The sequence below is a fragment of the Nelumbo nucifera genome, chromosome 4 (assembly GCF_055504915.1).
Source record: "Nelumbo nucifera cultivar China Antique chromosome 4, China Antique-T2T, whole genome shotgun sequence".
NCBI lineage: Eukaryota > Viridiplantae > Streptophyta > Magnoliopsida > Proteales > Nelumbonaceae > Nelumbo > Nelumbo nucifera.
In genome coordinates, this window is record NC_142652.1 from 77,717,853 (window position 1) to 77,778,800 (window position 60,948).

The 60,948-nt window shown below is 41.5% G+C and overlaps 1 protein-coding gene and 2 long non-coding RNA genes across 12 annotated transcripts; 1 reads left to right on the forward strand and 2 right to left on the reverse strand.

Annotated features, from left to right (window-relative positions):
* Nucleotides 1-20,587: 20,587 nt before the first annotated feature.
* Nucleotides 20,588-21,914, reverse strand: LOC104605086 (uncharacterized). The gene is made up of 2 exons (XR_736527.3): nucleotides 20,929-21,914; nucleotides 20,588-20,792 (listed from the first exon to the last, which is right to left on the reverse strand). It is a non-coding gene; the product is annotated as an uncharacterized LOC104605086 (long non-coding RNA).
* A 9,281-nt stretch (nucleotides 21,915-31,195) lies between these two features.
* On the forward strand, nucleotides 31,196-35,575 carry LOC104605087 (ribosomal RNA small subunit methyltransferase-like). The gene is made up of 2 exons (XM_010269704.3): nucleotides 31,196-31,718; nucleotides 34,642-35,575. Exons 1-2 carry the CDS (start codon nucleotides 31,410-31,412, stop codon nucleotides 35,380-35,382), a joined length of 1,050 nt encoding a protein of 349 aa, XP_010268006.1. The 5' UTR covers nucleotides 31,196-31,409; the 3' UTR covers nucleotides 35,383-35,575.
* A 1,030-nt stretch (nucleotides 35,576-36,605) lies between these two features.
* Nucleotides 36,606-60,697, reverse strand: LOC104605088 (uncharacterized). 10 transcript variants are annotated; one of them, XR_016085264.1, is made up of 6 exons: nucleotides 59,403-60,697; nucleotides 58,971-59,194; nucleotides 41,741-41,856; nucleotides 41,143-41,339; nucleotides 37,088-37,417; nucleotides 36,606-37,011 (listed from the first exon to the last, which is right to left on the reverse strand). It is a non-coding gene; the product is annotated as an uncharacterized LOC104605088 (long non-coding RNA). The 10 variants fall into 10 exon arrangements; XR_016085262.1 differs by having other exon boundaries at nucleotides 37,088-37,413; nucleotides 41,721-41,856; XR_016085261.1 differs by having other exon boundaries at nucleotides 41,721-41,856.
* Between the last annotated feature and the right edge of the window lie 251 nt (nucleotides 60,698-60,948).

Sequence of the window (60,948 nt, forward strand, 5' to 3'; positions counted from 1 at the left end):
TTTCTTTTATTTTTTTTACGCTAGTGAAGACACTGTCTAGTTCAAGTTGGGGGTGGTAGCATTGCGTGCACATAATATGCACACTTTTTATATATACAATCTTCTTATGTGAAAGGGAGACAACCAACACTTTACTTATTGTTTTTATTCTGGTAGTTTTTGTGTGAATAAGTTTGCATTGCATGCTTGAGAAATTTAGATTGGATTTTCTGCTCTTCTATCTAGGTATGATTTCAAAATTGTTTGATTTAAATCACTTTTCTATCTTGATTATCAAAGAATAACTTCTGAAAACTTTTTGTGCACAATACTAAGTTTTGTGGTTAGATGGATGTTCAATATGTATAGAAAATAGAATTGTCATGTTTAAGCGCACATTTTTCTAGGCTCACACATCTTTTGTGAGTGAGTGGAGAGTTGAGGAAACAACTTATGAACTTTCATTGATCTATTCAATTGGTTAGTTGTTGTTTAGAATGACATTACATGGTTTAAGGAATGTTTGGATGATAAGCTGAAGGATGATACTAATCAATTTTCAAAAAAAAAAAAATAGAGGGGGAGCTAGTTCGTGTTATGTTATGTGAAGCCTTTGGAATAACATGTGTAATATTAGTTATGTGAGAAACTCCGCACTTTCCCTATTTTGCGTTATCAAAAAAAAAAGAGAAGAGAAGAAAAAAGAAGAGGAAAAAAAGAAAAAAAAAGAAAAAAAGAAGAGAAAAAAATTTGAAGAAGACTCAATACAAAAAAGTCTTCCGTCAATTCAAAAGACAAACTTCTTTTCTTGGGGAACAGTCTTTCTCACTAGGCTCGATTTCTATTTGTATTGCACTTGTATTTGACTTATCAAAATCTTGCACCTAGTTTGTGGTAAGAATGGTAGAGTTCTAAACAGCTAACTTCCCTATCTTCTAATCAATGATCGTTTGTTTGTTTGTTCGAAAATTTGGCATTTTTCTTGAGTGGTTATCTGATTTCCAACTCCATGAGCGAAATCCCTTGCCTTAAAACAATTTACATGTGAGGATATGGAGTTGAGTCTTTTACTTTGATTAATTATCAAGGCTATATGTGTTGCGGTTTGTGGTATGAAGGTTTTGTTTAATTCGCAGACATTCACTTTTGAAAGTTATAATTGAAGTAATCTTGTAGCATTTGTGATCTTTTTCCAACCTTTTTGTCTGAAATGATTAGGTGGTTTTGCTGGATTTCTATTTAAGCTAATCATCATGCTTTGTCTTTTTATTTGTGCTTAAATTGCTAGGGACTAGCAATAAGCTGGTTGGGGGTTGTGACAGAAGCATGAAAATGTATATCTAAAGTGTACTCAACAATTGACATTTGTAAAATAAAGAATTTAAAAGTAATATTTTTCCATAATAATTTTATAAATGTCAATTTTATTATTTGTGCAATTTTTATGCTGAAAGAATTAATAATTGAACGGAGGAAAGCCTAAACATAAGTCCAAGAAACCCAAACCCAAGTATGAGTGTTGATTCGTTTCCCGTTTTACTCTAAATAGAGTCCAGTATTTTGGGAATATCTTTCTTTACCTATGTCAAAATTTAGTGATTCTTGAGGCTATGAACAGCTAAGAGATAGAGCTACAATTCATATGTTGATAGCTTTCTCTAAATCAATCTCTATCTTGGAGAAAATTGGGGAATAAAACGCGGATCCGGGCTGAGCAGATTGAGGAGCTTGGCAGCACAATAAAAAGGAAAAATCTGACCAAAAATGGGGACGACTTTCAAAGGTTATTTGGCATTATTTTCTCACTTTCACAGAGGATAAGAGGGGAGAATGATATTCAAGCGCGGCTAAAGCTTCAACAAGGCTAGGGAGGATCTTGATCGATGAGTTTTACTTGTTATTTTACTTTGATTCTTTGAGAGATTTCAATATTTAATTTTGTTCTTGAGAGATTTCTTTTATTATTTTGATAAACCCTGAAGTTATATTCTTCAATTTCCATATAAGATTAGTCATGCTCTTTTTATGTGCAATTTGTTAGAAAATAATTGATTGGGTAGATTTATTTTACGAGTTAATCCTTCACTGCAATACTGTCAATCTGATATATTGTCATTGGCTTCAAAGTTATATTTTCCGATTGTTTGTTTGGGATGTGAAACTTGCAATTGAGTGATAAATAGGAATCAAAGTCAAGACTAGTTAAAGCAAATCGATCAAGTGAATCTCGAAGCCTTGTTCATCACAAACTACTTTTCATCCTTTAATCATTGTTACTTTTATTCAAATATTTTTGCTCTTCTTTTTATTTTTAGAAAATCATTTTTTTCTAGGTTATTCACTCTTAGCGATAACTCCTTTTGTTGGTTTAATCAGTTTCTCTGTGGATTTGACACCTAAAGTTACGCTTCAACGACCGCTTAGCCAAGGGTAATAATTTTGGGCGAGACAGCTACCTCGCCCATCGATTGAAAAAGGGGCAGAAGAGGTCTCCAATATAACAACTACAAACTGAGCTGGATAGATGCAATCTTCGACTACCTAAATCAAGGCATATTGCTGAAAGAACGAAATGTAATTAGGCTTATAAAATGGCAAGCAGATCGCTACGTGATAGTAGGTGAGCCACGAAGTGCTTTGTGGAGGACATTTAGGAGGCCGAGCCCTAGTTCAAAAATCCTTACGACAAAGGTACTACTAGCCCAGCATGAAAGCAGATGTGGTCGAGCTGGTCCTAAAATGTGATAAATGCCAGTGACACGCCCTACACAAGGCAGCACACGCTCCCTTCTTTCCCCATATTTGATGTTTGAAGAAGAAACCATTGCCCGCCCAGCCTTAGACCGAGTTAATAAAGCAAGTGACCTATGACCCAGCCAGACTAATTGCACTTACTGAGATTTACTCTCTTCGTCGAGCTAACACTGGCTCGAGAGTGGGGGGAAATTGATGAGGGGTAATTTGGTCCTCCCAATCGTACAATGACACGTGGCTCCCGGATGACACCTCAGCACCAAGTCAGCGAGCTAGCTCAGTAAAATTAGCTCGGAGCATCTCACCTAGGCTAACCTCTACCTCGGCGAGACCGAACTAGCTGACCCTGTGGGATTATGATGAGATGTCCTAGGAGTCGGTCAAGCTGTAAGGACTTAAGGCAACCTGCTTAGGAGAGCTTGCTAAGGCGACCTGTGGCAACCTGTTCTAGGAGTCGGCCGAGCTGAGAGGACCTAAGGTGACCTGCGAAGAAGAGCTCGCTAACCGTTCCCAGCAGTTCGCTACCAAAGGCGCCAATAGCGCAACCATTAGAACAGATCATCGTGTCATGCACCTCAACTTTAATTAGATAGATCGTAACCCCGTGAGGATCTCACAACTAACATAACATGCCAGAAAAGGTACATGCACCTGAGTCCAAGGACCTATATAAGGCACCCAGATTCACCCAGAAAGGTACGTGCACTAAACTTCTAGAGCTCTCTCACTCTTTCAGAGATCTTCTCAAACACCTACTGACTTAAGCATTGGAGTGCCCTCCCTGGGTAAAAGACACCCAGGCACTCAGACATCATCTTGGCCTTCACAACTTCACCAGCCAGGTTGACATCCAGTCAAAATCCGCATCACAGTACATGAGGGAGCATCTAGATTGCACGACATTAGAAACGATTTGGAAAAAGGTTTTAACAAATGATGGAAAACTTGGGAGATGGATTTAACATAGAAAAATGACTTGTGTTTAACATAGAAAAACAATTTGGAAGGCAAAAAACATACCTGGGTTTTACTCGATGGGAAGAGTTGTGTTCCAAAATAGGGGCAATATGGGCTGTGTTCAGATCTCTCTCTAGGGAGCAAGGGGTTGTGATCCGGATAGAGTAGAACCTGAACTAACAAAGATGGTGGAGACGATCCTCTATGTAGTGGGAATTTCTCCTCCTTTTTTCAGTGTCATTTGCACTGCTTCCTTCGGCAAGAGTCAAAACTAGAAATCCAGTCTTCTTGCCTTTTCATTTAGCACCCACTCGTACATCACAACTACCAGAAAGTTGCCATTAACAGTGTTGCTGATGAACGAGGGAGTTTTTGAATATACCCACTATTGATCCCCTTTGGTCTCACAATCTTCTCGACCTGTTTCTTGTTATACAAAAGACAAAAATTGGCTATTGACAACCATAGTCCACTGTGATATCCGTTCTTAGCTATATCAGTGCTTGCGATAATAATGGTAGTGAAGGTCCAATGCTAGGTTATTATTCACAGTGGCAAAAAAATATGATTCTTGAGATAAGGAACTCTGTTTTTTAGCAGATTCATGATGGCATGAACAAAGAGGTTCAGAGGAAAGCCCTCGGTAATGGAGAGTGAAAGGGAGAGAGAGAGAGAGAGGAAGGGGGTGATCTAATATAGGATTGAATAGTGAGCTAATGAATTAGATAGATAAAAGTTTCCTTAAACCATAATCGAGGAATTCTAGAGGGAACGAAGGACAGAAGACTACATATTCTAATGGCAACCACGTTGCTTATGAGATCTCACCCTTCTAAAACTATTATTTTGGCGAAAAGTCTTTTTTTTTGTGGAGTTTCGAGTGATGAAACAATTCTTTCTACCGCCGCTTTCTCTAGAGATCGGAGATCCAAACAGAGATTCTATTGTTGGTACGGTGGTAAGGCAACAAAGGTTGATCAAGTCTCCGAAGGTTCGGATAAGGCAACAGGAAAGAGAGAGAATGTGGGGAAGAGAATAGAGAGAAGGGAGAGTCGTCCTCTTCTAAGAAGCCCTAGGTAAAGGTTATATGATATTGTCTGATGTGGGGGAGAGTTATTCCGTTTTTATAGAGAAGACCCCAAAGTTATAAGGAGAAGGATCTAAAAGGAGACATTTCCTATTAGGAAAGGGGATCTTTATCTTTATGTTGGCTATTAAGGGAGTACCATTAGGGTTTTGCTACATGTCTAGTGAGATCCTTCAAAGACATAGTTTCCTCTCTCTTAAGGATTCTCACGTGGCACATGTAGGCTATGTCCCCTTATAGGCTTTCCAGTGGCCACATGTTAAAGGACAAGATTGGCGATGTTATCGCAAGTCTTAAGCGATGCCCATTATTTACCGTGGGTCCTAAGTGGTGTTTTATGCTCATCGCAAGTCTACGATGGTTACTAAGATCATCACAAGTCTATGATGGTTGTTAAGCTCATCGCAAGTCTTTGCGGGTTTTGAGATCATCACGGATGTGAGCCAAGTCATGGACTCATCACAGGTGTTTTGTGGTATCGATTTAGCACATTCTGTGCCCCCATAGTCGTGGCGATCAACATATACCTACAATGACCAGTTGTTGGGAGTTGATGATGCGCAATCTGGTTGCTCCCTCGTGTCTAGTGACTGGGGCCGAACTAGGTTCCGATTTGGTAGTGCCGAGCTGCACGACCGAGCTGATGTTTGTGTGTCCGAGCTGGAAAGAACTATAAAGAGAGAAGGGTGAAAGTGCTCAGGTAGATTTTACCCAGGGAGAACACTCTGATGCTTAAGTTAGTATGGGACAGTGTATCAGTGTGCATGCCTTTTTGGCTGGATTTGGAGTTCTTTTATAGTTATTTGGGGTTCAGGTGCTTTGGGCAACATCTCTGAGCCTCTGGCAGAGTTGTTTCCGCAATATATGGTGTGTTGATATGTGAGTTGCTAGATTCGCGCAGTGGCTACAGGTCGCCCGCTTAACTTGTGACGCACGGTTCAGCGAGTTGTTTCCATGGTCGCAATATTAGCACCCTCAAGGGTGGATGCGCGTAACGATTTAGGTGAGCTCATCTTGCCAGCTCCTGATCGTTCGCCTTAGCTCGACTGCCCTCCTGGCTGAGGTACACCAGGCTGACCTGCCAAGTTGGTCAGCTGACTTGGCATTGTGTTGTCAATAACGTCCATGTGTCGCTATTTGTGTGGGAGGACCAAAATACCCCTCATCAATTACCCCCACTCTCGAGCCGATGCTCAGTTGGCGAAGAGAGTAGGATCTTTTGGGGCATTTTAGTCTATTCGCTTCATCGGCGGTTCAGGTCGCCCTGTTTAAGCTCGCCGTCTGAACCACTCCTTATGGAATCTTCTGGATTTTGGAAAGAGAGGTGTGATTTGAGTGGGCGCACATTTTGAAATTTTGAACTTGCGCACCCAAGAATTGAGCCCGAATGGTACGTTTTTGCTGTTGCTAGGCTGTCTCACACCTGCGCCGTTGGATCATTTGCAGCGTGCCTTTTCCAGCTATGAGTTTTATAAGGGTCGCTGGATTCGTCTCCCGCGAGCTATAAGTATGGGGTCTCCTGTGAGGTCTCCACTCGTTTACTATTTTTGGATTTTCAGGAGGAGGGAGGTCTGCGAGTTGGTGTCCAGAGCTGATCTATCGAGGTGAGCTCTGTTTTCTCATTGGCGAGCTCTATTTTCTCTTTGTCCTGAGTTATGTCACTGTCGTCTCCGGTTTCTCTTTGTTTCTCTGGTGAGTACTTCTGATTTTCCGCCATGTCTCATAGCTTTACTGAGGATAGGCCGTCTAGAGATAGATCGGATGATGAATCAATCTCCTCTAGGGAGGGCTCGTACGGGGTCTATTTCGATGGTACCTTGGTGGGCAGGAGAGGAGGTTGAGGCTATAATGGACATGTTTGAGCTGACCCAGCTATCTGGGGAGGAAATAATCGAGGTATGCCAAATGTATGAGATTCCCGATGAATATCATTGGACCAAGCCAACTGCCAATCACTATCCTTGGGACCACGACCGAGAGAGGTTGTGCATCTATGAGGAATCGCTGGCAGCTGGTCTCCGTTTCCCTCTCCATCCGTTTATCACCACTGTTTTGAGACGCTACAAAGTATCGTTGGGTCAGCTTTCCCCAAATGGGGTCAGAACATTAGTTGGGCTGATTAGTTTATGACACCACCAAGGCTTCCCCTTGAGTCTTGAGGCCTTCTCAACCTTAGTTTAGATGAAAAGAATCTCAGACCCGTTTAGTTTTTACCTTCCCTTCCGCAGTGGGAGGAAGATTTTCGACTTCCCCAACAAGGTGAGGGGTTGGAAGAAGAGGTTCCTTTTCTTGAAAAGGATGGAGGTTGGGATGTCAAGACTACCTAGTATAGTAGTTGCTAGAAGGTTGTTGAGTGTAAGGACGCTGAGTTGCAAGTTGCAGTTCATTAGCTCATCCAGGAACGAGTTAGGATTGAAGAATTTCTAACTGAGCTGATGCTTGTTCAGGCAAGACTAAGCCATATAGGTGGGTCAGTTGTCAGGTCACACATTATGTATTTTCTCTAGGTTGTACATCTGCTTATTTCTTTTTCTTATTAACTCAGCTGATATTTTTGTTCTTATCCACAATTATGATGAGCTTGTCTTCAATGATGTCAGTTGATGAGAAGATGAGGTCTTCTCGTAAAAAGTGTTGAGCTGAATGCTAGTCTTTCAAGGGAAAGCTTTCTTCATCCGAGACCCCTCCCATCATCAATCTGGAGGGGGAAGGGGACCCGATGTGTACTAAGCAGCACCCACCTAAGCCCCAAGTCGCCCAGGAGGAGTGGGAGGTTGGCCCTTATGTGTCTGGCATCCCTCCCTTTATCCCCAGCATTCCTGATGAGTCTATAATCGATCGGTCGAACAATACACGTGTGGCTATCCAGTTAGCCAGAGGAATTCTTCTTCCTGAGGATGTGTGGCAGTTTGGCAAGCTGAATCTTGTCGAGACGGGAGCTCGGCTGACCCAGTGCATCATCTAGGTTTGTCATTCTCTGTAAATTCCTTAATCCTTTTCTGTGAGACATCTCATTATGATTTTGGTTCTTGTAGGCGAACACCTACAACCAGCTTCTATTGGATCATGCTCACTCAAGGCAGAATGCACAGCCCAGCATGTAGGTAAACATCGGTCTACTTAACGCTTAAGTAAAGAAACTCCGGCTTGATTCAGAGGGAGAGCGTCAAGAGCGCTAGCGCCTATATCATGTGAACCAGAGTCTACAGCGCGAGCTGAGTGAGGCACATCACGAGCTGGAAGAGAGGCGGTCGAAGTGTTCCCAGGGCTTGCTCCAAGCTAAGGAAGCTGTTACTTCTTATCTGTAGTCCCCTACGTATGAGAAATAGAGGGCAGTGGATGGTATCCCTTCAATGAAGAGGGGATTCAAGCTGTGCCATCATTATCTAAAGTCCCTATATCCCGACCTCGATGTCATCTCCATTACTACACGTAAGGTCCTAGGTGAGCTCGTTACAAAGGTGGATAAAGAGCCTTTGACCCCGAAGGAGGAGGATGGCGAAGAGTGGGTCGAGGAGGCCCAAGATGATGGCGGTGATGAGTAGCTCGGTTTGCAACTCGGCTGACGGTCTGGTGGTGATGATGATGGTTTCTCTTATTGTTCTGGGGGTTTTATGCTCCTATAAACTTTATGGGGCCTGTGTGCCATGTCATGTCTGAACCTGTTGAACTTTTCTTCTCTCTCTCTCTCTCTTTTGCGGCCATTTGGCCCGCTTTCTTATACGGCCATTTGGCCTTTTCGTTAATAGAAGTAGTTGTTTCTTGTAGCATCTCTTGTTTGCTTTTCTATCTTTATGTCGATCAGCTTGATTCTGTTGTAGAGTGTATCTCCATTGTTTTTTTGCCTTTAGCATTGTCAATCTACCTTCCGTGATATCGAGCTGAGCTGTTAGTTGATTCTAGCGAGCTCACAGATGCAACTTGAAGCACTTGTTTTCAAAGGTAGTACCTATGCAGGTTGTCCACATTCCAGGCCCGGGGCACTGCCTTCTCATCAAGTGTTTCGAGCTCATATGCGTTCCCACTTATAATCTTAGAAACCTTGTAGGGACCTTCCCAATTTGGGCTGAGCTTTCCCACACCAGTCTCATGCAGGTGCGGCAAAAGTAAGGGAGAGACCTTAAGGGAGTACTTGGTGAGGTTCAACGCCGAGACCTATAGGTCCGATCTCTAGATCAATCAGTGGCAGTAATGACAATCATGAATGGTTTGTGCTCCTCTATTTTTAGCTTCTCATTGCAGAAGAACCCTCCTCCCAACTTGATGGCACTCATGATGGCTAGAAAAGATGAAATCCCAGAATAACAAGAGAAACAAAGATAAATATTGCGACTTCCATTGAGACCACGACCATGAGACTAAGAGTCATCGTGATCTATGCCACCACTTAAAGGACCTCGTTCGGCACGGATACCTTAGTGGGTTCATAGACATTAAGGAGCATAGACCAAAGGAAGAAGGATGCCGACCCGACGCACCACCAGCTTGAGCTCCCCCGACAAGAGTCATTGTTGTTGTCTCAGGCGGAATGACTTTCTAGGGGGGGGGGAGAGCAGCTCGGCCCACAAGGCCTATGTTAGGCTGCATCAGGTCGAGGACGAGTAGAAAAGACGGAGGCAACATGATCCGATCACCTTCACTAGCGATGACCTCAAGGGGGTTCAAACGCCACATGATGATGCCCTTGTGATAACTGCCTAGGTGGCCAACTTCGTAGTCTGACGCATATTGGTAGACACAGAGAGCTCGGTCAATGTCCTCTTTGAGGAAGCTTTCGAACAACTTGGCATCAGCAGAGATCGCCTCACACCGGTCATTACTCCCTTGGTGGGATTCTCCGGGGACTCTCTCATGCCCTAAGGAAAAATCAACCTACCATTGCTGATAGGCGATGATTCCACCACCACCACAGCAATGGTCGACTTCATCGTCGTCCACATTCTTTCCCCCTACAACATCATCCTCAGTCGACCGATGCTGAATGCTCTACGGGCCTCGGTATCCACATACCACCTGGCCAAGAAGTCCTGACCCCATACAGAGTAGGCGTGGCCTATGGAAACCAGAAGACCGTGAGGCAATGCTACCTTACAGCCTCCTGAGGAAGACCACATGCTGCCAAAACACTCAGCACAAAAAACATGGACTTGAGGGACGAATTGTGGATGCAATGTGGATATCTCATGGAAGACCTCATCCAAGTACCCCTCTCGAGTGAAGACCCCAAGAAGACAGTCCAGGTTGGGTCCCTCTTGGAAGACCATCTCCGGGATAATATCGTGCAACTCCTCAAGGACAACGCCGATGTGTTCGCCTGGTCGGCGGAAGACATGCTAGGGATTGACCCCAAGGTCATCACACATCACCTAAATGCCAACCCACGCTACCAACTTGTGAGGCAGAAGAAGAGGATTTTCGCATCAGAACGGTGGCAGGTGATCAATGAGGAAGTGTAAAAAATGCTTGATGTCGGCTTCATCTGAGAAGTCTCATGCCCAAACTAGCAAATGTAGTGATGGTCAAGATGGCTAATGGAAAGGGTAGGATTTGCATCAACCTCACCAACTTGAATAGGGCCTGCCTGAAAGATAGCTTCTCCCTGCTAAGGATCGACCAGCTCATCGATGCAACAACGAGGCATGAGCTCTTGAGTTTTATGGATGCCTTCTTTGGTTACAATCAGATTCAAATGCACCCAAATGACCAAGAAAAGACGGCCTTCATCATCGACCGAGGACTATACTGTTACAAAGTGATGCCCTTCAGTTTGAAGAATGTTGGCGCTACCTACCAGTGGCTAGTGAACCATATATTCAAGGATCAGTTTGACCGAAACATGGAGGCTTATGTAGACAACATGCTAGTAAAAAGTAAGAAAGCCAAACAGCATCTGGTTGACCTAAAGAAGTCTTTGCCACCCTCAGGAAGTACCAAATGAAGTTGATCCTGACAAAGTGTGCCTTCGGCATCGGTTCCGGTAAGTTCCTAGGGTCCATGGTTACGTAGAGGGGGATTGAGGCAAACCCATAAAAGATTCAAGTGGTCCTGAACATGAAATCACCACGGACATACAAAGAAGTGCAACGCCTCACTGGGCGAATAGCAGTGCTGAGTAGGTTCATGTCAAAGTCCACAAACTACTGTTTGCCCTTCTTCAAAGCATTAAAAAAAGTGAAAGACTTCTAGTGGACCAAGTGTGAACGATCCTTCCAGGAATCGAAGAGCTACTTGAGCTCGCAACCTCTGCTCGCAAAGCCGAGCCCAGGAGACCAACTCCTACTTTACCTATCGGCCGATGACGAGGTAGTCAGCTCAATACTGGTAAAAGAGGAAGGCCAGACTCAAAGGCCAATCTACTACACCAACAAAGTCCTCACCGGTGCAGAGACGCGGTACTCAAATCTGGAAAAGGTCACCTTGGCCCTAGTCACCTCGGCAAGAAAACTCAAGCCATATTTCCAAGCACACAACATCTAAGTTCCCACCGAATGCCGCTCAAGCAGGTCCTACAAAGGTTTAAGACTTCTAGGCGCCTGATCAAATGGAGTGTGGAGCTAAGCGAGTTTGACATCGACTATGCGCCTCGACCCACCATCAAAGCCCAGGCCCTAGCCAACTTCTTGGCCGAGTGTACATTCTCAGCACAGGATCCGAATGAGGTCCCACTAGCATGGACTCTCCATGTGGATGACTCGTCCAACCAACAGGGTAGCGGAATCAGGTTCATCCTCCTCGGCCCAAACAACACCACCCTGGAGCATGCCCTCATATTCGAGTTCAAAGCCTCCAACAACGAGGTTGAGTACGAAGCCCTAATAGTCGTACTTTGACTCGCCTTGGAGCTCGGAGCTAGGCGAGTTGAGGCTTTCAACGATTCCCAACTATAGTCAACCAAGTCACCAGCTAGTTCGAGGCAAGGACGCCAACCATGGCGAGCTTCTTGTAGAAAGTGCAAGACCTTATCCAATGGCCCAAACACTTCACCATACAGAAAATCCCCAGAGCCAAGAGCCAATGCACTCTCAAAGCTCGCCAGCTCGCCCCGAACAGAACTTGGCACGACTGTCAGAATGGTCATCCAAGCACAACCCAACATCTTAGAGACAGCCTTGATAGTCCTCTCGATGCAACAAGAACCATCATGGATGAACCCCATATTGCAGTACCTGCAAGACGACACTCTCCCGGCTGACAAAATCGAAGCAAAGAGGATCACCCATAGGTCAACCCGATATTGTCTTATCTGAGGCTAGCTTTACCATCGGTCGCACACTCTCCCCTACCTAAGGTGTCTCCCCTTAGTGGAGGTTGACTATGTCCTCAGGGAGATACACGAGGGTATTTGCGGAGGCCACCCTAACACTCGGACCCTAGCATACGAAGCAATTCAGCAAGGTTACTTCTAGCCCACCATGAAGCAGGACACAACTTAGCTCATCAAGAAATGTGACCTTTGTTAGTAGCACTCAAACCTCCATCACCATCCAATGGCTCCTTCACACCCATTCAAGTTCGTGGCCTTTCGCCCAATGGGGAATGGACATCCTTAGAGCATTACCCACTGCGGCTAGGCAGAAGAAGTATCTCCTTGTCGCGGTGGACTATTTCACGAAATGGGTGGAGGCCGAGCCCCTAGCATGCATCACTACGTAGAACACCCAAGGGTTCCTATGGAAAAACATCATCTGTCGTTTCAACATTCCTCGGGTCATCATCATCGACAATGGTTCCCAGTTAATCGACCGGAAGTTTGAAGCCTTCTGGGCGGAGCTCAAGATACACCATCGAACCACGGTCGTTCACCAACCCCAAAGCAATGGACAAAATGATGTGACCAACCGAACCTTACTCCACGACTTGAAGACTAGGCTCGACAAGGCCAAGGGTAGGTGGGTCGAGGAACTACCGAGCATACTTTGGGCCTACAAAAACTGCATCACGCACGACCACTAGAGAGACTTTTTTTAGCCTAATATACGGAGCCGAGGCGATTATCCCTGTAGAGATCGGCCCCCCCACTCTCTGGATCAATCTTTATAATGATGAGGCGAACAATGAAGATCTCCATGCATAGCTTGACCTAGTGAAGGATGCCTACAACCAAGCACACCTCAAGATGGTGGCACAACAGCAGCAGATGGCTAGGTACTACGACTCCAAGATTTGGAGGAGAGAGTTCAAGACAGGAGACCTCATCCTCCGCAAAGTCATAGTCCCCGAGTCAAGGGTAGGAAATCTTAGACCGAACTGGGAGGGTCCATACAGGGTAACTAGATTCCTTGGCCCGATCACCTACAAACTAGAAGACCTCGATAGGAAGCCGGTGCTGAGGAGCTGGAACAAAGGGAATCTACGGATGTACTATGAGTAGTTAAGGGCAGCACCAACTATACACTATCCAAGAAATAAAGTCTCACTTTTTTGCATCTAACTAATAAGCGCATCGCACACACTCGCCCAACTGAACTCTAACAGTTGAGCTGCCCAAGCACACACAACACACACTCGCCTAGACGAACTCTAACGTCTGAGGCACCCAAAGCATCACAACACACCCCAACTTCACACTGCAACATCGCCAAGCCGACCTAGGACAAATAACAAACTCGACTGACATAAAATAACCAATGCCTATGCGGGAACGACATCCCCACCCAAAGGGAAAGAGGATGACCAACGAATTCTGTACACCCAACTGACAAACTGTCATAGTGGAGCCAACTGAGGAACATGGCTAACCCAGTTAGAGCATAACGCTCCTCGAGACTAGGTGCCATCGAGCTTCCCAACGACATTGAGAGCTCGGAAGCACATCGACCAACACAAAATCGAGGACATGGAGCCCACGACCTCGGCTACTTGACACCTCGGCCAACACAGCACCGAGGCCCACAACCAACTCAAATCCAAGGCATAACAATTTGAAAGAAAATGACACAAAAAGAAGTGCTCGACAAAAAGCTTGATCTTTCATTAATTGCAAAATTGATTACATTGATCAAAGCTCAGCATACCGAGATGCATACAAGAAAAAAAAGAGAAGAAAAAAAACAAGGGAAGCATTCAATCATCCACTTAGGGCTCCTTGGCTTGCTCCTGGAGATCAACAACAACATCATCCCCTTCAGGCGTTGGGGCATCGAATAGGCCGAACCCTTGAACAACCTCGACCGCCTTTGAGAAGTGACGCACGATCCTCTACTAGCAAAGAGCAAACCCCTCCTGCCAAGAGTCGATAGCGTAGTCATCCAGATCGTTCTAGTGGGCCTTCGAAGCCTTGTACTCGAAGACGCCCTCTTCCTTCGCCCAGGCAATCTTTGCCTTGGCATCCCCGAGCTCCTTCCTCAACGCGTCCCATGTCTCCTTCAAATTGTGGACGCAACCCTTCAGCTTACGAATGGTGGCGTCCCTCTCCTTGACACCATGCCTCAGCTCGTCCAACTCCACCTTCAACTAGGCATTCTCAACCTCCCGTGAATCATAAAGACGTCGCAATGCACGAAGGCGGTTGACGAGGCCAGCAACCGAGTAGATAGACTGCAAGACATCAAATTATCAGCACAAGGGAAGAAAATCAATGAATGCAACAAAAAAAGCCGAACTCACTACCACGGCCTAACGGATGGTTGCGATCTCCAAGAAGCCACTAGTGTGATTATTGACCTCTTGCTTGATGTCGAGGAGAAACAAACCCCGAGTAAGTTGCTTGGCCACCCCTTCTATCTCAAGGATGTCCTCCAGCCGAACAGACCACTGCGACAAGTATACACCAGCCGAGCCCTTTGTCGCAGCGTGCTCATGAGTGCCCCCCTTTGGTGGTGATGATTGCCCACACTAAGTTGTGGCTTCCTCGGAATCGACCACAACAACCTCCTCAACGAACCTCAACCTCTTCCCCTACCGAGGCATGCACTCTTTCGTGTGCCTTTGTTGCTCTGCGGCCCCGAGCTACGCACCTGAAGTCCTAGCTGCCTGCGTCCTTCTCTCTATCGTGGCCCTTATGCTTCAAGCCCTCTCTTCAGCACTGTCCATATCCATTTTGGCACAGTACACCACCAAGTTAGAACCAAGTAAAGGCGAGTTCAAAAAAATCAAAGAAAAGGAAGACCGTGTAACCCACAGATCAGACTAGTATTGCTCGGTCTTGCACCACATTAGTTGAACCGGTTGGATGTGGTACCACTTCAGCACAACGTCTATACCCTCGCTCAAAGGAAACCTCAACCCGACTATCAGGCTGTGCTCATAGACACAAAGCTCACTAGGCCGAGCCGAGGTAGCCACGGGGACCTTAGCTCATACTCCATGGGAATACAATATAGGGCCCTGATTTGGGCCAAGTCCCCAGGAGTCAATACGTAAGGAGAAGACGCAAAGCAGCTATTGAGCTACACAGGGGCGTTGGGCCCTTCATCTGACACGATCTCCAGTTTGGCACCATCCACCTCGGCCTCCCAAAAGGCTACAGCCTCCTCCATCGCAAAATTCTCACCCTCAAGTCCGTCAACATTGGCCCCGTGGGCGTCAGTCTCATGGACCACGAGTGTGGCAGCCTCGAGATGAGAACTCGGCTCGGATTCACTACTCTATGAACTAAAAGAAGAGGACGAGGAGGAAGAACAAGAAGACGAGGAGGACGAAGACATATTACTGGAAGAAATGAAAAAGATAACACCGCGAAATACCTGAAGCACCAACCAAGGACTATTTCTCTCTAAACTCCAAGGAGCAGACTCTTTATAAATGACGAAGTGAAATGGCTTGCCACCCCTCTTTAATAGGGCTAGTCAATGGTCCATATTAAGTCAGATCAATAGCGCCGATTCAATGCCACATTTCGCACGTGTCTGCTGACTCGTCTCGAAAACGACATGAGTATTGAACCGGCCGGTTCAACCAGTGGACCGACCATGTTCTGAACCACTCAACCCAAGAAGAAAATTTTTTAAGTTCCTCAACCAAAGATTGTAGCGCTCTTCCACGCCTAACCGCAGCCAAGCACTACACTCCTCGACTTCGGAACTGGGAGAGGTGTTTGGGTTATTGTTGAACTGGATCAGAATGCCACATGGCAACCTCCGCAACCATCATCTCTCTCCGACCATGTTGGCACCACGCTTGATAGATAATCACAACCAAGAAGGAGTGTCCTATACGGACGAGGAAGTTAACTCCGCTAGGGAAGAGGGAACATCCCGAACACCTCGGTGAGCAACTTCTTCCCAACAACCCCAAAAGCCTCATCTGTTTAGAACACAAAGATCTAATTATAAATAGGTAACCTCTGCTCAAGGTAAGGGACTTTTTGGAAGCACTTTGAGAATACCTCTGCACTATCTCCTATGCTTGGACCAACACGGTTCTCCTCTGCTCGGCCTAACTGTTCTCCTTTATCCAACTAACTTGAGTGTTAGAGTACCTAACTGGGGAATAACTCTTTGGGCCTTTGGCCTTCTCTCATGGTTGCAAATCCTAGTGTGCGGCTTCGTCCAGTTGGCAGGTTTATCTGATTGTGTCCTCGGTCTGCAACACCTCAAATCAGACAACATCAATTACTAGTACCGTAGCTTGGATGCCATGAAGCATAACTTTTCGATTATGTTGTTGATTGCTCATTCCTACTTTGGAAGAAATGCAGAACTTGCTACAAAGATGAGACGCCTATCAGATTGGTTCACACAGACTCTCTCGTCACTGTAGGTCTTGGCCAACACAGTTTTGTAGGGTGATCAATCTGCTATGAGGTTTCAACAAGCATTTTCTGGTCGTATATCTTAATTTTGTATTTATTTAAGGTCTCTTTTTACTCGTTGATCCAATTTTGGGAATTCGGTTTTACTTGTGAGATTGTTCTTGGAGAGGGAGAGATATCAGGAGGAAAAGAGCTGGATTTTTGTGGAAAATCTACGGAAATTCATTCCTGTATAGATGGTGAAAGGAAAAATTATAGATAGATATTTCTATAATTTTGCTGATGTGGCAGTTTTAGTTTTCAAAAACAAAACCAACCATGTTCCTTAACGAGCCCAGATTTCCTACTAACTTTTCCTACCCACTCTCTACCCATAGTGAATCGGAGTCACACATCTCTCAATTCATAATAGAGATGTGTGGCTCCAATTCACAGCGGGTAGAGAGTGGGTAGGAAAAGTGAGTAGGAAATCCTGAGTGGTTCTTTAACACCCCCTTTAGAGTTTCAATTTCTTTGCATCCCTTAAAACAAAAATTTGATATCTGCCTATTTCCACCCGGGACGTCTTGGACCCATAGAGAGCCCCTCATATGCACATATATTTATCCCATTCAGTTAGTCCTCAATGCTAGCTCCCGGTACAAACCACCCCTGTTCATAGGGGTGTCAATGGACCGGTTTTGGGTTGGACTTTGTCCAAATCAAAATCCATTTGGATGGATTGGACGGACCAATAAGACATATTGAATTTGGAAGGACCAATATGGCTTATTGGATTGGCCCTGGTCCGTCCATAATGAATTTATATTGGATTGAGCCAATATCTGGTCCATTGATAGAAGATTAGAACATAGGTATCAATGGACCTGGTTTGAGTTGAAACCAATTTAAATTAACAGAAATTTGAACAATCTTTGAACCGATCCAAAATATTCATTGGATTGGATTGGACCAGGTCCATTTGTAATGCTCACATTGGACTGGACCGGATTGGACCAAATCTAGTCGAATTGACACCCATACTTTCACCCTCTCCTTAAAGAATCCTCAACTGAATTAGCTGCCTCTGTATCCAGTTATCCACCCGACGGAACGTTTTGCATTGCCTACTAGACAAGGTCATCCATCATGTGTCCATCCGAAATCTGATCTCTGATCACTACTTGCTAGTGTCCTTACACTTCAACCAATGAACAATGAACACTTTCTTACGAAAAAAGTGGGGTGTATAAGTTCTCTTTCATCGATAAGGACTCATATAGTAAAAGGTGAGAAAGAGGTCCAGCACTGATCCTTCAATTGATTTGATCCTACTAATAACATGACCGATCCTCACGCGTTATCATCATCAGATGATGATTCAGATGGTTTTCAAATGGTACTCGTTTATTGAATTTGTGGCGTCTTTTATATATCATTATTTACTTGAACGATGCTTTACGTATTCGTATATGCCAATAGAAATATAGGATGCAAAATATTTTTTATAGGCAAATTACAAAGACCTCCTCAGTACTATGGGGTCTGTAACAAAGATCTCCTGTACTTTGTTTTGTAATAAAGACCCTCATGTATTATGACCCTGAGACAAAGACCCCCTTCCGTTAGTCTTTCGTTGAAATCTTCTTATAATATTTTTTAATTCCTATACTACCCTTAAGAGAAAAATACTGTTTATCTTCTTCAACCTCACGATACACAAATAGCAGTGGCAGGACTTCTGAAATCCTCTCTCTCTTTCTCTCTCCCCGGATTTCTCTTCTTTCCCTTTCCCTTTTTCTCTGATGCAGAGGCTGAGTTCCATTTCAGAACAAACCCAAACTGAGGTGTTCTCGCTATCCGTCAATTAGTTTCCAGAGCAGACCAAACCCAAGATAAACGAGCCAATGATGCTAACGGAAGGAGATGGCTTTCATGATATTGTCGAACATCTTGGTGAAGCTGCTACCCAGCATCATGATACTGGTGGTCACGGTGGAGACGAAAATGGAGGCGGTACTGTTCATCACGGTGCTGCTGTCCACAGTGGTGATGGTGGTGACGGCGGCAGCTGGAATTCTTCTTCATTTTGCGCTTTCTTGATCATATTTGTGTTGTTGTTTGATACTCGACCATCGGGGTGCATTTGTGTTTTGGTTCTCTTATTTCCATCATCACTGTTTTGGTTCTCTTAGTTAGGCCTCTAACTTTCCAGGTGTTCAATGGAGTAAATCTCTCATCATGTAAGGATTGGCGGATTCTTCCTTGGAACCGATCATATTTTTCATACGCGAGGGCATTTGTTCAAGTACGTAATTAATTAGCACAATATACAGCAGAAGTCATCACTAGCTAGTTTTCTCCGCTGGTAGGCTAAATAGGATGAAAATCTGCACCCGGGGCATTTGAACGCTGCCTTACTTGAGGGTTTCCATTGTGCATCACTTAGTCAAAGCTGAGAGTTCTTTCCTCCAAAGTCTAAAAGGGTTCGAGTCCACTGTTGCTCTGATTTTTTACAAATCCGAACCAGCAAATCTTCCCTGACCTTCTCTTTTGTCTTGACGTTGTTGGCGAGTGGAGAAGTACTCGGGTAACCTATAAATGGGGTTGATTGATTTGTGCGGTAATCAGAACTAACTTGTAAATTTTTGAAGCGAAGAGTTGGGAGAAAGAAAGAATTAGAGAGGAGGTGATGAGGGAGGGGAAAAGAAGAGAAGAAAGGACAGTAAGTTAAATAGGTTTTAAGAGAAAAAGGGCCAAAAAAAAAGAAGATAGAAAAATTTAGTGAGGTATTTTGATAATTTAATGCATTCTGTCATCTGACTTAACGGTCAAGGAAAGTCTTTATTTCATGATGATTAAGGAGGGTTTTTGTTGCAAAACAAACAGATGATCTTTATCATATAGTATAGGGGTCTTTATAATTTACCCTTTTTTTTATTCCAAATGATTCTAAGTCCGTCTCAACTCCAACGTCAATGAATATGGATCCCATATATATGGGTGCTTCACAGTGTTCCGTGATTGTATACGTATTCATTGCTACTTTTAAATCCTTGAGATTGTTTTTGCTATCAGTATTCATGTAGCCGATTGACGAAACAGGTGATAGCCTATCTATCACCTGGACTTAAAATCCTGTCTACTAGAAATTATATCGGTAAAGCGAATCAAGTGGGAATAGAACATGTCAATGTCACTCACGCAATTCAATTTCTAAAACTGAATCTGATCATTCATCATTCTCTTGTTAGACGTGGACATTTAAAACGAAGCATCTTTTAACGAGATCGGCTTCAGTCACTGCAAGGCCCCGTTTGAACAGCCTGTGCATCGTACAGGTCTAGACCTGGCAACCTGGGTCAAGACTCAAGACCAAGGTTTTAAAAACAGATCCGGAAAGGGAACCATTTTAGGTGCCGTTTTCTGGTTTGGCAACCATCCGAGTCGAACGGTTCGACCTGTGATATCATAAATAAATTAAAAAAACAAAAAAATTATATGTAACAAGAATATCATAAAAATTAAATAAAAACAGAAAATACACAGAAAAATATAAGGAAAGAACATTATATGAAAAAAATATCTAAATATAAAATAATAAAATACATAAAATTCTAAAAATATAAAAAAAATCCAAAAATACAGAAAAAAAACACAGAACATTACAAAAAAAATACAAATATTTTTCCTCAAGTTTGTACGAGGAAAAATTCAGTCATACAGATATCAAATGTTTGGAGCAGCACTTGGGAGGAAAAAATGCTAGGAAAAAATACTAGTGGTGAACTATATATACTACCAAAAATTAAATTGAAATCAGAGAAACAACAAAAAAATTAAGCTGAAATACATTATTAAACAATTCAACACTTTTGTCTTAATATGCTGAAATATATACTATCAAACAAATCAAATGAAATCAGTCTGAAGTATACATATATATATATATATATTAATAAAATAAATTGAAATAAAAAACTACATTGAGCATTTCAAGTTTTCAACACTTTTGTCTTTTTGAAAGTAACTACTCTAAGAGATTAAGAGAATGAATTTCAATTCTAACTTTCTAGTTTCTGAGAGAATGAATTTCTTCAAAAAACTACTTTATGTTCTTGAGCATTCAAAAAACTAGCTAAAGAGCCAAATGACAAGATTAACCAATTCAGGCATACGAACAAAACATGAGGCATGATATAAATCCAAAGTTTAAGGCTTTAAGCTTTAAAAAATACAGTAATATACCAATTTAAACTACAAAGCAATATTAGAAAACAGGGGATGTGATTTTGCAGTGGTTCTCTGCTCTAATGGAGTGGTCGTTGGCGCAAATGGTGGTTCCTGATGCAAGAAAGCATAGTATTGCAAAAAAATAAAAAAGGGGAATGAGTTATGGCTGCTTTGCTTAATGCATAGAGATTATGATCAAATCAAAGAAAAACGAAAAAAAAAAAACAATCACGTGCAAGTTTTTTACCTTATAGTCGCCGTTGTACTCCTTCTAGAGTGGTCGTCGGCAGTCGCAGCTAAGATTGGTCGTCGGAGGTTGGATGTCCATAGTGGTCGCCGCCGTTCCCTTCAAGAGATGCCTTTCGTTTCAAGAGATCAGAGATGTTCGGAAACGAAGGAAACAGAGTCTTCCACCGTGTTCACCGGTTGCCGCTGCAAATCTTGGTCACTGACGGGTGGTTTTTCGGGCTTTGGGAAGGTAGGTGTCGGTGTGCTATGGTCATCTTCTTTGGTGAAGCTTGTGAAGATGTTAGGTTTTGGCAAAACAAAACCCTACAGGGAGGACTAGAGGAGTCATCAAATGCTTAGTTGGGATAGGTTTGTCATTTTCTTTTTTGTTTTTTTTTTTTAATTTAAAAAAATAATAAATCAAAATAAATATAAATGTCGAACCACTAGTCGTTGCCTGGGTCAAACGAGTCGACGGTTCGACCGTCCAGGTCAATGATTTTTTGACCATTATAACGGTTTTGGACTAGATGACGGTTCAGGGTAAAACCGGAACCGTTCAAGTGACCGGTTTTTTACCTGAATGGTCCAACCATCCGGGTCAACGACGGTTCGAAAACATTGGTCAAGACACTTTCATGTTTATTTTGGGTTGGGTCAAGCTTCACGATGGATCATCAAATGCTAGATCCTAATCCTAAATGCACAAGTTAAGGTAGACCTTCAGGTCAACCCTAAAATAACTGAAATTTCAAAATATAAAGAAAAAACATAAAAAAAAAATGCCAAATTTTAAAGAAATTAACCTTAAAACTCCAAAAGATAAAAACATGATACTAAGGCTCAGTTTGGAAGGAGTATAAGTGCAAAACTTTGTATTTTGTGTGTATTTGCACTGTACATATTTGTATTTGTACTCTTTCCAAACTGAACCTAAGCATTAAAGAGTGAAAAGCTTTAATAGTAAATAAATGAGTTTGAACTTATCAAAAAAATAAATAAATGGATTTGACCATGATGTCGGAAAAACTTACAAAAGTAGAAACCAATTATGTAGGTGTTCACCAAAATTCACTTGGGATTGGAATTGGTCAAAGCTTTTTCATTATCATGTCTTTCCGTTGTCATAGATTTTCCTTACATAAATAGTCTCAATTAGACTTGATAATTAGGTAAGTGGGTTGATTCATGACCCAACCCGAATTTTTTGGGTCCGGGTCATTCTCAATCAGCTAGCAAGATATGAGACCTCAACCTTGTTTTTTGAGTCAGGTTGGGTCAACTTTTTGCCAAGTCTATATGGCTCTTTTAATTTAATATATTTTAGGCTCCGTTCACTTTTCGGTAAGTTACTCAGGTAAATGCAATTACGTGGGTAAGTTTTTATTGGGAAACACTTACCCAATTAAGTGTATTTACCCATATTCTTTTATTTCCCAAGAAAAAACAAGAAATGACCATTTTAACCATAAAAATTCATTATTAAAAGGGGCATTTTTGTCCCATTCATGTGTTGGAAACTTCCGCCCAAGTGGGAAAGTTATTTACCCACCTAGGAGGGTAAGTGATACCCAGGAAAATAAACTTTCCCTGGTCCCCACATAAATCTAAAAAAAGAACATGGGATTCTTGGTCAATGAGAACCAAAATCCCATTGACCAACTTCCCCCCTCTCAAAATCCAAAAAAAAAGAACGCCCCCATAAGGTAAATTACAAATAGATACCTTGTTTTTGTATTTGTACTCTTTCTGAACCTAAGCATTAAATAGTGAAAAGCTTTAATAGTAAATAAATGAGTTTGAACTTATCAAAAAAAAAAAAAAAGGATTTGACCATGATACCAGAAAAACTTACAAAAGTAGAAACCAATTATGTGGGTGTTCACCAAAATTCACTTGGGGTTGGGATTGGTCAAAGCTTTTTCACTATCATGTCTTTTCGTTGTCATAGATTTTCCTTACATAAATAGTCTCAAGTAGACTTGATAATCAGGTCAGTGGGTTGATTTGTGACCCAACCCAAATTTTTTGGGTCCGGGTCATTCTCAATCAGCTAGCAAGATATGAGACCTCAACCTTGTTTTTTGAGTCAGGTTGGGTCAACTTTTTGCCAAGTCTATATGGTTCTTTTAATTTAATATATTTTAGGCTCCGTTCACTTTTCGGTAAGTTACTCGGGTAAATGCAATTACTTGGGTAAGTTTTTCCTGGGAAACACTTACCCAATTAAGTGTATTTACCCACGTTCTTTTATTTCCCAAGTAAAAAAAAAAGAAATGACCATTTTAACCATAAAATTCATTATTAAAAGGGGCATTTTTGTCCCATTCATGTGTTGGAAACTTCTGCCCAAGTGGGAAAGTTATTTACCCACCTAGGAGGGTAAGTGATACCCAGGAAAATAAACTTTCCCTAGTCCCCACATAAATCTAAAAAAGAACATGGGATTCTTGGTCAATGGGAACCAAAATCCCATTGACTAACTTCCCCCCTCTCAAAATCCAAAAAAAAGAACAACCCCGTAGGGTAAATTACAAATAGATACCTTGTATTTGTATTTGTACTCTTTCTAAACTGAACCTAAGCATTAAATAGTGAAAAACTTTAATAGTAAATAAATGAGTTTGAACTTATAAAAAAAAATGGATTTGACCATGATACCGGAAAAACTTACAAAAGTAGAAACCACTTATGTGGGTGTTCACCAAAATTCACTTGGGGTTGGGATTGGTCAAAGCTTTTTCATTATCATGTCTTTCCGTTGTCATAGATTTTCCTTACATAAATAGTCTCAGTTAGACTTGATAATCAGGTCAGTGGGTTGATTCATGACCCAACCCAAATTTTTTGGGTCCGGGTCATTCTCAATCAGCTAGCAAGATATGAGACCTCAACCTTGTTTTTTGAGTCAGGTTGGGTCAACTTTTTGCAAAGTCTATATGGTTTTTTAATTTAATATATTTTAGGCTGTTCACTTTTCGGTAAGTTACTCGGGTAAATGCAATTACGTGGGTAGGTTTTTCCTGGGAAACACTTACCCAGTTAAGTGTATTTACCCATGTTCTTTTATTTCCCAAGTAAAAAAAAAGAAATGACCATTTTAACCATAAAATTCATTATTAAAAGGGGCATTTTTGTCCCATTCATTGTTGGAAACTTCTGCCCAAGTGGGAAAGTTATTTACCCACCTAGGAGGGTAAGTGATACCTAGGAAAATAAACTTTCCCTAGTCCCCACATAAATCTAAAAAAGAGAACATGGGATTCTTGGTCAATGGGAACCAAAATCCCATTGACCAACTTCCCCCCTCTCAAAATCCAAAAAAAAAGAACGCCCCCTTAGGGTAAATTACAAATAGATACCTTGTACTTTGGGGGTAGTGATAGATAAATATCCTAAACTTTCAATTGCAACACCTGAGTACCCTGAACTCTCAAAAATAGACACTTGGATCCATTTGTTAGTATTTCATCATTAAACATTATATAATGCCAAAACTACCCTTCCATCAATTAAATTTATATGATTTGAGTAATACCGTATAAGTTATTAAGTTAGTTAAGGGACCAACCACTTCTCCCACCATGGCATTCTCTCATGGACGGTGTCAGCACCCAATTTTTGCTCGGTCCCTTTACCTTACCTCTTTGTACCCTCCTTTGACACAATCCACAGGACATATAAGAACATTGAGATCAAAATCAACGTTTGATCAAACATCATCCCTAGACTTGGAAAACGATAACTTAGTTACACATTAGTTTTCATGACTAAACTCCAAAGATCCACCGTTCATCATGCCAACTCCCTTTCTAATGGCCCTAATCTATGCAATATTTAAACTCCAACTCCTCAAAATCAAATCCAACATATCCATCACCTCAAGATCATTAGGAAATAATCAACTAGCGAATCTTAACATGAATCTACGATAGCCAACCACAAAGACATCAAGATCTCATTCTAATGGCCCTGAATGATTACCAAGGTCGACCATATCTTTCTCAAATCAGAACCATCCACTTGACTCCTCACCCTAATCCATGCCTACCTACCAAATTGTAGTTCAAAATTCCCATGTTTAACCCCCCACCAAGCCTAGATCTTATTTCAACAAATCTCATTAATTAAAACTTACCATCCGTCATCCCAAATTCATTTGACCAATCAGACCCTGCCACCATGTTCAAAGGCCCAAAAAACCCCAGCACATCAAATTTCATGACTAAACACCTCTATTTGACTGCTGAAAAAGTAAGATTCCATTTTGAACCCTCTCGTTGATTGTAAAACCATTAGCTATGACCATGATGTGAACTAAATCTGTAATCTAGATCTCTGATCAAAGATCTATAACTTCCATCAGATTCAGAATGTTCAAAAGTGCCAACCCACCAAATTTTATCCCGAAATCCCCCCGTTTGACCCTTTATCAAACAAAGATTTTATTTTAGCAAATCTCATTGATATGAATTTATCAGCCATAGATCTCAATCATTCCGAGCCTATTTGAACAATCAGACATCACCACTGTGTTCAAAGACCCAAAAAATCCAACACATCAAACTTCATGACCAGATTCATCTGTTTGACCATTAAACTAGGAGGATACTATTTCAACGCATCGGATTAAATTGCCACATCATCTATCCCAACCTGAAGCCTTGAAGGCTTGAAAGGGTAATGGCTGATGTCAGACCCATTCTTGACCCATTAGAACACTTGGACCAATGAACTAGAGCCTAATAGACCCCAAAACCCCAAGATATCCCCACTTAAAGCTAAGAAAAGACAAAACCACAATTAAAAGTTCATCAAATATACATTTTCTGCCACTAACAGTCCCAAATACGAGATTGCCATGACAGGCATGCCCCAAGTTCCCATTGGACGCACAAAACCTATGAAAACCACCCCCAAATTAAAGAAAATGTTTCACCAAATAAGAAGGCTTGAATGAGCATCTATTTCTTTTTAGAATCTTTGCCTATTTGTGTAAAAAACCTATGTTAAATCCCAAGCACTGTAGTTGAACGAATTCAGACTTGCCCCCCTCCTTTCTCTATAAATACTGATCTAATTCAATCTCAAAAGGGGGGCGGGAGAGAGAAGAAACAAGAATAAAAAGAGGAGGAAACTTAAGGCTTTGTTTGGTTTGAAGAAAAAGGTAGGGAAAGGAAGGGAAAGGTAAGGAAACCTTTACAAACCTTTTATATGTTTCTCTGCCTTTCCCTTCCTTTCCCTACCTTTTCCTTCAAACCAAACATAGCCTAAGGGAGGCCCTTAGAGAGAGCAGGAAAGAGAGAAGAGAGCTTTCGCACAGCCCATATACTACTTCCTATTCAACCGAAATTCGGAGGTAATCTAAACCCCATGTTCTAAACTCGCCTCCTCCATTTTCAAGTGAAAGTTGTTGCAACCAGAAACATTCCCTAGCTCAAGAACCTATTTGAACTTCATTCTATCTCATCCTAGCTATTGGAAAACTTTTGACAAGGTACATACAAAAGTAAGTTTTTTTTTCAATTTTTCTAGGTTGTTTAAGGTTCTAAAATATTGGAGAACCATCATTTACAATTTCTTCTTGACTGAGAATAGAGGCAGAGATGCGAGGGTCTTAGGGAAATCAATACCTAAGACCTGATAACATCACCTCAAAATCGGTCTTAGGAGAAGTTGAAAGCATGTTCCCCACATTTAAGAAATTCCTACAATCATTTTATTTTTTCTCCGAAAGAAATTGAGCTTAAATAACTCCTGTATTGGGATGCTATAGTAGCTTGGAGAGATGGTGCCTAATACCTTCCCTATCCCAATCATTGAAACCCGAAATCTATCGGTTATGTTCCTTTTCCATGGAGGACGGAGTCACTATCAAAGACTTAAGTCGAGTTTTTCAAATCTAAAAATGAAGGCTCATTCCTCTAAAAAATGGATGGCGACTCCATTTCTTTAAGCTGACCATGAGCTTCCCGAAACTCACAAAAGACATTTAAAAGGGACTATTGTTGGCGTTTCAACACTATTTTTTCCAGTAATGGAATTATCTGGTGATGATTTTACTGCATTGGCAATTTCCTACCCTCACTAGCAAAGTTCTTTTCTTTGAACTCTCTTCTACTTATTTGCAGAGATTAAAATGATTGATGAATGGGATGTGATTGCTCATTCTAATCCCTGCAAATAAGTAGAAGAGAGTTCAAAGAAAAGTACTTCGCCAGTATGGGTAGGAAATCGCTAGCAAAGTAAAATTGTCAACAGAGAATGTTATCACTAGAAAAAATAGTGTTGAAACTAGGGGTGGCAATTTTCCCCGTCCTCGACGGGTACTCGGACTCCCTGACCCGACGGAGGTCGGGTATGGGGGGTACTTTGGCGGGGTCGGGGTCGGGGGTGGGGCAATCCCTACCCCAACCCAGCTCCGATTAATATATATATATATATATATAATATTATATAATTATAATAATTATTATTCACTTTCTTAAAAGATTAAAACTTAAAAAATAGGAAAACACTAAATCCCTCGACAGTAAAATACAAAACACTTCGACTTCGTGTCTTTGACAGAGAGAAGAGAGAACTCTGTCTTTGAACCCTAGCTTCGTGCCTTCATCTTCGTCGTTGATTCGCTGACCACCGTCGCTGTTGCCACTCGCTCATTGGACATCGGACAGAGGATAGAGATACTCGAGTGGCAAAGAAGAGATACTCAAAGAAGAGTTTTAGTTCTTTAATCTTCTTTCAACCTTCGTCTATTGTCACCAACCGTCGTTGCCATTGCCCGCCGGACTCTCTCTCGTCGCCAACCTCAACTCTCGCAATGGTCCTCTCTCTCTTTTTCTCTGTTAGTCCCAATCTCTCTGTATCAGACTCTTAGTCTTTCTCTCAATCTCTCTTTCTCTCTCTGCGTCAACCTCACTCTCAGTCTTTCTCTCAATCTCTCTGGAATTGGGTAATCACTCTCAGCCCGTTGGGGATTCGGGTCTCCGACGGGGAATTCATCCCCGTTAGGGTCGGGGATGGAGGGGGATTCCTTTCCCCGCCAGGGATCGAGGATGGGGATGGGGGGTAATTTGGGGGTTAGTGTCGGGGATGGGGAATGTAATCCCTACCCCGAACCCGCCCCATTGCCATTCCTAGTTAAAATGCCAACATAATCCCTTTTAAATGGTGTTGAAAATTTGAATATGTTATTTGTTGTCCATGTGAGAACGCCATCATGGGGAGAAATTGGCTTTGCCAATGGGGATAGAAAATCACCGACAAAGTAAAATCATCACCAGATAATGTCATCATCGAAAAAAATAGTATTGAAACGCTATCATAGTTCCTTTTAAATGATGCCCATGTGACAATGTTATCGTGGGAGAAGTGGCTGGTCCCTTGACTAACTTAATAACTTAAATGGCATTAATCATACCGTATAAGTTTAACTAACGAAAGGGTAGTTTTGGCATTATGTAATGTTTAACTGACAGAATACTAATGGATGGGCCCAAGTGAATATTTTTGAAAGTTCAGGTACTCAAGTGTTGCAATTGAAAGTTCATACTACCTATCTGTTACAACCCCAAGTACAAGGCACCTATCTATAATTTACCCTATATATCTATACTATATTAAAGTGATTAGGTCCCATGTCAGCAACCCTCTCCTTCTCCAATTCCCCCTTCTCTCCTCTCTCCTTTCTCCCTTACCCCTTTCTAGCCCTTCCATGTAGCCACGTGGCAGCCCTCTCTTCTACATTAGAGTGCCACTCCAAATCTCTCTCTCATGTTCTCAATCACTTAGCCAATCCCCTCCTAAAATTTCTCCTAAACTATCTCTCCTACCTAAAATTCTTCCTAAAACACCTCTTAATCTATATTGCCACGTGTAAGGATGGCAATTTTCCCCATTTCCCTGATCCCCGTGGGGATCCACCCCGAATGGGGCGGGGATGGGGGATGATTTTCCCCCTACGGGGACAGGGATGGGGAAATTTTCATCCCCGTTAGCAGGGATGGGGCGGGGATGGAGAGAGGCACTCCCTACCCTGCTGGGACCCCGACCCTTGCCCCATGGGATCCCCACTAATATATATGTATATATGTATGCATACGTTATATATGTATATGTGTACACATACATCTATATATTAATATTTTTTAAAATATTGTTGAATAATTTCTAATGGGATTGTAAATTTTAATTATTTTATTTTTATTTTTTAAATAAAATAAAAAATAAAAACAAAATGGTTAACATTATAAAAAATCACAGGGAATGGGGATCCCTGCAGGGATGGGGATAACCTTGTCCCCGTTAGTGGTGATGGGGATTTTCGTGGGGATGGGGATGAGGAGAGGCTCCCCCGTCCCCGCCCCACCCCATTGCTATTCCTAGCCACGTGACATCCCTCTCTTCTTACCTAGAGTTCCACTCAAACTCTCTCTTTCTCTCTCTCTCTCTCTCTCTCTCATGTTACTAATCCGCTCGACCCCCTCCTAATATTTCTCCTAAACAATCTTTCCCGTCTAAAATTCCTCCTAAAACACCTCTTAATCTATATTACAAACCATCTAAAAACCAAAAAACATGGATAAATTAATTAATTAAAATAATTTGGGTAGTTAAACTAAAATTGTGAAATATTTTTATATTTTCAATAATTACTGATATTATTGAATATTATTTAGTAAATATCAACACCTAAACTACAATTTTCGTAATTTTGGTAAATTGAAAATTTTAATTACTAAGAATTACTTGATGAAAATTTTGGTAATTTAATTTCAGGTTTTGAATTAATTATTGAAATCAATAATTAGTAAAAAATTAATAATTAATTAAAATATTAATAAATACAAATTTAATAATTAAAACTTATCAGTAATTTTAGCAATAAGTAGTTATTGGCATATTCAGTAATTTTGGTCAATTTATTAATATTAAATGATATTATCGAATAATAATTAAAAATTTTCAATATTTTTTAGTGGATAATTAATTTCAATAAATATAAGTTTATGTTTTATATTTTCAGTAATTTTGATATTTACTATAATTTTTGAGCAATAATTAGTGACTTTGTTAATTTAGTGAATTTTTTAATAATTTCCATAAGTATTGGATACTACATTTATAATTACCATAATTAATGGAACTATATCTATGAGTTTGGGGGGTGTTAGGGGTTTGGGATGACCCTCAGGGTAGGAATGGCAATGGGCGAGTTTAGGGTGGGGATCATACTCCCCATCCCAACCTTGAGTTTTAAATTAATCCATGTAAAAAATTTTAGCCCGCATCCCCAGTCCTCGACAAAGAGGGCTTCCCCATCAAGGACCTGAATCCTTGAATTTTTTAATTAAAAGTTTATTTTTAGAAAGGTATTTATTTAAAATAAAGGAAAAAATTAAAATGCAAATAATGTTTTAAATATAAGTGAGATATATATATATATATATATATATATATAATATAAATAATATTATTAATAACATAAATAATATTATATACACATATATTTAATATATATAATCGGGGTTGGGGTGGGGTGAGGATGTGATTGATATATATATAAAATAGTGGGGCCCGTACAATACACGAAATTGGACTTAAAACTTATTATTCTATGAAGCTACAATGACCCGAGGTAGGGATGACTAAGGGTGTCAATGGACCGGTTTTGGATTGGACCCCGGGCCAACATGACATATTGAATTGGACCAGTCTGGTCCAAAATATTTATTAGATTGGATTGGACTTGGTCCGTCCGTAACAAATTTATATTGGATTAGGTTGGATTAAGCCAATATTTGGGTCCATTGATATAAGATAAGAACCGGGTTTGGATTGACACTAATCTAAATCAAAATAAATTTGAACAGATTGGATGATCCATACATTGAATTGGACTGATCCAAATTGGTCCAAGTTCCAAAGCATTCATTGAATTGGATTGGACCTGGTCTATTTATAATGGACTCACATTGGACTGGATCGGATTGGACCAAATCCGGTCCAATTGACACCCCTAGGATGACAAATATATTTGCCCGGCTGGGCCATGTTAAGCATAGCAAATATATTTGCCCGGCCGAGACCGGCCTGCTTTTTAAGTTTATGGGCACAAGCCGCACAACCTAATCAGACCACTGAGCTTAACAGGCTTGGTCAAGACGTAAAAATTTTACCCAATTCTCAAATCCATAGTATATTGAAATATAATACGTGAAAATGTGTAAGTGTACATGCTCATATAAAAACCAGGTTTAATCAGGCCAGGCCAACATTGGGCTTAAGTGCTTAACCAGGCTAGACCATATGTAGAAATTGGCCTAGCAACCCTAGTATGAAATTGAAACCCTAAAACCTAAGCACCGATGGAATTCAAAGGACCTTTCGGCGTCGTCACCATGCTACCCTCACAAAGAATACTCCATAGTCTCCAGAGTGTCTGTGTTCCCTCCCCACCGTGACGAAGCTGCGTTGTGGTGATCCATTGAATCAGCAATGGCGGGAGGAAAGATCAAGAAGGAAAAAGCATCTCGCGCAACAACGAACCACTTACAAGGTGGGATTCCTTTCCACAAGTCAAAAGGACAGCACATACTGAAGAACCCTCTAATTGTCGACACGATTGTTCAGAAATCAGGAATTAAGAACACAGATGTGATCCTCGAAATCGGTCCAGGTACGGGAAACCTCACCAAAAAGTTGCTCGAGGTCGGGAAGAAAGTAATTGCCATCGAATTGGATGCTCGCATGGTTCTCGAATTGCAGCGTCGCTTCCAAGGGACACCCTTCTCGAATCGTTTGACGGTATGATTTGTGTATTTATCATCAGTTTTTTTCCATATCTCCTTCCCCTTTAATTTTTGTTGGTTTCTTTACTCGATTCTCTGTGTCTGGTTAACTAGCTTCAATGGATAACCGGCTACTTTATTCTCCTTTGAAGCTCTAATTTTGGACCGCAGCTTGCACTACTCGTTTAGCTAAAGTCAATATGTATTCCTTCCATATGTATAGACTTCAAATTCTTCCTTTGCGAGTATTCAAGTGCAACAGGTATTATAAAGCCATAATAACTCTTGGACCGAGGAGATGTCGGATACCCACCCCCACTGTGTAGCTGCTGTGGTTGTGGTTATGTTTTACGTAATATTATTTGTGCATCACCTAACGCCACAGGGTCCGGTAGACATTTTGAGAGGGAATACCATTTTGATATTGTGAAGGTCCCCAATACATCTTGAAAACATATAGCTCCGATCTGTACCAAGTTTTCAAGAGGGTCTAGTAGAGCTTTGCTTGGTCCTTCGAAGATTCAGCTTTAGCATCAGTAAATCAGCAACCTTCCTCCATTCAGTGACAGGATTCTTGGCTTCAATCACCAGTTTACTTGCCCAGTGTTCTCTTCCAAAGTTAACAGCCAAGGAGGACTTACCTTTGCTTGGTGCCAAGACCAAGAAGTTTAATTCTGGAATCCCAGTTCTGTTTTCAGATTCCAGAAAACTCTTCTTTTCTTCTTCTATAGACTTCACCTTTTCTGTCTTTCGTTGCTTCAAAAAATCCTCCAATACTCCAGTCACCTGTTGCCAACCTTGACCTTTCCTTCCTTCAGGGAAGCAAACCAGCTGTTTCCCCTAGCAAAGAACACCAAGAAAGCAATCATAGTTGTCAAGGCAACGTCTAGGCGACAAGGCACCCTTGGAGGCTCCCCTCACCCAATCGCCAAGCAATTTTGCATACTGTGTAATAAAATAATTTTATGTTGTTACTTTTTTGAGATTATAATTATAAAATAGACATTATTAAAGAAAAATATTCATTTTTTGTGTTTATAAACTAATTTCTTTCTATTATTCTTATTTGTTATGGTTTAATCAACACAAACATTGCTAACTGCTGTATTGAACCCTCAATGACTTCAAAATCTGAACCAATAAGTAAGGGAAGAACTTAAAATTTTGCCTTTTCTTCTTCTTCTTCTCCTTCCTCCACCTTTTCTTTTCTTCTTTTCCTATAACAAAAATAGGGGTTCAGCGGGAACTACCCTAGGATATGTGATTTTTACTTAAAAAATCCCATCACCTAGGTGACAAGGTGGCCCCCTGTCGCCTAGCCTCGCCTTGGTGCCTTGAAAACTCTGAAAGCAATGAAGCTCCCTTTGGTATTTCTTCTGCACTCAACCACATATCTTCTCCCTGAGTCTGTAGTCCTCTCCTTTCAAAAAACCTGCTTACCTTTGGAAGCTGCCACTGAAAGAAAAGATCTCAACCAGTCCATCACTTTTATGCCTTCCACTAACACTCTTCACTTCTCTAATCTACAAATTTAGAAGCCCTTTGATCCTCATTTCCTCAAACAAGAAGTCTTGCCTCCATTGTCAAACTTCTCCATCACCTTGTATCCACAAACCCTTCCTCCATCACTAACTCTTTCCAGAGTGGATAAGATGATTGGCCTTTCAAGTTGATACAGCTGCGGATGTGATGCAGTTGTCTATGGCACAACCTTCAATTAGTCATTTTGCTCTTGTTTAAGCCAAATATAGCTTAACAAAGAATTCTATAGCATTCATGATATTTTATTTGCTTAGAGGACCCATATCATGTAGAATACCAACCTGGTATCTATGCAGGAGAGATGAGAACTTGATAACTAGGATAGACCTTTTTAAGCCCTTAGGGGAGGGTTCTTTCCTTTCTGAAATCATGGATGCTAGCCTGTAAAACTTTTAGAGGAATTTCCTACGGTCCTACCAGAAATCTCTGGAGATCCTCCAATCTAAACATTTTAGACCCTCATACAAGATCAATATTATTGTCATTCCTTGCATTGAATTCAAACTGTAGTTTTACACTTCGATGGAAGTTCCATGGGGAACCTGGGGTCCCCAAGTACAGCACATATTGTTGGGAGTTGGGATATTCCTCAAGGCTGTTGGTGCTACATGGTTTTTTTTAGTGGGCGCCAATAGGAGAGGCTGACTCAAGTCACTCAACAGAAGCAGAAGTTAGAGCTCTGCTTGTTGGTCTTCTAACAGTCAAGTGTCTCCAGATTACATTGTTAACTATTGGAGACTTGAGAAATGCAATATTATCAGTGGTCCTTGGAGATTGTCACACTTTCTTAATGAAATTAAAGAAATCCTATCTCAGCTGAACATCAAATTAGACAGATCCCAAGGGAACTAAATCATGCGCTGATGGACTAACTAAATCGGGATTAAGTTGTCCTCATTGTATGGTGGCAACTGACAACATTATGCCAAATTTTACTTTCTTTTAGTTGGATTGTGTGTCTTCATTTACTAATTACTACCATGTAGCTTGTATATCCTCTCATACTCACTCTTTTGTTCTTTAAATATAGTGAGGTTACTCTTTCTAAAAGGACATGCCCTGGCATGCAAACCTCAAAGCAAAAACTTTTTAAAATCAGGAAGTACTTAATCCGTGTTTTCTCTTCTTTAGATCTACTTTCTTGAATTGTCCAAGTAATTATAGTATTGATGACAAAATCAACACTGTTATCTTCAAGGAATGAACTAATTAGAAATTTGCTTTTAAGTTTGAACTGTGGTCCTGTGTAAGGGGTGTATGTTTGTGTCAATTTTATGGTGATTGAACCTTTTTGTAAATGTCATCAACCTTATTCTGGTATTCTTTCTGTTTTTTTTTTTTCGAGCTTCAGATTGATCAAATTTTCCCATTCTATGTACTTGCTTGTTTTTCAACAGGTCATCCAAGGTGATGTGCTCAAGTGTGATCTTCCCTATTTCGATATCTGTGTGGCAAACATCCCTTATCAAATCTCTTCTCCTCTCACCTTCAAGTTGTTGTCGCATCGACCAGCTTTTAGGTGTGCTGTTATCATGTTCCAGAGAGAATTTGCCATGAGGCTTGTCGCTCAGCCTGGAGATAACCTCTATTGCCGCCTTTCAGTGAACACACAGCTGCTGGCCCGTGTTAACCATCTCCTCAAAGTAGGAAAAAACAACTTCCGCCCTCCACCCAAGGTGGATTCCTCTGTGGTTCGAATTGAGCCAAGAAAGCCACTTCCCCCTGTGAATTTCAAGGAATGGGATGGGTTAGTCCGAATTTGTTTCAATAGGAAGAACAAAACTCTAGGTTCAATTTTTAGGCAGAAGACTGTTCTCTCTTTGCTGGAGAAAAATTACAGAACTTTGCAAGCTTTACAACAATTACAAAGAGGGCATTCGGAAGATACAGAGATGGATGTATCTGTTCTTGGTGACACTGGTGAGGACGTTAGTATGGATATCGAAGATGAAAGGGATGAAGACGAGATGGAAGTGGAGAATGGTGGTGCAGGAGGCGAGTTCTCAGAATTTAAAGAAAAAATTTTGGGTGTGTTAAAGCATGGAGATTTTGAAGACAAGAGGTCTTCCAAACTCACACAAGTAGATTTCTTATACCTCCTGTCTTTATTTAACAAGGAGGGGATACACTTCTCCTGATTTAGAGACTAGTGGTTACTTAGAGTTATTACAAGCTTCTTATTTCCAATTTTGTTTTCTTGTTCGCCTTTTTAACTAGAAAGTATTTTTTTTTTTGATAAAGAAAGAATTGATTTTGTTCTGGGGAGAGAACTCCCTAATTAGTATTGTAATGCAATTTTACTTATATCAAGTTCTTGGATTTTTTATTTTATTGAATATTGTTATATCTTTTTTTTTATTTACGTTCTACCCTTCTAGGATGACGGTTTCACTTTCAATTCCCCGAAAACAAATTGCATTCTAGGGCACCGCCATCAGGTTTTACCAAAATATGTAGTGTAGTTCCTCTAACAGTGGAAGTATTCACTTGGCTAATGTCTATTACAAAGATCTTAACTTGACACCAAGAAAACTATAAAGTTGAGTTACAATATGCAAATGCGATGTGTGTTGTATAAATGAGCCGAGGGAGGATAATGGTTTTTTTCAATGTTTTTGAACTGCTGTTGACCCGGACGGTCGGACCATTCGGCCCGGAAACCATCCAAGCAACTGGTTCTATTTTACCCTTAACCCGCTCTTGGATAAAAAACTATTGACTTTGTCAGAAAACCGCTGACCTGGGCGGTTGAACCATTGATTCGTTTGACCTGGACAGTGGTTCACGGTTTGAGAAATTGCAGAGGGAGAAACTCTGAATCTGAGACATGAACTCAGATCTGATATCCAGGGAGAGAAGAAGAAAAAGTTGCAGAGATCTGAGAAAAAATGAAAAATCAATCTCAGATCTGAGATCCGAGAACTCATATCTCAGATATCAGATCTGTCATCTGCATTGTTACCGCTGTTGCCATCTCATCGTCGCTGTTGCCGTCATCGCCGCCGGTGAGCGTGGAATCATTCTCCTCCTCTTCCTTCTTCCCTCCTTCCCTCTTTCTTTCTCTGAGTGAATCAGTTAACGTACCAATTGAGCTTAGCAATATAAGTTGTTTTTCTTTATCACCATTTTATTTTGGGCGCTTTTGAGGCAAATTCACCAGTGACTGCAATCATGGCCTCATGGGCTATCTTTTCTGTTTGCGTTGTAGGGTACTTAATTTATGAAAGAATCACATCTTTGGAGGAGAGGAACCAATAAAATCTTTGGAGTCTCAAATTACCATTTCATGAAAATTAAGAATCAGTTTACTAACCTCTTGTTTTGGTAAAAAGGTCCACTAACTAAAGAAACTTGGAGAGAATTGTGAGAGAAAACTGTGATGCTTTTTTATTATAAGATTTGAGAGGGGGTTACACAAGAGGAGGTAGCATGTCCCCAAAAATCTGAACAAATAGAAGTTAGGAACCATGGGATGTCGAGCAGGTTAAGAGAAAGAGACCCATGGTCATGTAATAGCAATCTTCTCTCGTAAATCGTCTTCATCTTTGCCCAAGGAAGCAGATAGGAAACTCAATATGAAGCCATCCAGATCTCCCTTAATAACAGAATCAGGATCAGAAACCCCATGGTTTGTTCTTAGATCCTTAACCATGCTTTCAGTGAGAGATTGTATATGCTGCACATTCAATTGAGCTTGGCGAGCCATCTCAAGCTGGTATAATCGGGATTGAAGCATAGCCATTGTAATTGCCTTGTTTTGATGTGATCTGCTTTTGCATGAAATCAAACTTCATAGCCGTTTCAAAAACTAATGGAAACAGGAGAAATGTGTATATTGCATACCTCTCCTTCTGAAGGGTAGCAATCACTCCTGTAGGGATATGCACTATTCTTACTGCACTTTCAGTTGTGTTGAGTCATTGGCATGCTGGCCTCCAGCACCTCCGGCATGGAATCACTCAATGCGAAGGTCAGGCTCCTTAATTTGAACACAAGATGGGAATAACAGCCACAGCAGAAAAAGGAGTAAGCCAGCACTTTCCACTGTCAAAAGGTGAAATCCGCACCAACCTGTGTACCCCAACTTCTCCTTTGTCATATCCAAATGCATATTCACCATCCACTTTGATTGTTACACGCCGTTAACAAGATTGAGTCAATCAGCACACCTGTCTAGATGTTCAGTTGCTATCAGCCAGTCAAGTATCCTATTTCTTAAGAATTTTTTGAAATTTTAGTATTAGCATTTAACTATATTATAATACATTTTTATGTGCACAAAGCCTTGTCGTAATTATATTGGCCATATGAAACATGTTCATCCATTGTTAAATTGTGAGACCTCATTTTCTTCTAATTCAACCGACCATTTTAGCCTGCCCCTAGCTCTTCTAAACCCTTCAACTTGCAACAGATCACCTTTTATTTTTATTATGTACATGATCGTTTCTGATCCTACCTTTTCTGATTTTACCAATTATACATACTTAACATTCATATATTTTTGCCACATGAACATTAACATTATTTACTTTATTAAATTGGTATATATTACATACAATTAAATTCTAATGTTAAATTAGTGATGATTCACAAGAACACCAACAGGGAACTCATACTCGGTAAATCATGTGAGCACTAGTGTGTAACTCATCCAGTAAGGAACTGAATTCAAGTCCAGTCAGCCTTAAGAGGTTGGCAACATGAATCTTTACCTGCCATTATGCTCTATCTAGACTCTAGAGCCATGTTTTCTATTGAATTACAATTTAAAATGTCAATGTCGGTTGAAATGTCAGTTGTCCAAATATAAGAAACATGTGGAAAATGTCATAAGGACTGTCAATGGGATAGCAGATATGTGGGCGAAACAAGGAGTTGACAGGCCTCTTCTATTTTGGGCAAATTGTAATATGATGTAATCATCTGAGATGGGGAAATGGGTTAATGACTACTAAATTTATGAAATCTTTTTCCTAATAAAAAGACGTTGGAAATATTGTACAAACTACATACAAGGTGGAAACCTTATAAAATATGCAAAAAACATAGAATGATATTTTATGAAATGATAAAAGAAGCATAGGCACACTTTTTTAATATTGTTTCAAATCATTAAACCAAGCTAAGAAACTAAGGTTATAGACAAAATAATATGTTGTGAAGTTGTCCTGTAAACCTTAAGATTCAAATCGACATGATAGAATGAGTTCAAGCAAAATTAAACTCAAAAAATGCACAAACAAGAACTAATATTTAACTTTATGTTTGAAATGAATATTGAGCTAGATTAAAGTGGTAATTATATGCATTAGGCAGGTAATAACATTGCTAATCCATATATCTACAATATTGTCACCAAATTATGTTATAATACCATCTCTTGCACTCCACATAATGCTAGTATTGTTCATCGGGAAATATGTCGATTCTAGTAAAATTTTGTGTTGCTACCCATGGAAATGGAAATATATCATGGAAATATTAGGAAATTTAGGGACATTTTAAACCATGATTAAAAGTCTTTACATTTTTTTACCACTTCATGTTTTCATTAGTTTTCCTTTCTCTTTGAGAGCCTTCTACTAGCACCAAATCACTCCTCACTGGCTGTCTAAGGACATGAGCAAATCATCTTAGCCAACTCATTAATTGGAGATACTCCTAAGTCCTTAATGCACTCATCTCTAATTCTGGCTTTCTTAGTCATACCACTGAAATTGTTTCTTGGTTGCAGAATCTTAAAGGTCAACAATAATTTTTACTGTAATTTTCAAGTACACAAGTTCGAGCATGTTAGGGGTCACACATTCTATCTGGTGTAAGCATTCCGGATAAATCGTCACTTGTTACTCTCATAGGAATGACAAGTATGATTGTGGGCTAAGATGAAGGAAAAGTGAAAAGATGTGATAGAGATAAGCCTTATAGGAAAAGAAAAGGGTAGAACTATCCTTTCTTTTTTTGATAAATGAAGAATTTATTAATTCAAAAGATTCGAAAAGTACAAGCAACCCTTGGAGAGACGCAAGATGCTATCTCTCCCTATAAAATAATTATGTGGAGAAATAGACTAGTTTTAGTGAAGTCCCTGCCATTATCAGTTGTTTTGGGCCTATTATTTAATTGTTATTATTTTGGGCCTATTATTACTATCTGTTTATTAGTTTTCTGGGCCTTACTGGGCCTATTGTTATTTCTGTCATTATTGACTAAGGAGTGAGTTGGGCGGCAGGGGCATAGGTGTCTTTATGTTCTTATGTTTAATGAGAGTATATAAATAAAAATTCTGGGCGGCAGAAGATATCCAATTCTGCGCCCTTTCTTCTTCTCATTCCTCTTCTCTTCTCTTCTCCTTCTTTCTTCTTCTTCTGTTATTTCTTTATTTTCTGCTGAAGTTTTATCAGATTTCTGATCAACTGAGATCAGCGCACGCCATCTAATTAAATTATTACAGATTACTGATGATAAAGATTACAATTGAGCCCAATGTAGTTGATCCCTATTCACCCCTTGCTTGGCTAAAGGATCAGCCATAGCATTAGCTGATTCCCCATTGTACTGTCAAATTCATATTCCTTGTTAACCATTTAAATTTCTTGATCTCATTTCTATAGCACCAAATAACAGTCTCCAGTTCCTTCTGCCACCCCACTACCACCTTAGAATCATCCTCAATCAACAAATTTCCCAAATTCAGCTCATTTGCTAACTTACTGCTTGAATAGAAACTAGCAGTCCAGCCCTGATACAGTCACCTACACCCACAGGTCCCAAGAACAAAGCCATGGCATTTCCTTCTTTATCTCTCAAAATCCCTTCTGTGCAAGATGGACCTGGATTGCCTTGATTGCTCCAATCAAAGTTTAATTTGTATAACCTTCCAGAGGAGGCCACAAATATCCTTGCTTTTCTAAAGAAGACTTTTGATGTATGTTCTTACTATTTATATAGAAATAGCAAGTAGCTCAAGGTCTTTTTTCTTTGAATTTGGATAAATGTGTTACATATGCAAAATGTCTAACTCATCTAAATCACCTGGGTTACAGTAATAAGTTTTATCAAAAAGATTCTCTAGTTTACAAGGAAATACTGAAATCCAGGACAGGAGGAAATGAAGACATCATATGATGTGAGCAAGCAACGACCTGGAGACTTAAACATATCTCTTGATCTTTTCTTTTGATTACCATAAATTATAGTTGGAGGGAGGAGGCATTTATGTTTTATTCTGATCACACATATGCATCAGAGATCCCCTTGGATATCCCATTCAGTGTGCTGCCAATCAAACACTCAACACACTTGACTGGCATTTTAATCTTGGACAAAGGCAAACACAATTTTTTCCATTCAACACACTTGACTGCCAATCATGCTGACTTCTAGCATTTACAGAAATCGCCCTTTCTTTTGACCATTTCTACATGCATATTTGCATTCAGAATAACACTCATCTACCATGGAAAAGCGTGCTGCCAATCAAGCACTCAACACACTTGACTGGCATTTTAATATTGGACAAAGGCAAACACAATTTTTTCCATTCAACACACTTGACTGCCAATCATGCTGACTTCTAGCATTTACAGAAATCACCCTTTCTTTTGACCATTTCTACATGCATACTTGCACTCAGAATAACACTCATGTACCATGGAAAAGCACATTGGCAATGATATACAATGTTTTAAAATGTGGAGGCACGTGAGTGCATGAGGCACACACCTCATGCAAAAAGTGTTTTAAGGCAAGGTTTTAAAAACCGACCTGGAAATGGAACCGCTCTGACCACCAGTTTCCGGGTCAGCAGTTCGGCCATCCGAGTCGAACGGTTCAAACAGTTTGATATGCTTAACCTTAGATTGGAATATTAAGGTAAAAATAATGATACATACATGTACTCTTTTATGAGAAAAGAGAGAGGTAGGTGGCTGCCGGCTGAGAAAAGGAAGGAAGAAGGAGGAGGAGGCAATGTTCACTAGTAATGATGATGGCAACAAACAGCAGTGGAACCGTTTCTCCCCCAACCCATTCTGATCTCTCTCTCAGATCTAAGACAGTTTCTCTCCAATCTCTACATCGCCTTTCTTCTCTGTTGATGAAGAATTAAATATTTTATTAAACTGTGAACTCTGCCCAGGTCGAACAGTTTAGCGGTTTGACCGCCTAGGTCAGCGGTTCCCTGACCATTTCAACGTTTTTTTGCAAAATAATGGTTCAAGGCCAAAACGGAACCGGTGACCTGATTGGTTCCCAGGCCAAACGGTTTGACTGTCCAGTCCAGTCCAATTTTCAAAACAGTGGTTTAAGACACATGCCTCGTGCACCTGAAACGTACACCTCAGAGGATGGTATGCATGCTTATGGGGGCGCCTCACCTGGAAGCACACCTCTAGGCATTTGCCTCCCATGCCTTTTAAAACATTGATGATATGCATGCTTATTAAAATGAAGGATGGTTAAGAAAATGAACCTTTATTCCAGCAATCTCACCAGAAATTTCACTCACTACAGTAATTCCATATCCACGGAATTGATCCCACATAATACATCTGCATGACCAGAGCAGCCCAATCCATGCTCTCTGTACCCCCAGCTCCTGCTTGAACCTGCATCATGTACCAACAATAAATTGCATTTTAGTTGGGACAAAATAAATTCAAATTCCAAATTCAGGTCCAATATAGCAAGGTATAACCAAAATTAGATTTGCATTGATTTCTTTTACATGCATATATATTTTGGAGAAAAGGTAATTTAACTTCATTAAACCTGTTTTTCTCTTTTACATTCTTTTACATGCATATACCAAACCTGTTTCCACTTTTAAGGGTTATATGTACTGTCACCCCAGATGTAGCAAGATATTCACATGCTCTATGAAAAAATTAAAAATAAATGCAGCTTACAGTTCAGGGAAACAAATAAAATCATGTAGCAAAGGAAGCTATGGACTTACCTCTATAAAGCAAGAGCAGGAATGCTGCTCCCCAGATAACAAGGCTTTTTGCACTTCTTCTCATCCTTAGTATAGTTTTCATGAATTCCTAGTGGAAATGTTGGGAATCAAGGCCCAGACCCAACCCAGAGGCCCAGGCCTCCAGTCACTGGCACTTACCTAAGGAAGAACCCAGGCAAACCGTATCAGCACCTAACTGCAACAGGCAACTCGTCAGCTGGTCCCTCTGCATGAGTTCGTTAGAGCTGACAGAGTTTGTTAGGATATTTTGTAACCCAAAAACCATTATAAATATGGGTTGGCCGAATGAAAGGATATGCAATTGAATCCATACTCTCTCTCTCTCTCTCTTCATTTCTGCGCAGGAGGAAGGGTCTCTCTCAAAGAGACCCCTGAGGTGAGCAGTATCTCATCAATTGGTATCAGAGCCAGGTTGGCCAACCTGAACGATCGAAGATGACCAACACACGATCAGTGACTCTGGACGAGAGGGTGGACAAGATCAAAGTCGACCTCCACCAGGTGGTCACAGGGCTTAAGGAGATCAAAGAAGCCATGTCAGGAAAGCTACCCCCGCCATAGGCCGAGATAGTGACAATGAAGAATCTAGCTGGGGCAGCACCCGGAGGGGAAACTATGTACTGGGAAGAATCACCAAACTGGACTTTCCGATGTTCTATGGAGGAGATCCGATTCCCTGGATCTTAAAGGCTGAGAAGTACTTCGAATATCATGACATACAGGGACTCCAGCGCATGACCATTGCTTCTTTCCATCTGGAAGGGGAGGTGATTCTAAGGTTCCAGTGGTTCAGGCACTCCCGTCCCCAAATTTCATGGCAAGAGTTCACGGAGGCGTTGTGCATACGATTTGGTCCTACTGTCTACGATGACTACGACGAGATGCTTTCCAGGGTAAAACAGAAGGGAACAGTACGGGACTACCAAGTCGAGTTTGAACGGCTTGCCACCAGAGTATATGGGTGGCCGGAAAAGGCACTGGTCGGTTGCTTTGTCGGAGGGTTGAGAGACGACATCAAGGTAGAGGTGAAGGCCCTTCAGCCCAATTCTCTGTCTGCAGCTGCAGGACTAGCAAGATTGCAGGAGGAGTGACTCGACCGACTAAGGAAGGTGACGACCTGCCCATCTGGGCCCCTGTTAAAAACTCCATCACGTCAAGATGGGCTTCTTCCTAGGCCCATGACAGAACCTCTTCGACCTGTTGGGGAGACCACTCAGCCCACCCAAGGACCCACACCGCCAACTAATAGCCCAGTCCCCTTCAAATGCCTCTCTTGGGCTGAAATGCAGGCCCGGCATGAGAAGGGCCTGTGTTACAATTGTGATGAAAAATTTGGGCCTGGTCACCGATGCAAAACCCAGAGGATGTTCTTGCTGCAATGGGAGGAGACTGGAGGGGAAGATGACGAGGAACTAGCTGAGGAGAGGAAGCCGGACAATACCCAATATGACAACCCCGAGATCTCTCTCTACAAGCTTTGACAAGGCTGGCATCCCCCAAATCTATGAGGGTTGAAGGGAATCTCAGGCTGCTGGGTATCCGTTCTCATAGACAGTGGGAGCACACTGAATTTTGTCACACAAGTATTGGCTCGCCAACTAGGTATGACGGTTCTCTACACCTCTCCATTTGCTGTTAGAGTGGCGGATGGTAACCATATTGAATGTGAAAGTATTTGTAAAAACGAAAAGCTGGTAATCCAAGACCACACTTTCATCGTGGACCTGCATCCATTGGATTTCAGCGGGGCAGATGTAGTGTTGGGTGTACAATGGCTAATCCAACTGGGCCCGGTCCTTTGTGATTGGGGACACATGACCATGGACTTCTATTGTGATGGGCTCCGCTGCCATCTACAAGGTCAGGAGATACCCGGCCCACTAGTGAAAGGTCTACAATCCATGATTAAGGGGGGTTTTGGGAAGAAACACTTACTGCTGATGCAGATGGGCCCAGGGCCTATTGAGCCTTTACTAAGGCTAGATAATGAGGTCCAACCATCTGAGAAGGACCAAGATGATATACAAAGGGTGATAGGACAATTCCCAGAAGTCTTTAGAGACCTAGATCAGCTTCCCCCAACTCGGTACCAGGACCATCACATACCCCTAACTCCAGGGGCAGCCCCTACCAACGTGCAGCCCTATAGATACCCGCACTTCCAAAAGATTGAGATTGAGAGGCTCGTGAAGGAGCTCCTGCACAAGGGATGGATACAGCCTAGACCAGTACTCCTTGTTAAAAAGAAAGACGGGTCCTGGCATTTTTGTGTAGATTTACCGAGCACTAAATCATATCATAGTCAAGGATAAGTTCCTGATCCTGGTTGTGGACGAGCTATTAGATGAGCTGGGGCAAGCCACGTATTTCTCAAAAATGGACCTCCGATCCGGCTATCACCAAGTCCGGGCCCACCCTGAAGATGTATACAAAACGACCTTCAGAACCCATGATGGACACTACGAGTTCCTAGTTATGCCATTTGGGCTGTCCAACGCCCCTTCTACCTTCCAGGCCGTCATGAATGATGTCTTCAAACCCTATCTCCGACGTTTTAGTTTGGTCTTCTTTGATGACATTTTGGTATACAGCAAGGATTGGGATTCACACCTCCAGCACTTGGAACAAACCTTGAGCTTGCTGAAACAGCACCAATTGTTTGCCAAACTTTCGAAGTGTGTTTTTGGACAGACTGAAGTCCATTATTTGGGCCATGTGGTTGCAGCTGGACAGGTCATGGCTGACCCAGAGAAAATAATTTGTATACAGGACTGGCCCACGCCCAAGACAGTCAAAGCCCTGCACGGGTTTTTGGGCCTTACTGGCTACTATCGGAGGTTTATATGCAATTATGGGTCGCTAGCAGCCCCACTAACTGGGCTTCTCAAAAAAGATGGCTTCGTTTGGACGGAGCAGGCCCAGCAGGCTTTTGATTCCCTTAAGCAGGCCATGACCAGCCCACCGGATTTCGAGGAGACCTTTGTGGTTGAATGTGATGTATCTGGTATAGGGCTTGAGGCGGTGCTCATGCATAATGGGAGGTCCATATCTTACTTCAACAAGGTCCTCTCCACTAGAGCCCAGAACCAGTCCACATACACAAAGGAGCTTATGGCAATAGTGCTGGCAGTCCATAAATGGCGACCATACTTGTTGGGTCGAAGGTTCATAATCCGAACTGATCAGAGAAGCTTAAAGTTTATACTGGACCAAAAAGCCCTCACCCCAGATCAGCAAAAGTGGGTAATGAAGTTAATGGGCTTTGATTTTTTGATCGAATACAAGCCTGGAGCCACCAACCGGGCCGCAGATGCATTGTCACGGAAGACTGAGTTGTCCTTGTTAGTAAACTCTCAGCCCCATTATCCCCTATTTGAAGCTTTACGAGAGGAGGCCAGAAGCGACCCCCAGCCTTGAAAAGGTGCGGCAAAGCTATTTGCAAGACCCCACCTTTACACTGGGGTACACTATGAAGGGACCATACTTGTTTTTTACTGGGAGATTTGTTCTCTCTTCTACTTCTGCACATCAAAAAACCTTGCTAGAGCTCTGTTGAAATAACATAGTTTTATTTTAAGTTTAGTGCCGTAAGGGCACCTTTGTAATTTTCTCCTTTATTTTTTATGTATGGTCGCCCTAGTATATATACCAAAATAAACTGGCGCCACCAGTTGACTTTTGCCTCTTTCAATTTTGTCTCTCTTCTCTCTTTTCTCTCTTCTCCCTTCTCTTTCTTCTCTTTTCTCTGTTCTGGAATCACACCATCTCAGCACCAAGAAAACATGGTATCAGAGCGGCAGATCCAATCTTAGGACCAGGGCGGCGCTTCTTTCCTTTTCTGACTATTGGTGGTCGAACCAAAGAACAAGATCGGTGGACGTGTGAGGAAGCTCATTGCAAGACTGTTCCTTTTTCTTGGTCATGAGCCCAGAAACTATCAGAAAAAAAAAATCAAATGCTGAATTTTTTTTTTAGTTCTTTCTTCCTCAGTTTGTGGATCGAACTGATCCTTTTTTGTACCCAGATGTATGGGTTATGTGGGTCTAATGACCTGCGGCTGGTGTGAGAGTATTTTTCTCTCATTGTATGTGGATCGAGTGATCCCTTTTTTACCCAGAAAGGTGTTATTACTTCAAGATTACAGATCTGTAACTGCTGTGGCAGCAGATTTTTTTCTTCTACTCGTATAGAAGCTAAGTTACTGTGTGAAAGCTGTTTTGTTGCTAGAGAGAATGGTCAGATCTGTTTTTTTTTTATACTCCTTACACATCTGGAATGGTGTGTCATCAATCTGAAAGGGTTCAGTAGGGCCGAAATCTGAGAACAGTAATGGTGTGGGATCAGCTGTGATTTCCTTGAGTGAGAACAAGTTCTTTTTTTTGTGTCCAGAAGTGTAGCTGAACTGGAAACTGTATCAGAAGTGTAGTTGAACTGCAACCTGTTTTTGATTGTACTGTGGGTCTGAACTGAATTAAAAAACTTGTTCTCTAGCTGGTTTGTGACTGATCAGATTTAGTTTCTATGTCTTCAGAAGATTCTGGTATGTCTGGTGTTACCTCTAGTCAGAGTGGGATGAGTGGAGGTTTTGACATGAGTTTTCCCATGGCTGTGATTCCCTTTGATGGCCTTAATTACCTAGAATGGTCAAGGGGAATCAAACTTTACATAACTGCAAGGGGAAAAGCAGGATATATCAATGGCAGAATTAGAGAACCCCAGTCTAATGGTGTGGAACATGATAGGTGGGACCAGGAAAACAGCATGGTGATGTCATGGCTGTTATTGTCTATGCTGCCACAAGTGAAAAAGACCTTCATGTGGGCAGAAACAGCTCATGAGATATGGGAACAAGCACAGTCTACATACTCCGAACAACGGCATTATGCTAAAATATATCAGTTGCAGGCTGCCTCCTCAACTTGTAAACAGGGGGAGAAGAGTCTCTTCGCCTTCTATTCAGACCTAACTTCTGCTTGGAAGGAACTCGATCACTATCAGAATATAGACTGGAAGTGTGATGCAGATGCCAAAGTATACAAGTCTCTGGTTTCACAGCAAAGAGTGTTTGCCTTTCTCCTAGGGCTGAATCCTATATATGAATCTATCAGGGTTTAGATATTGGGGGGTAAAGACCTCCCATCCGTACAAGAAATATATGCTCTAGTGCATTTAGAAGAGAGCAGATAGAATGTGATGAATAATCCCAAGAGAGAGCATGTGGCTTTAGCAGCTAAAGGGAGTGTTGCTACGGGTGGTGGAAATTCCTTCAAGAAGAATGACTTCTAGAAGAAAAGTGATAACAAAGATAAGTTATGGTGTACAGACTGTCAGAAGTCTAGGCATACTCGGGAGACATGTTGGGAACTTCACGGAAAGCCAAAGTGGGCTCAGGAAATGAGTAAAAAGCCGGATCAGAATAAGAAGCTAGGACAACAAGGTCAGAGAAAGTTTAATGCAGCAAATTTAGCTTCTCAAGAGCCTCAATCATCTACCACCACTGCGAGTTCTTCCGGGACTGATCCGAGGGAAGAAATCATTAATTGTTTCCGTGTCCATTTAGAGTTGTATGGGAGGGCAATCCACCAGATGGATTATGCTTCTCCACCCTCAACTTCCTTTGCATCTACATCAGGTAACGGTAATTTTGCCACAGCTTTCCATGTGTCCTCTCATCCCTCAGAATCCCCTTGGATAACAGACTCTGGAACCTCGAACCATATGACGGGTAAGTCCAATTGTTTTCAATCTTATCATCTATTATCTGGTCGGGACAAGGTGAGACTTGCTGATGGTTCTTTCTCCACCATAGCTGGTCAAGGAACCATCTCCCTTCCTCTTGGACTCACCCTCTCTGATGCTCTACATGTTCCTTGTAATCATTCATGGAGAGAGAGAGATGAGAGAGAGAAAGAGAAGAGAAGAGAAGAGAAGAAGAGAAGAAGAGAAGAGGAAGATATGATTGAGAGACACGAACCAAAAAAACTATTCTGGCTATCATCAGTTTAGTTATTTATATTAACTTAATATAAAAGGAATGGGAGATTACAAGTATGCCCTTGGTGGCACTCCCTAGTAACAAACTAATAAGAGAGAAAGAAACTAACTGGCTAACAACATCTTAAGCTGACAACACACTAATAGCAACCGTAAAATAACAATTAAATAATCCTCACAACACTCCCCCTCAAGTTGGGCTGAATATGTCTATCATGCCCAACTTGTCACATAACTCATTGTGCTGCGAGTATGGAAGTCCTTTTGTGAGGATATCAGCGAGTTGTTCCTTGGAGTTGACATAAGAGATGCAAATTTCCCTTTTTTTCCAATTTTTCCCTTATGAAGTGTTTGTCCACCTCAATGTGCTTGGTCCTCTCATGTAGGACATGGTTGCCGACGATGTTTATGGCTCCCTTGCTGTCACAGTAAAGAGACATAGGATTATGAACAACAACTCCAAGCTCCCCTAGAAGATTTTTTAGCCAAAGGACTTCAGCCACCCCATGTGTCATAGCTCTATATTCAGCTTCAGCACTTGACCTTACTACCACACTTTGTTTCTTGCTTTTCCAGGTCACTAGGTTTCCTCCCACAAATGTGCAATACCCACTTGTGGACTTTCTATCATCCACAACACCTAACCAATCAACATCTGTAAAGACTTCCACCTTTAGGTGATTATGTTTACTGAATAGTAGACCTGTTCCGGGATACATTTTTAAGTATCTAAGAACTCTCTTTGCTGCCTCCATGTGTGGTTTCTTAGGAGAGTGCATGAATTGGCTTAGAACCCCAACTGAATAGGCAATGTCTGGATGGGTCATGGACAAATAAATCAACTTTCCCACTAACCTTTGGAATTGTTTCACATCTTTCAGAGGTTCACCATCACAGTCACCCAACTTGTGATCAACATCCATGGGAGTATCTGCTGACCTTGCGCCTAATTTGCATGTGTCTTGTAATAGATCAAGGGTGTATTTCCTTTGAGAAATGAAGATACCTCTTTCTGAGTGAGCGACTTCAATTCCAAGGAAATACTTCAGGGGACCTAAATCTTTCACTTCAAATTTAGATGCAAGGAATTGTTTCAATTTTTGTATTTATGAACTCCAATTTCCTGTAATGATGATATCATCCACATACACTATCAATACAACAACCTATTCCTAACATTTCTTCACAAAGAGTATGTGATCAGAATGACATTGTTTGAAGCCTACCTGCTGAACTGCCATGTGAAACTTACTGAACCAAGCTCTGGGAGATTGTTTTAAACCATAAAGAGACTTTCTCAGCTTGCACACCTTATTTTCACTTCCCTTGGCACAGAATCCAGGGGGTTGAACCATGTATACTTCCTCCTCTAGGTCACCATTTAAAAAAGCATTCTTTATGTCTAGTTGATGCAATTCCCAGTTAAAGTTAGCAACTAATGATAGGAGGACCCTAATTGAGTTCATCTTAGCTAGTGGAGCAAAAGTCTCATCATAGTCAACTCCGTACACTTGAGTGTATCCTTTGGCTACTAATCTTGCTTTGTACCTTTCAACTATCTTGTCTGCCTTGTGTTTAACTGTAAACACCCACTTACACCCCACTGGGTCTTTCCCCCTTGGAAGATCCACAAATTCCCAAGTTTGATTTTTATGAAGGGCATTAATCTCCTCCTTCATAGTATCTGTCCATGCAGATAGAAAGGCTCGGTAAGAGGGGGATATGTGATCATAGGAGACATACTGGGTAATGGGGTGTTTGGTAGTGCATGACCTGACTCCCTTTCTTTGAGCAATAGGAATGTCAAGGTCATCCACAATAGGAGTAGGAGTATCAGTAGGTGCAATAGGGTTTGGACATACCTCCTGGGAGTCTAACAGTGCCGGTTGCTCAATGTTTGGCTGCTCCACATCTCTATCACATTGCTGATCTCTACGGCGTGTACGTTGGAAGACACGAAAGGAAGCAAGGTCCGGAATAGAAGGAAGAGAGACTTGGCGGACCTGAACCTACTTCTCCTCTTCCACACTACTCTCCCCCTGAGGGGAAGCAGGGAAGAACGGCTCAGATTCAAAGGACACATCCATAGACACAAAAAACTTATGACTAACGGGATCAAAGCACCGATACCCTTTTTGAGAGGAGGGATACCCTAGAAAGATACAAGGAATGGACCAAGGGTCTAACTTACCTCGAGATGGAGACAAATCATGGACAAAGGCACGGCAACCAAAAACTCTCATGGGAATGGAAAATAAAGGGGACTGAGGGAACAACAACTGATGAGGGGCCATGTAGTTCAGCACTCTGGAGGGCATGCAATTGATGACATAAGCAGCTACAAGTATAGCATCCATCCAAAACCTTTTTAGAACATTCATGTGTAACATCATCCCGTGAGCTACCTCAAGGAGGTGTCTGTTTTTTCTTTCTGCAACACCATTTTGTTGTGGTGTTCTTGCGCATGAGCTCCTATGAATAGATCTGTGGGAGGCAAAGAACTCATTGAGCTCACCATGGAAATATTCTTTTGCATTGTCTGATTAGAAGATCTGTATTTCAACATGGAATTGCGTAAATACCATCCTCTAGAAGTCTTTCACAATCTTTGGAACTTCGTCTCCACTACGCATAGGGAATACCCATGTATAGCGAGAGAAGTCATCGATCGATGTGATAAAGTACTTATATCCGCCCTCAGAGATTATAGTAGTAGGCCCCCATACATCAGAATACACAACATGAAAAGGAACACTTGATCTTTTATTATTTGAGTGAAAAGTTGTTCTACATTGTTTGCTCAACTGACACATTTGACACTGGAACTCTGACACTGAACATGACTTAAATAAAATCAGAAACAAAGACTTTACTATTCCAAAAGAAACATGACCTAACTGACTATGCCACAGAAAAAATTGACTCTTATTTGATTGACTATATGACTCTGAGGATGACACCGAGACCAACTTTGTTGTCGAGAATGTATAGACAATCCACTAGGCTCCCTCTACCAATCGTCCTCCCAGAAGTTAGATCCTGAAAAACACATGAACCAGGAAAAAATGTTACACTACAGTTTAAAGAGTTTGTGATACTACTGATTGAAAGCAAATTTATAGGAAATTGAGGGACATGCAATACACAATTCAGGTTAAGGCCATGGGGGAGAGATATTGATCCTTGGCCTGCAATGGAGGAGAATGATCCATCTGCAAGCCTCACTTTATCCCTTCCTAACAAAAGGTTGTAAGTCTGAAACAAGTTCGGCTTACTGCTCATGTGGTTAGAGGCCCCTGAGTCAATGATCCAAGGGGAACCAATGATAGTGGTGACATGGAATGCAGAAGCCACATTACCTGATGTAGATGCAAATGAAGTAGGAGTACCAGTGACTGAACTATCCATCTGTCGCAAAGCCCTACCATATGACTACAAGTGGTCTCTGAAGGAATTCATGATCTCTTCCTTGGGGTCAGAATTAGTAAGGTGGTATCAGCAACCTGAGTATCTTGGGTTGCCACATGTGTTGCATTATGTGCTGTGTTCGTCTTCTTCTGACCTTGCCCTTTACCCTGTTCTTGGTTCTTCACTGCCCACTTGGGTTTCTCGTGAACGTCCCAACATGTGTCACGTGTATGTCGTAAGCACCGACAGTGGGTACAAAACAACTTGTCTTTATCATCAGCCTTCTTGGTATCACTTTTCTTCCCCATGTTGTTATTACTAATTGCAGCCAATGCAACTTGTTGCTCCCCCTCGGTTGTAACCATTACACTCCACCTACTTTCTTCAAATTGAACAAGGGCATATACTTCGTGAACCGACGACAACTCTTTACTTCCTAAGATCTGAACTCTCAAGGGTTCATAGACAGGGTTTTGTAGGCCTTAGCATCATCATCATGTTTCCACTCTATAGCCTGATAATGATCCAATTCTTTCCATACGGAAGTAAGGGCTGAATAATAGGTAGACAAACTACGATTTTCCTATTTACAGGTTGAGGATTCAGCTTGCAACTGGTAAACCTTGGCATAATGCCTTTGCTCATAATAGGTGGTTTTGGCCTGTTTCCAAATCTCACTAGCGGTGTCTGCCCACATAAAGTTATTCTTCACATCAGGTTCCATGGCTGCAAGGAGCCAAGACATCACCATACTATTTTCTTGGTCCCACCTATCATGTTCAGTTGTCTCACTCTTGGATTCTTTCACCCTTCCATTTATGTAACCAGCTTTTCCCCTTTCTGTTACATAAAGTTTTACACTTTTAGCCCACTCCAGGTAGTTTAGACCATTTAAAGGGGTAATGGGCATGGGAAACATCATGTTTTCACTTCCCATACCAGCTGTGCTGCGGGTTGATGTAAACCCCGATGAAGTTGAATCATAGTTTGCCATAGAGTATTGCTGAATCAGACCAAATCCCACACAACTACACAACAACCACAATCAGAATACCAACCCCCAAGAAATTTACTTTTGGAATGTGGAAAAAACAAAGAACTGTTGAAATCAACTCAGTGATGGTTCAGCCATTAAAACAGCCCAGTAATCAGCCTAGTAATCAGCCCAACACCAACCATTAGAATAGTATACTAGCAGTTCAACTACAACACATGCAATCTAACAGTCTAGCATCTAAACGAAGGTATAAAACCAAAAAAGTAAGGCTTTCACACCATTGGCCATAGAAAAACACAAGAACACATACCCTGTCCAGCACCTGTACGAAGGTGCCAACCCAGAAATTAACTTCACAGCATCAAACAGATAAGGAAGGGAGTCTTTACTGCATCGCCCTTCTTCTGCTAGGGTCTCCTTGATGTTACGACGAAGGAAGAACCCAAAGGAAGAGCCACAAGTGGCCTGCTAGGGTTTTTCTATCTTCCACGTCCAAGAAATCAAAGAAGAAAGAGGACAAAGCAGGTTCAGATGGGAGAAACAGGTTTTTATAGCCCAGAACCTTGCTCTGATACCATGTAATCATTCATGGAGAGAGAGAGAGAGAGAGACGAGAGAGAGAAAGAGAAGAGAAGAGAAGGGGAAGATATGATTGAGAGACACGAACCAAAAAAACTATTCTGGCTGCTACCAGTTTAGTTATTTATATTAACTTAATATAGAAGGAATGGGAAATTACAAGTATGCCCCTGGTGGCACTAGTAACAAACTAATAAGAAAGAAAGAAACTAACTGGCTGATAGCACACTAACAACAACTGTAAAATAACAATTAAATAATCCTCACAACATTCCTAAACTGCCCATAAATTTGTTCTTTATTAGTAGCATAACAAATTCGTTAAACTGCTTAGTAACCTTTTTTCCTTCCTGGCCTCAGGGAAGACGATTGGCAGAGGTCATATGGTAGATGGTCTTTACATGCTGGAGAATAAAGCTTGTCTTGTGGCTATTGAGTCTAAGAGTCAGTCTAATAAGAGTCAAGTCCTTTTATGGCACAGTCGTTTGGGTCATTTATCTTTTGAGCCATTGAAAGTTTTGTTACCGTTTATTTAAATCAGTGTCAGTGTCAGATTTCACATGTCAAACTTGTCGGTTGAGCAAACATTGTAGAAATCACTTTACTTCAAGAAATAATAAATCTGATTTTCCTTTCCATATTGTGTATTCTGATGTCTGGGGCTCTGTTACTTTAGCAACCAAGTCTGGCTATAGATATTTCATTACACTTATTGATGATTACTCCCGATATACATGGGTGTACCCTATGCGGTCCAGAGATGAAGTACCAAAAATCATTAAAGATTTCCAACGCTTGATATTCACTCAGTTTCAAACAGAAATCCAAATTTTCCAATCAGACAATGCCAAAGAATATTTCCATAATGATCTCACGGAGTTCTTTTCCTCGTGCGGATCCATACACTGTAGCTCTTGCACTAAAACCCCTAAGCAAAATGGTGTTGCTGAAAGAAAGAATCGTCATCTCCTTGAAGTTGCTCGTGGGTTACTTATACACATGAATGTTCCTAAACATTTCTAGTTGGATGTTGTATTTTGTGCTGCCTATCTCATCAACTGTATGCCATCTCGCTTGTTAGGGTACAAGGCCCCCCATCAGCTTCTTTTTCCCAAGGCTCCACTCTTCTCTATTCCTATTCGTGTGTTTGGTTGTCATTGTTTCGTCCAGGACCTTTCTCCTACTTGTGGAAAACTTGATCCTCGTACCATTCCTTGTGTCTTCTTGGGTTATCCTTCTTCCCAAAAAGGCTATCGATGCTTTGATCCCGTTTCCAAGACGTACTATGTCTCTATGGATGTGCCTTTCTTTGAAAGTGAGCTTTTTTTCCCGATTTCTCCTCAGTGAGAGAGTAAGGTGGAGGAGAAATTAGTTCAGGTTCGGTTTCTTCCTCCTTTGCCTGACCCTCCTCCATTCCGTGTTTTTCGTCGTCGCAAGGGCCAGCTAAATTTGAGAGCTATGGAGCAACTTGAAACCGTACCGCTAACATCATCAGATTCACCGAAGACAGATCATATCCAACCAGGTACTATCATCCCTATTGATGTTCCTGTTCCTCTTGCCATAGAAATTCCATCTGGTGATGACCTTGACATTCCTATTGCAAAAAGGAAGGGAGTTAGTTCTTGTACCACCAAGTATCCTATTACCCATTTTGTTACCTATGAGAACATCTCACCCTCCTTTCGTGCTTTCATTTCTTCCATTGACAGTGTCCTTATCCCAAAAAATGTGGCAGAAGCTCTCTTAGTACCTGAATGGACAGATGCAATGAAAGAAGAGATAAATGCCCTACATAAAAATGGTACATGGGAATTAGTGGATCTTCTTGAGGGTAAGGAACCGATAGGGTGCAAGTGGGTGTTCACAGTGAAACACAAAGCTGATGGCACGATAGAAAGGTACAAGGCTAGGTTGGTGGCAAAAGGGTTTACCCAGGTATATGGTGTAGATTATGCAGAGACCTTTGCCCCAGTAGCCAAGATGAACTCCACTAGAGTCATTTTCTCCCTTGCGGCAAATCTTGATTGGGATCTTCATCAACTAGACATTAAAAACGTCTTTCTGAATGGAGACCTTGAGGAAGAGGTATACATGGTTCAACCTCCTGGCTTTAGTGCCCTAGGCAAAGAGCAGAAAGTGTGTAGACTAAAGAAGTCTTTGTATGGTTTGAAGCAATCACCAAGAACCTGGTTCAGCAAGTTTCATCTGACTATACAGCATATTGGCTACAAACAATGTCAGACTGACCATACTCTATTTGTGAAAAGAGGGGAAGGAAAGATTGCAGCTTTGATAGTGTATGTTGACGACATAGTGATCACAGTTGACTGAAAGGCTGAAATTCAAAGACTAAAAGATTTCTTAGCCACTACATTTGAGGTGAAGGATCTAGGTCCCCTTCGATATTTCCTTGGAATTGAAGTGGCTCGCTCTCAAAAGGGGATCTTCATTTCTCAGAGGAAATACATCCTAAATCTGTTACAGGATACAAGAAAACTAGGGGTTAAGCCAACCGACTCTCCCATTAATCCAAATCACAAACTGGGTGACTGTTGTGGGGAAGTTGTCAAAGATGTAAAACAATTCTAGAGACTTGTGGGAAAGCTCCTGTATTTATCCATGACCAGGCCAAACATTGCTTATGCAGTAGGTGTTCTTAGTCAGTTCATGCATGCTCCTAAGACCACACACTTAGAGGCAGTAGAAAGAACACTTAGATACTTAAAGAGGTTTCCTGGAGCTGGTTTGTTATACCAAAAGAATGGTCATTTGAAGATTGAAGTATATACAAATGCTGATTGGGCTGGATTAGTTGATGACAGAAAGTTTACTAGTGGGTATTGTTCTTTTATGGGAGGAAACCTAGTCACATGGAGAAGCAAGAAACAAAATGTGGTGGCTAGGTCTAGTGTTGAAGCTGAATATAGAGCAATGTCCCATGGGGTGGTTGAAGGCATGTGGATAAAGAATCTGTTGAGCGAACTGGGTTTTCCTGTTGATGGTCCTATGTCCTTGTATTGTGATAACAAGGCTGCCATCAATATTGTAGCCAACCCAGTTCTTCATGATAGAACTAAGCATATAGAGGTTGACAAACACTTAATTAGAGAGAAAATTGTTAATGGGGAAGTGTGCATCCCATATGTGAATTACAAAGAGCAACTGGCAGATATATGTACAAAAGGCTTACATCACTCGTGGCGCGATGATTTATGTGACAAGTTGGGCATGATTGATATCTACGTCCCAACTTGAGGGGGAGTGTTGAAATAACATAACTTTATTTTAAGTTTAGTGCCGCAAGGGCACCTTTGTAATTTCCTCCTTTATTTTTTATGTATGGTCGCCCTAGTATATATACCAAAATAAACTGGTGCTGCCAGTTGACTTTTGCCTCTTTCAATTTTGTCTCTCTTTTCTCTCTTCTCCCTTCTCCTTCTTCTATTCTCTCCGTTCTGGAATCACACCATCTCAGCACCAAGAAAACAAGCTCTATCATGATTCGGTGTTGGGAGGGCATTCAAGTATCTTTCGGACTTATAAGAGGCTCTCATCACATTTTTATTGGCCCAACATGAAAAAGGCAGTGGAGCAACACGTAGCACAGTGTACAGTATGCCAGCAACAAAAGTACTCGGCCCAATCCCCTCCTGGGCTCCTGCAACCCCTTCCAATCCCATCACAGATATGGGAAGATATATCCTTAGACTTCATCACTAGCCTTCCACCTTCTGGGGGCAAGACAATGATTATGGTGGTGGTTGACAAGCTTTCTAAGTATGGGCACTTCATCGCCCTATCACACATCCCTACACCGCTGCTTCAGTGGCTAAAATTTTCATTAAAGTGGCAAGACTCCATGGTACCCCCAAATCGATCGTTTCGGATCGGGATCCGGCCTTCCTCAGCAAGTTCTGGAAGGAATGTTTCCGTTTACAGGGGGCAGTGCTTCATCGATCTACTAGCTATCACCCTCAGTCTGATGGACAAACCGAGGTGCTGAATAGATGCTTGGAAACTTACCTACATTGTTTTGTGGGTTCCAGGCCCAAACATTGGACGAAGTGGCTCCCATGGGCCGAGTACTGGTACAACACTACATTCCAGGCGGCAGCAGGAATGACACCATTCAAAGCAATATATGGAAGAGAACCACCACCTATCCTTCTGTACGAACTGGGTTCAACCACAGTAGCAGAAGTTGAGACCCAATTGTTGAAACGAGACGAAGTACTCAGCCTCCTGAAGGAGAACTTACACAAAGCCCAACAACTCATGAAGCAGTACGACAAAAAGCATAGGGCCGTCGACTTTCAGGTTGGGGACTACGTCTACCTCAAGCTGCAACCCTATCGACAGTCCTCAGTAGCAAAAAGGGCCTGGCATAAGCTCTCTCCTCGCTACTTTGGGCCGTTCAAGATAATTGAATAGATAGGCAATGTTGCCTACTGCCTGGACCTGCCCAAGACAGCTCATCTCCACCCAGTTTTTCACATTTCATTGCTTAAGAAGTACGTGGGAGATCCAACCAAGGTTAGTGACAACCTCCCAACATCTACTGAAGATGGAAGCATTACCCTCAAACCTGCCAAGATACTGGATTACCGTTGGGTCCATCACGGGAAGAACATAGTGCAAGAAGCCTTAGTAACCTGGACAGGGCTCCCCCACCATGACTCCACGTGGGAACCATATTGGCAGCTGAAAAATCAATTTCCAGACTTGGACCTTGAGGACAAGGCCCATCTTGAGGGAGGGGGAACTGTTGGGAATCAAGGCCCAGGCCTCCAGTCACTCGCACTTACCTAAGGAAGAACCCAGGCAAACCGTATCAGCACCTAACTGCAACAGGCAACATGTCAGCTGGTCCCTCTGCATGAGTTCGTTAGAGATGACAGAGTTTGTTAGAATATTTTGTAACTCAAAAACCATTATAAATATGGGTTGGCCGAATAAAAGGATATGCAATTGAAGCCATACTCTCTCTCTCTCTCTCTTCATTTCTGCGCAGGAGGAAGGGTCTCCCTCGAAGAGACTCCTGAGGTGAGCAGTATCTCATCAGGAAACGTCAAGTTTATATTAAAATTTGCATATCCATCATGAGATATTAAATCCAGATCATTGCATGCTTTCGGCAATCATGCTCACTGCATAGTTAATGTCACCTTTTTCAAGGTGCATATTCTTTTAGTTGGTATGAGAGTGTATTACTTTGTAATGTCTTTGGGCTCCAAATCTGTTTGCACCTGTGTAAGACATCTAACCAAGAGTAGGTTTACCTATATAAATACAGAAACATTTTACAAGCAAAATAACGGTCCACAGATTAATTTAGTTTTGATTATGAGGCCGACTATGGTAGCAGAAAGACTTGATATTAGAAAAACTTGTAACCAAGGAACCAGTATCATAAAAGTGGCAACCAATCAGGTGGCATTTATCAAAATTCACAGGAGAGTTTTGATTGGTCAAACCCTTCTGGTATTTTGTCTTTCCAGCAGAATAGATTTTCCCTTTGATTATTTATGGAAGTTTTAATTTTCAAATTTAGTTACACTTGTAAGTTCAAATCATATCAGATATGAGACAGACTATATTTGTTAGCTTAAATCATGTCATAAACATACAACCTATGTTTTTATACAGGATTACATCTTTCAAGATAACTGCACAATTTTTAAATGTTTTCCTGCCTAGCTTACTACAGTCATCTCAAATCCGAGGACAAAATGATGCAATAAGAAAGTAGATAGAATGCATGCCTGGAGGAAGAAGTTGCAACGGCCCATTGATTTCAATTCTCCATCATTCTCTTTGCATGCAAGCTTTCGCATATCAATGTGTTCGAGTAATTCTCGCTCAAATCCATTCACTTCCTTCATTTACCCATTAGAGTACCATGCTCACGGCTTATCTTCCCAGCATGACAGGGCCATCCCAAAGGTTAGATTGATAGCATCTCTAACCTGACTACCGTCGTCTTCCACTGTCATCATACAAAACTGACACTTCATGTCGAAATTGAAATATAGTGAAGTAAGATACGGCATCCAATACGACCAATACAGACTTACACGCCTTATGAGACTTAATGAATTCCAGAAAACAAGAATGTCAACAAGAACGAGAGAAACTTATCACATGATTCACTAAACAGAATTAAGATCACCGAAATGAGGACATAGTAATTCCACCTGAGCGCTTCTTGATTAGCTGAATGGATTGAGCGGTGGTAGTGGCGTGACTCTTCCAATCGCCTTCGCTTTCGTCAGAGTTATAGTCCATCAACTAGCAACAATGACATCGACAGTAAGGCCATCGGAGGTCTTGGGTTCAAAAATGGTCTGAGAACGGAACCAGTGACCACCGCTTGATGGAAAGAGAAAGCGATGATAACAAGATGGTCTCATTGTGGTTTTAAGCTCAAAAGGAGAATGAGAAGTCTGTGGAGAAGAAGAAAACCTTGAGATGTTCTGCAAAGCCCCAAAACCAGAACTATCCTCGGTTAGCAAATTGATTTCTGAGACAGTGAGAAGTCTATACTTTGATTCCGAGAGTAAAACAGAAGTGAAAGCAGGGGGGGGTCGAACTTGCGGGTTTTGAGGGAGGCATAAAGATCTATCAGTTGATCTTCTCAACAGAAGAAAAAATCCTATTATTTTCAGCCAACACGTCCTCTCCCTTTCGCTTTTCGTCCCATCACGAAAAGGATTGCACAGGGATTAAAGGGCAAAAACTTTGAGTTGAACTGTTGAACCTGGAAGGCTTGAACAGGGTTTAGGAAGAGTAATTTGATGATGTACTACTTTGTTAGGTCATTACCATTGCAGACGAAAAGCGCACTGTTCATACTTTATACTTCCATACCAGATTCCTAGCGACTCTCAGACCACGGATCCTCTCCTCGCCCTGCGGTTGCCGGACCTGCCACTACCTCCTCTTGCTCCGCATCAAAAATCCTACAGGCCTTAATTATCAAAAAAAAAAAACAAACAAAAATCCTTCAGGCCTTCCACCACCGTCCGAATTCTCTGCAATCTATCTCCTTCTAATCTAATAATGGCGGATCAAACTCACTCACATTCAGCAAAATCCTCGAGTATCAAAACGAAAACAGGATCTAAAAGATTAACTAACCCCTTTGTCCCGTCTTTCCCTGCAATATCCAAGCACATTGAGCTGGATGGAGCCATGTACGTCCGTGTCCTCGAAATCGAGGGCTAGTTCCTCTCAGACTCTCAAGCGTCGTGGTCCCGAAGGCAAACGGCTATTCGTATCGTCGTTTGCTGCGACTGTCCCAATTTACTGCGAGTGTATCGGCTTCAAGCCTCCAATTCCTCGTGATCAGTGATCACAATTCACAGTGACTGTACCGATTCCTCAGACTCCGAGTCCCGGTAAGGTTTTCTCGTGTTTAAATCGCGGGTCAAATTCAATTCGGCCTGATTCGGTTCGGTACTTCGGTGTCCACCGAGTCTGCAACTCGTTCATGTATTGTCAAATCCAAATTTTACTGTGCATTCTTGCCCTCCTCTACGAGTGACAAAGATTCTAACAGTGACGGCCGCTAACAGTAACTAACTAATAACTAACTAACTAAAAGGGCGAATCGCAATTAACCGGTGGTTTTATTTTAAATATTCACAGATAACGACCTTATACTTAGTGACTGATGAAACTTAGCTCCCTGAAACTTTGTTATGCGACAACCCCCCCCCGGAACTGTTGCATGCTATTTCA

Bases quoted from the DNA above. Each gene is read 5' to 3' on its own strand.
- LOC104605087 (XM_010269704.3), top strand. From the start codon at position 31,410: ATGGCGGGAGGAAAGATCAAGAAGGAAAAAGCATCTCGCGCAACAACG. The intron at 31,719-34,641 runs GTATGATTTGTG...GTTTTTCAACAG, and splicing joins CCTTCTCGAATCGTTTGACG to GTCATCCAAGGTGATGTGCT.